The following is a 56007-nucleotide window of genomic DNA, read 5'->3' as shown; positions in this document are numbered from 1 at the left end:
TATTTGTGCACCCCGCAAGTAGAGCTATTAACCGTCTAGGTTCGGGCTGACCCCAGGCTTGATGCCAGCGCAAAACCATGTAAGTTAGGCCCGTGCCCAAAAGTTTAGTTCAGGACCAGCCCGTATCCATGATGACAAGACCTTAACCCAAAAAATTGGGGCCAAGCAATTCCAGGCCATACATATACGGAAAAAGTATGTTTTAAAGAGCACCTATATTATGATCCCGTGGGAGTATATTATGTATCTATTATGTCCTCCAAAACACTTATTTACTAAGATTTTTTTAGTCTATAAATTTGGGAAACATATAAAAATTACTAGATGATTATTTTCAGAAAAAAAAGTTTGAATTTTATGATAGACAGTCTCACTTCTAACTTAAGGCACTAATTATTTCTAGTACATAGAGAGTTTATTTGGGAATTTTTTCAAATTGAGATTAGTTTATGGGTTCACATCTCCAAAATTTGAGATACAAAAAGTATACTCACATATGTTTTGTCTATAGAGTAAATGGATAGTATGCTTCGTGGGACTAGGAAATCTTTTTGAGTTTTTAATACTTATAATTTGTATTTTAAAAACCAAGATTTCGGATATGGGTCGTTGATCTAGGTGAGGAATTGCTTGGGACTGAACTGGTTCTGGAATGGTATGGATCTCGGCCTGTTTTTATATAAAATCCCTTTGCTTTTCTTTTCTTTTTTAAGTTTATCTAATTTAAGTTTATCTAATGGTTTTTGTGTTCCTTGTTAAATTCCCACCCCATAAACTTCTATTTCAATTTTTTTTTTTTTCTCTTTTGATGACCGATCCGGACACTTCGAGAATGATCTAGATCTCCAATCCAAACCCCGAATGAAGGTGGCCAGTCCGGTCACCTAGGGGTAGCAACAGGTTGAGTCTAGCTGGTTCCGGACCTGGACCCAGACCTAGACTTGAATGATATTCGCATCCAGGTTTTAGACTCATACCCGACCGATCGGGTCTAAAAGTTGGACCCATATCTGTATCCGTCGTGTCCCAGGTCTATAATGTCATTGCCACCCTCACTATGAGTTTTTTTTTTTTTTTTTTCTCTTTTATCATCATATACTCATATCATTAGCAATAAAGTCATAATTACCTATCATTAGATTTCAAACCATCAGATTTGTCGTTTAATAGCTAAAAATTACTACGAATTCTTATTATATATAATAATTAATGCACCCAAACGAATGGGGCTTGAAGTTGTTTATCTCAAACAGTTTACGGGTACGAATTGGAAGTCCAACCAGATCTGAACTCGAATAGTATTTGGGTCCAAGTTTTGAACCCATACCCGATCTAATCCAAATGTTATACACATATTGAGTATATCTGATGGGTCTCGTGGATCCGTGTCTATTAACACCCCTAGTTCTTGACTTTGTTTGGGTCAAGTAACCCGCTCAGTCTCTAACGTTGTGGGCCTTTATGCACAATTTTGTTTTTTTCTTGATTAGTACGCAGGTTTTAGCGCAATTGCGCATCATTATCTCTCTCTCTCACATATTCGGCCCTCATGCGCGATTACTTACTGTATCTCTCTATCAAATCTCCCTCTCTCTCTCTCTCTAACTTTGTTTCGCCAATAGAAGTTAACAACTCGGGGAATAACGTTAAGCCAAAAAAACCAAATAAAATATATAAGGATACTATTTACTTTTTGTACAAAATAGTCATAATTAATTTTGATAATTGAATGTAAAATTGTGCGGCTATATTTATTTTATTGATCAAACTTGAAGTTTAAAAAAAAAATTCTTGGAACTTTATGCACAATCAAATTATTAGATTTTACATCATATGGCTATAAATAATTATGATATGTTTGTACCAAGGGTAAATAGTCTCATTATATACAGTCTCATAATATTATATATGGGCTAATTAAAATATTTTTTATAAAATTATTTTGCTTTAAAAATTCTCAAAAGATAGGGTCAAAAATAAATATCACTAAAAATTGAGTACAGTTTGTGTAGAGTCTAGGCTCCAAACAATCAAATTAGAGCCTACCTTCAAATAGTGTCGAGAAATGTGGTTTCAATAGTAGAAATTTTTGTGATAGCCTTAAAATATATTTTTATTTATAAATTTTAAAGCTTAAAAAATAGTATAAATCGACAGACCCATGAAAACTTGAAAATCTTGAAAATTGACGGTCTTAAAATGCATTGCAAAATATAATATTTTCAAAATTTGAAATTGAAATTTTTCTCATGTCCATGCATCTTGATGTCAAGATGATCAATTTGATGATATTTCGACATCAAAGCAACCTCCTATAGTGAAAATTTTGAGGTAGGTTCTAATTTGGTTATTTAGAGCATCGGCTCTATGTAAACTTTTTCCCTAAAAATTGGGTAATTTACGGTGAAAAAATAAATCAATACATAAAAATAATAAAATATAAAATTATGAGTTGCAATTATTACATAGATACATTAAAACGTTATATCATAATTTTTATGTCCTTACCATCGTTATAGTCATACTTGTACAAATTTTTGTCTGAACTTTTAATAAACACGACAACAGTGGTTATTGTTTTATGACCTTTTTAGGACCGTTAATAGCGAAATGGTATACGATGTATCCATACGATATATAGAGACCGTTCACCGTCCTCTTTGAACGGTGAATGTTCTCTAGTGGGTCCGTTCATAGGACCCACCAAAGGCCATGTCTCTCAGAAAAGTTAAGGTCACGTCCAGTATCAATGTCCTGTTTCTCTTTCTTGGTCCCACGCGCTCTCTCTCCTGCCATGGACTTTGAGATCTATGGACCATGTGTGCCGCATTTGCTGACCCATTCTGAGCCGCCATGGTACTCAATCTCGTAAGAGAGAGACAGAGCTAATTGCATAATATTCAAAAGTCTAAACTTTTTTATAACCAACACATTCCTCCAAAATATGTATATTCTTATCTCAACTATCCCTCTGCACAGCTGTATTTCAAATTTTTTATTCACAAATTTTCAGTTTTATAAGCATAATTTCAACCCCATATAACCAAAATCAGATTGCAATCCATTTAAAGTTCAAAAACTTGTCGACTCTGGTAGATATTTTCTTTCCAGATAGACTAAAAAATAGGCATGTTTTGCTTCCTAAGCCTAACCCATCTCTGCAACTGATTCAAACTTGACAACTCTTGAGTTTGTAAAAAATGGGCAAGTTTTGCTTTCTAAGCCTGACCCATCTCTGCACCTGATTCCATTAGGCCAGAGCCTCTGTTTTCTTAGCATACCATCTATCCTATCAGGGTGTTCTAATGGAGTTCTTGCGTTCATCTTCATCGCTATTAATTCTTTCTCTTTGCTCTTTTCTCCTCTCATTTCTGGTTTTTAGATCCCAAGCTCAAGCAACACTCGACCCAAATGAAGGTAAGCATCTAACCTACATGTGCATGAATGATAATGAAATAATCAGTGAGAAAATCATAAACTAGTGCGTCTATTTTTAACTTTTAAGTGTACCAGACACCCATATTGATTAGTTCTGATAACTTTATTTATTTGCTAGAGAGAGAATTGTGTTTTTGTATGGATTTTTTGCTAGAACTTAGTCAACAAGAAAGATTAGAATAGTGGTTATCTGACCTGTTTCTTTTGAATAAGCAGCCGTGGCTCTGAGATCATTGTCAGAAAAATGGGGTATTTCTTCTTCAGCTAGCTGGAATATCAGTGGTGAACCTTGCAGTGGAACCGCCATTGATACTTCAAAGATTGAAGACAACAACCCTGCAATTAAGTGCTCTTGCACTAGCACTACTTGCCATATTACACACATGTATTACTCTAATCCTTTTTCATGTTTTCTTATGAATTATTTGGGTATAGTTTAGTTTAATCAGCTAAGGCACTGATCTAGAAACAAAAATAAAACAAAGGGTTCTGAACTTCTCACTGTAAAATCTAGTTTTATTGATTTAAGGATTTAAACTTCTCACTCTAGAATTTTGTTTCGCGCTATGAGGTTCGAGATTCTCACATATGTTTCGGCTGATGCAGGAGAGTCTATGCCATGAGCCTTAACGGAAGCTTTCCGGAAGAGATTGGGAATCTGACTTCCCTCACAAATTTGTATGTCATCATTTCTTAATTGGATTTGGGGAATTGTAGTATGATATTTGTGTTTTTTCAAAAGAAGATACCTTAGGCCCTTAGCTATCTGATATGTATGATTAGGAAACTACTATATGTTTTGGTTAATCTGATACTCTTTTACGATGTGTTTCGTTGTGATTCAAATCTGGTTATATGTCTTTTGAATTAATCAAGTATCAATCATGGTCATTTGTATTCTGCCTGCCTCTCTCTTTCTCTCTCTCTCTCTCACAGGAACCTCGCTCAAAACTATCTAACCGGCCCTTTACCAGCATTTATTGGAAATCTTGCCTCTATGCAGTACTTGTGAGTATTTTTTTTCTCTGAAAAGCTTTGGTTCAAAGGGTGAGATCCTTGGTCATTAAAGTGTTTTATTTGAAATATGCAATTCTAATTACCATACTTCCTCTTCTTTTGGACGACAATAGGACCTTGGGTATCAACATGCTATCTGGAACTGTTCCGATGGAGCTTGGCAGTTTTCGAGATATACGCATACTGTATGGCTTCTCCTTTCAATTTCTAGTTATTGTTTTCGTCATTGATTTCAATGGACATGGAAATTCTTCTTGCAGCATAGCACCCATAAGCACATAACTATCAGAAATATGTTTTAACTTCAAGAGGTTTAACCTTTAAGATATTGTTTATTTTAGATGATATTAACTCATTGAGTGACTAACATTTTTTTTTTGATTAAAACCATCCAAAAGTTGGCCCCAAAATTAAATATTATATACAAAACTAAAATTAGAAATTTCTTGAGAATGTAATATTCTTATTAACTGGGGTCAAAGCATCCGAATTCTAGCAATACTATGTCTGTGAGTGTAATACATAAGGGGTTTTTCATAATTTTCTCTTTGGATGACAATCCCCTTGTCCAGTATAGGAAATGGCGTATCAACATCATCATCGTGTGAGCCTTATCCCAACCATTTCGGTTTGGCTATACGAATCATGTTCCGCCATTTCGATGTATCAAGGGCCATATCCCTAGTCGGATCATAAGTTACCATATCTCTTTTTACTACTTCTATCCATGTTTATTTAAAAAATTGCAAATGCGACCTAATGTTTTAATTTGAAAGACCTACAATGATACGTCCCAACACTGATACTCTTAGTGGACCCATTTCGTTCTGGTTTTGAGAGGATACCTCTTTTGAGAAAGCCGATATTTCTAGCGATTTAAAAATTAAAATATGGGTTGTTTCTTAAATTTAATATCCATCTCTATTTTGAGATCGAAAATATAGTATTCTCCATCTCTCTCTCTCTCTCTCTCTCTCTCTAAGATTGAGAACAGCCAGCAATCTAGGAAAAAGTAAAGAAACAGATCGACGATTGAGGACCCACATTAAGGCCACAAGCCAACATGGGGGACATGGGGAAAACATGCCAAGCAAGAAGTTAAAAAGAAATCCATAAGTGTTTTGGATGGTGTTTGAAATTTTTTTATATTCTTGTTTTCTTCATTTTTTGCAATATGATGTATTATGAAATTCTCCTTGCAAACCAATGCTTCATTTTTTTTTTTTGTAAATTCTGTATTGGTTATGACATTTGAGAGGTTATCCATGTTGTCCATAGGAACCAATTTGGTGGAGAGGATTTTTATCTGATTTGAGAGGTCATCTATTTTGATAGGATATCACTTTACACACACATTTACATGACCTATATTTTGTTGTTCTATTTCCTATATGTTATTTGAATGGATTAGACATATTATTTGGATGTTTCTCGTTGGGAAAACATTGGTTGGACAACCATCTCACTGCATACTTATTTATGTAATAATATAATGTATGTGCACTATCTTTTGAATGAGTGTGTTGAGTGGTTCCAATTGGTAAAACTTTTAACACGTTTAAAGCTGCAAATATTGGACCCCTCGCTTCTTTCTCCTCCTTAATTTGTGATGTTCCTTGAAAAGCAGATTACTGATGTACTGTGTATCATATAGTGTTGTAAACCCTGCTAAGTCATTTATACTTGCAACCACGTCAAGTCATTTATACTTTGCATCAGATGTCTTATTTGAATTGCTAACTGGCTACTGAAACTACTCTCTCTCTCTCTCTCTCTCTCTCTCTCTCTCATTCACACACACACACATTGGAAGAGGTAAAATCTAAATCCAAGGGTTTCAAATTTCCAGGGTCTTTCTTGTTTCATTAAGCTGCAGTTTTTTGTATAATTAAATAGAAAATAGCAAGCACAGGGAATTGCTGAATCAATGTTCACTGTGCACTGAGACTCAGTTGCCCATCTAACCTTTTTTTCCCTCCTGATTGAGTTTTCAGGAGTTTTAGTTCAAATAACTTCTCGGGTGAGCTACCTTCTGCGCTTGGTGATTTAGTTACTCTAGAACAACTGTAAGTTTTCATATGCATCATGTATTTATGCAATAAAACAAATGTCCATTTGCTATTCCCAATCAAAAACATTAACTGTGTTTGTATGGCAGCTACATTGATAGCGCAGGTGTAAGTGGTGCGATTCCTTCAACATTTTCCAAATTGCAAAATGTACATACTGTGTAAGATTCTGATTTTTTCCTTCAACTTTTTATGATGAATAATATCCTTTGTTGCATAGTATACTCAACTGGAATATTGTTCTGGTTTTAGGTGGGCGTCAGACAATGGTTTCACTGGGAAGATACCTGACTTTATTGGAAATTGGACAAAACTCGAAACATTGTTTGTGATCTTAACCTTTATGTGTTTACGTTTTCATTGAGGGAATTATTTTAACACTTGCTCCATTTTTATAGTAACCAATTTGAGGTTGAGGTTTATAATTCGCATTTCATCCATTCTACTTTTCTCTCTCTCTCTCTCTCTCTCTCTCTCTCTCTCTCTCTCTCTCTCTCTCTCTTTTACACGTACTCTGGTTGAGCATTATATTGTGCTTATCTTAAACAGATAGTTCACTCAAGTGAAGATAGGAAAAAGATATAAAAGCTGAACACAGCTAACATAATTTGGAAATGGTGGCTGTACTCTCATTTTTACTTGCACTAACTAAAGATGGTTTTTCTGATTAGAGTTCTTTTATCCGTTATCATGACAATTACCATAGATATTACTCTTTTGACCTATTATGCGATAGTAACTATTGTTTTGATGGTTAGTTTTCTTGGAGGTTCATTAATTATATTGCTTTTCTTAAAAGTTTCTTGCACAGTACGATATTTGCACGCATTATGTCAGTATTGTAAATGGTTCAGTATACTACACTGGAAGTTGTTAGATTTTGCAATTAACCAAATCACCTAATGTTTTGCCTCTTAATATATATTGTTTATCAAAGAAACCCAATTTAAGGATCATCATCATCGAAGCCTTATCCCAGCAAAACCTAATTTAAGGATGATTATACTTTTTCTTTTGGATAAATAATGTTCCATTTACTCTGTTGTAAAAGTTTAAAAGCCATGGGTAGGAATCTCATAATTAATGTATATTGTTAAATTTAATTCAATAGAAAAAGTGCTTTCCAGACTTTCTAATCATTGACATGTGTTGGTGGTGTAGGAGGCTTCAAGGAAACTCTTTTCAAGGTCCAATACCTTCAAGTTTTGCCCGCCTAACCTCATTGAGGGATCTGTGTGTACTTTCACTTAATTTTCACTTAATTTTTGTTTCTGTTTTAGTTCCCTTGTGAATTTCAAAAGGTTATTGAGTTCTTTTATTGATTGTTCTTTGTATTTGTTCAGGAGAATAAGTGAATTGTCTAATGGGACATCATCCTTGGATTTCATAAAGAATATGAAGAATTTAACTATCCTGTAAGCTAGAGCAGTGTCCTTAACTATCGTATGCTATCAGCAGATTTTGGCGTTAGATTTTGTTTTACAATCTTTAAAATATGTATTCCAATGTATTTCTTGTCTACTGCAGGGTATTAAGGAATAATATGATCTCTGGTATTATTCCATCTGATATTGGGGGCCATGCTCAGTTAGCTCACTTGTAAGTTGGTCCCTGGTTTTAGCTCCACATGAGCATTTGAAAAATTTCTAAGTGTTCCTTTGCACAATTATTTGGAAAGTCATATTTTACCATAGATTGACTTTGCATTATCAACCTGTTATTACTTCTTGTGGGGGTATAATTTTTAATATTAATAACGTTATACAAGTTTTGAGTGGAGATAGTTATGGTGACGAAATAGTATTATAGTGTCCACTACAGGGTGAATTTTTTAACCTGTTAACAGTTTCACAAAATGTATACAGCATATGATGACGGAAGTCAAAAATGATGGATTCAAATCAAGGGTGATGTAAAATAATAGAGTGAAAGAAAAAGTAATGCTCTAATATAAAATACATGTCACTTTGTGGACCGCTTTCAGGAATTAATCCACTCCTTCCATGGCTATGCCTTGACCCTCTCCTAATGCTTGCAACTCTATAGATCCGCTCCTAGCAACATAGTAAAGATATGAACAAATTTGTTACTTTATTTGTCAGCTAATAGAAATTTTTATCTAGATGATAAAACTGATGTATAGGTTATAGAAAAAGTTCAGATCTCATTAGAAAATTATACTGCATTAGAATATTGAAACTTGGCCTAAGAAGAAAATCTTTCATCGTTCTTCTTTAACTTTGATATTGGGTATGTTTGGGCTTATATCTTGTTTGTTGTACATTTAAGCAAAGCAATATTTCTGTTGCACATTGCAGAATTCTTAATATGTGTCTATTTCATTGGCCTCCCCCACATGTTAAGCAATGAACTACTATTACTTGACTAGTCTTGCAAACTCAATCTGGTCGAAGTTTTCCTTTCTTTTATTTAAGTGTCTTCAGTTGATGTTTCTTTATGTGATGGGTATGAGTAACTGATGTTCAATGTACATCTTTTGTTAAAGGTAGGCACTATAATAGTGTGTGCTATTTGGAGTAGTGGTGTAAATTAAATATAATGTAACTGGAAATTCCAGACTTGTTCATGTACTAACTTTCCAGCATCCTTTCCCTTGAAACAAAGGAAACAATCAATAAAAAAAAGTGATTTCATCAGATAATAACTATAAAAGAAAGAATGATTTCAACAGATAATAACTAAAACATGGCTGTCATGTCCTCATAAATGTTTAATATAGAACTTGCTTTAGATGGACTAATGAGCACTTCTGCATCCAATTCACTCATTTGGACCCATAAGAATGACTTTGCCATGTAATGTTTTTTACTTTATAAATTATTGGGTTTTCTTTTGCTCAAGGCATCCTGAAGTTTAATCTAGCTGTTATTTTTCTAACAGTAAGTTTAATTTGTTATCAGGGATTTGAGCTTCAATAGCTTGACTGGTGAAATTCCAAGCTCTCTTTTTAATATGAGTTCTCTTTCCTTCTTGTAAGGCAACCAAACCATGATTGTCAATCTTTGTGATTTACGTGCTATATTTTTCCACTGACATCTATTTAATGGTTCCGATCTCTCTCATGTCTCATTTGGCAGATTTTTGGGAAACAATAACTTGTCTGGAAGTCTTCCTCAGCAAAAAAGCTCCTCTCTTTCTACTATGTATGATACCCTAAACCACTTTGGGCCCCTTTTCCTGTTCCCCTTAGTTATATAAGAATAATGGATGGTAGTAATATTAGAAGTTGCCAACTTTAAGTAACATTTCTCAATTAACCTTTGCTTGGATAGAATGAGCTGAAGCCAAGGGAACAGAGGATCTGTGTTGTAGTCAATGCATTTTGTTGCTTAGCATGCAGAGTGTTAAGACATGGGAGAGTATACAATATTTAATGGACTATGGGCAATCATAGTCCTCTGTGCATCATTTATTGAGTGATGGAGAGAGTTGGGACCCACCATTGGGTTCATGATTTCATGTCTTGCTGCAATCTGGTCCCACTCTTTTCCATGGAAGCTCATGATTCCAGTGGACATTGATGATTCAGTCCTCAATGGTTTTTCATTGTATATAAAATTAGGAATGTATACAACATGCAAACAGCATCTGGGATGTCACAATACTGCCTTCGGGATACCTCTTATATTCTTTCTTTGATAAGCTATTATCTAGATCTGATCTTTTGAGAAATACTATTTACTGCTACTTATTCTCCTTTGTTTGTTATCATTGCAGAGATTTATCTTACAATCAATTAACCGGAAGCTTTCCTTTATGGATGAATGCTCAAAATTTAACAATGTAGGTCAAGAAAGAGATCTCAACTGACTCCAGTTCATGCCCCATTTTTAGTTTGCTTTTAGCGTTGATTGACATAAATATCTCTCTAACGTATCTGCCTGCGGTGGATTTGCCTGAATTTGTAGTCGAATTTTATCACACATTTATACTATCTGTTTGTAGTATATTTTATACTAACACTTGAATGTCTCTGCAGGAATTTGGTCGGGAACTCCTTCGTAATTGGAAATTCCAACAACAGGTACTCAAACTTAGTGTGTTTCTCAATTGTTATCTATCACTAGAAAAGTTCTGGTAATCTCTGTTCTTTGACATATGATAATGACAATCACAGCAAACATTTTAAAGAAGTATTAATCAAGGTATACACTTCGGCTTGCTACAATTTAATATAAAAAAGAAGGCCATTTCCTCATATGGTCATTTCCTCTACACAGAATGAAAAAATAAACTAATGAAACCAGGTGCATGTGTTTTCCTTGTTACTGATTGGTTGTTCATCACATATGTTTTGTTTGGTTCAGCGTTACTCCTGTAGGTTTGCATTGTCTCCAACGGACCTTCCCATGCAATCGAAATGCTCCACGTTGTGAGTTGTTTTCCTTTATCCTTTTTGGATGTTACTGTATCTTGTGTAAATCTACAGTGAGAAAGTTTTTGTTCGAGTCTTCTATGACAGGGTTGGTGTTAGTCTTTTTCTGGCATGCGTAGAGAATTCAGCATGGCAGCCCAAAATTGCTAACACAGTGAAGAGTCTGTTCACTAAAGCTGATGCAAGAATTAAGATAATATATATCATCATCAAAGCCTTTTCTCAACTATCTATATAATTTAATTACTAATCCCTACTAACAAATAACATTTAAAGAATCATGATTCAAGTTTTCAAATGTTATTTTATATGCTTCATGTATTTGGCTCCTACATGTGTGCTCCTATATACCATGATTTCCAGAAAATTCCATGAGGTGCCATCATGTCCATAGCATCAGTACAAATTTTCTATGCCTTATAATAAATATGATCATGCCCAGCACCTAAAATAGTCTTAAAACTCTAAGCTGCTCTGTAAAGCAATCATATTTAATCTCCCTTAATTTTTCCATAGGAATCACAACCTTATGAGAGAGAGAGAGAGAGAGAGAGAGAGAGAGAGTATTGGGGTCATGACCTGTCTGGTAGATCTCGCTCTCTCTCCAACATTGTCCATCATTTTAATCACATATCCGTGATGCCAGTTGGTCATGATTTTTGTAGTCCATTGAATATAGTATACTTGCCCCTTTCTTTTACCTTTACTATTTTCTATTGGGTCATCATCTAATGGGGTGCTAATCATTTCATCATATGGACCTCTAGATTCCTCATTTGCCATAAATAGTGGTGGCAAACAGATAACATCAGCTGATGGAACAGTTTATGAGCAAGATAATGTCACCCTTGGAATGGCTTCCTATTATGTAACTGACACACAAAGGTGGGCCATAAGCAGCACTGGGAGGTTTCTTGATAGTCCCAGTCCCCGGTATATTGAAACCAGTCAATCCCAGTTCACAGCCACTTTAGACACAGAGCTTTTCCAGACAGCAAGGTTATCTCCAGGATCCTTAAGATACTATGGCCTGGGCCTTCAAAATGGGGTGTACACTATCAGACTGGAATTTGCTGAACTAGAATTTCCTACTCCACCTGACTGGCGGAGTACTGGGAGGCGTGTTTTCGATATTTATATTCAAGTATGTGCCAGAAAAGAAACTTTTACTTTTAATTGGGGAAAGAGCAAAAACAAAAATAGGGAAAGTATGTCATAGTTCAATGGACTATGGTGCATGGTATCCCAAGCAACCGCCACTGTCCATTTCAATTGACAGATGGTTGGGGATTGACCATACCCTCATGAATGTCCTTGTGGTTGCCCATTCCAATGAACCTTTGAGTACCATGGTAGATGGTGCATTGAACTGTAGTATGCTCTCCCAAGAAAAGAAATGCTTCCATGATTATACTACCCTTTAATGAGGTAACTGAAATAATTCTTCCTTAAAATTTGGAAATCTTTTCAGGAATTATAATTACATTCTCTCCGTACTTGTTAAAGAATTAAACTAGGTTTTTTTCTTTATGTTGAATTCGTATTGCTTTCCAAGAAAATCGCAAGAGGTTGAGTTTCTGAATCTTGGATCTTAACATTGACAAAATTGCATCCACTGCAATGTAGGGGAAATTGGAATTGAAGGACTTTGATATCAGAAAGGCAGCAGGTGACTCTTCATTTAGAGCTGTTCCCAATACATACAAAGCAAACGTGACAGAAAATTTCCTTGAAATTCATCTCTTTTGGGCTGGTAAGGGTACTTGCTGCATACCCAATCAAGGATACTACGGACCTCTGATTTCAGCTGTTAAAGCTACTCCAGGTGATGACAACTGAGATGAATTTAGATACATTGTGACAACTGAAACAATTTGCAATGTTCCCAAGTTCTATATTTGACTTGTATGCTTGTTCAGATTTTGTGCCCAATGTTAGCAACTTACCACCAAGCACATCCTCAAAACAGAACAGAACCGGCTTAATTGTTGGGATTGTGGTTGGTTTTGGAGTCCTGTTTCTCATTCTCGTATCAGCAATTTTCATAGTCCGAAAAAGAAAGAAAAGAGGGCTATCAGATGAAGGTAATAATGGAAGTTTCTAAAACATCACATGTCATCATGTGTTCGTAGAGAGAGAGAGAGAGAGAGAGGCTTAAAAAATAAAGTTCTATGCTTGCTATTACCCGTGAGTCAAACTGAATTATATGATTGCAACTTTCTTTGCTTAAGACTTGGCTCAATTGGAATATGTGATGGAAATTTGTTCCTCTTTCTACTCATTGGTCTTGTAGAGTTTCTTGGAATGGGTGCCAGGCCAAACACTTTTAGTTATTGTGAACTGAGGACTGCGACTGAGGACTTCAATGCTAAGAATAAGCTGGGAGAGGGAGGATTTGGTGCTGTATACAAGGTAAACTTTCGATATGCTGATGTTTGTATGATTTAATAGATATTGGTGTCCAATACTCCATATATGTATATTTGGTAACACCCATGGATATTTTTATCACTTCCGTTACTTATATTCGGCAGCTTTCTCTAAATGGGCATATTTATTTTTATGCTTTTTAATGACTGGCATCATGTAATTGATGCATTATGGGATTGAATCTTTTTTTTTTTTTTTTTTTAAGGGTACACTATCGGATGGAAGAACTGTAGCAGTGAAACAACTGTCGGAAACTTCTCACCAAGGAAAGAATCAATTCATCACCGAGATTGCGACAATATCTGCAGTGCAGCACCGTAACCTCGTGAGGTTGTTTGGGTGCTGCATAGAGGGAGATCAGCGACTCTTGGTCTATGAATATCTGGAAAACAAGAGCGTCGATCAGGCACTATTTGGTAACTGATTCGCCTCACTCCCCTAGATACCCCAAATTATTCTCTCTCCACACACACTCCCTCTTCCGTGCAACACAGACACAAAACACTTCATCATTTATTGTTCCCTTCTTTTCTAAAATTTTCCAGAGGTACCATTCTTTCCCAAATTTACTGATATGGTACCACATATTTTATGCACGTCATAAATTGATGGCTTTTGACATTTATCTTTGTTTTTGTTTTTTGCTATGTTTTTGGCATCTATTTTTTTGAACATATCAAAATATTTTTTTGTCATTTATCTTGTGTTCTTTCTAAATAATAGAGCTATACTGGCATTTTTAATTTGTAGAAATTCTATCCTGGTGTTCAAATTTTTGTTATTATTTTATTTTTTTCATGCTTTTGTGGTATTCTTGGACGTTAGGATCCGTGAATAACCTTGCAATAAGACCAGTGCAGTTACTCGTATTAATAAATAAATAAATAAAAGAAGTCCATATGATGATATTAGGAGAATAGTCCAGAGACTATGAAAACATTTTTGACCAAAGCAAAGGTAACTATGATGCTAAAGAAATGACCAAATGCATCTACAATGTCCTAAGGATGACCAATAATTTGTGATTGTTTCTTGAAATGGCCAGAGTGGATATTTTATGGAACTTAATGAAAGCCCCATTTTTATATAAAATGGTGAAGTTTGTTTTCTTTTCAAATAGCTAACATAACCCTGATACTTTTGGATACCAATCTACCACTGACTTTTTCCTAAGGGAAAGATCTAAATTCCCCTTTCAATTGAGAAATGGCCTGAACATCCTAGCATATCGAAATGCTTCTGATCTTTCACGTGAATAAATTATTTAAAGTTTTCGTTGTACCTTCTGCTCTTTAAAACTTCAACTACAGTCCATCCAGATTCTTTCCGTTTCTACTTCTCAAACATTTCCCTACTAATAGTCATTCACAACATACACGAAATGGAGTCACTGCTGACTCGATATGCACTATAATCAGCTTGTCAACAAGAGACAGAACTGACTACCCATTAAAATTAGGAAGGATAGTTTCTTTTTGACAAATTGAGAAAATACTGAAGGCTAGAAGCTGCCATTTTCTATCCTGCAGAGAAGAGTGAACTACATCTTGATTGGTCTACCCGCTACGAGATTTGCATGGGAACTGCTAGAGGGCTGGCATATCTTCACGAGGAGTCGAGGCCTAGAATTGTTCACAGAGATGTAAAAGCTAGCAATATACTCCTTGATGCTGATCTCATTCCCAAAATCTCAGATTTTGGTTTGGCCAAGCTTTATGATGATACGAAGACCCACATTAGCACCAGAGTTGCAGGAACAATGTGAGCTTCCTTAACTTTGCTTTTTTAAATATCACAGACTATTAGAAACTTGTATTGAAGTAGTTGTTTGAAATCTTTCTGCATTGTAGTGGCTATTTGGCCCCAGAATATGCCATGCGCGGGCATTTGACAGAAAAAGCTGATGTATTTGGATTCGGAGTGGTGGCTCTCGAGATTCTTAGTGGAAGACTCAATTCAGATACAAGCCTAGATGAGGAGCAGATTTACCTCCTGGAATGGGTAAGTTACTGAGCATATATGCCAGACTGAGTAAACTAATGCACAGAGCCGTAGTTAATAAATCTATTATGTGTGTGCATCGTGTGCTTGTGTATTGCATGCATATATGTGTGTGTATATCTATATATGTGTAATGTCAAATGTATGTATGTATGCATGTCTAAATATCTACATTCATGTGTTACGCGCACGCTTATGTTTGTGTGTTGAAAGACAGATGTGGCCATGGCGTGCTGAAAATATACCCTGGCTCGCATCTACCTTCACTAACATCCACTTCCTAGTTCTTACCTCCTTTTTTATGTAAAAGAAGTTCGCATCCCTCTCTCTCTCTCTCTCTCAAAATATGGGTTTTGAACGTTTAAATCTACTCTACAATCTAAAATGAGGCTACAATTTGCCGCTTTGCAGGCATGGCATCTGCATGAGAACAATAGAGAGATAGAACTGGTGGATCAGAGGTTGACAGATTTTAACGAAGAACAAGCAACCCGAACTATCGGTGTGGCCCTCCTTTGTACGCAGGCTTCTCCTATTTTACGCCCATCCATGTCTCGCGTAGTGGCCATGTTAGCAGGAGATATAGAGGTGGCCACAGTTTCATCAAGGCCCAGTTATTTGACTGATTGGCATTTCAATGACATTAATAGCTTAGTTAGCCAGGATTATACTCCTTCCACAAGAGTCAATAATACACAGAGTGAGATGGACAGCACAACCTTTAATACAGACTCTTCACCCATGAATGCCAATCGCCCAATACCGCATGGGGGTATCGATGAAGGGAGGTGATGTATGATGTAAATGGAGCCTAAAAGATGATGTTTGTTTCATTGTTGGTTTTTATGGACTCTCTCTCTCTCTCTTTTAGAGGTTACTCACCAGCGCAGGAGATGCTCTCAATGATTACTTGCTAGCAAAGAAGATGGTTTAGTGACTCACTGAGATGTATATTCTATCTGAAGGTGAGCTTTGAGTTTTGTGCTGTGTTTTAATTGTTTGAATATTTCCTGTTGTACATTTTTGTATTATCAACTACGACTGAGCCTTCTCTATGTTTCTGGTTATTGGGGATAATTGCTTCATGTAATGTGTAGACGCAATCTAAATGGTGAAAGGCTCTGGGTTTTCGTTGTATTTATTGTATTGCTGTTTGTTTGTGGCTTTTGTATATCATCAAATTTTATTCATTATGCGGGGTTCAAACCTACACTTTGGTTTAAAGCAGCGTGTATGTGTGTATTTTGGAGAGAGAGAGAGGCTGCCCATGATTTATGGAACCTCCTTGCACCTTGTGCAATATAATGTATACATCAGGCCAGGGTTTTTTTTCTTATTTTTAAATAAAAAATAAAATAAAAGAATGAAAAAACAAGCTGATTCCATTATAGAGTTGGGAGTGGCTGTGATTCGATTCGGGCAGCTTTTGTTAAAGAACTAGGTGATTTTGTCAAGGAATCATTGATCCATTGGACTCTCTTTTTTTGTCAAATTTTCAACTAATTTCACGAAAATTTGAAAGACCTGATTGTTTTTTATCCTCAGATCCATGTAAAATAATTTTGAGCCAAAACCTTGAACCGCAGAACGCCAGAAGCTAGAAGTTCCATTTTTGGCACCTTTTTTTTATTTTCCAGATCCCCCTTTTATCTTTGATTTCTCATTGTTTCCGACTCATTTTCAGCAAAATGGGTCAAATTATTTATTTTTCATTGCTCGACAACCGATCAAAACAGTTATTGGATAAGATTTAGAGATCGAAAATTGGAATTTTTTAAAATTTGGTGTTTTTAAAAAGGAAAAAGATAAGGTTACATCTTGAATTAAAATGCATCTCAAAAATCCTTTGGAAAATGTTGTTTTGATGTTAGAAAACCCTTTAATTAATCATCTCGATATTGATATGCATAAACATGTAAAAAAATAAAAATTTTGAGTTCCAAAAGTAGTGCATCTCGCAAGACATTATCTAGACAGTACATTTAGATCTACTTAATTTTGACATTTTTGAAGTTTAAAAATTTATAATGAATTTTTTACACCAAACTTACATCTTGTGAAAAATTTTTGGAGGTACACCTTATTTGGATTGTTAAAGTTAAAGTTGGCAACCTTATACAAACCAAACCACACCCGAAAAGGAAAAAGTTTAAACCCTTTAAAAGTTTAAATACATTTTTAACTGAAAAATAGAAAATCACATTTATTTACTTATTTATTTCAATTTAAATGAGATTTTATTTAATTTTTTGAATTTTTATTTACTTGAGATTGTCCGATTGGGTGAACAGTCCAGCCAGTGGCCATTTTAATGGGCGGAGCTGACTTGTGGCCGCCACTCCATGCAAAGAGCCACTCAGAGAAAACAAATAAATACATAAACAACGAAATCAATTAATCCAAGACGTGTTGAATAGAATATTCAAATAAAATAATTCAATTCAATATTTCAATTCTATATTAGATTCTTTTACTATTTTTATTTTTAGATTTTTTATTTGAATTCAAAATATCAAAATATTAATAAATTAATATTTCTTAATATGTTGAATATCAATAGCTAGAGACATTTTAATCATTTCTTAACTGCAAAAGAACCATGATTAACACAGACGTGTAACCAGCAATCTTCACGCTTCCTTTCCTACGACAATGAAATGAGCAAATTAATTGAAAGATAAAACAAATATTCATGCCAAAACCCGATTTGCAGTCTCAAAAAACCACCAATTTCGTAGAGAAAAGATTCACCCCATACTTAAGAAAGTTGGGCCCGCGATTCATCCACATTATACAGCCCAACTGAATTTATAATTACTAATTGCTCCATAATTAGAAAGGCAACACTCAAGATGCACATTTGTGCCAGAATTTTAACAATCGATGTTCTTCAAAATAAATATAAAGACGAAAATAGTACATTCAAGCTCCAAAAACATAATGGATCATATCATGTTGCCTCCATCATCCAGAATGGATTGTCTTCTTGATGTTAAAACACAAAATCTTCTTCATCGCTTTCATTGCCTTCAACTGAGACATATTCATTTGTTTTATGGGTCAAGTAATAACAAGGGGAAAGAGGGATTTACAACATCGGGTTCTAACGCTGGAAGTTGATGGAGTACGATCCAGTGTTTGGATCTTTAACAGCTTTGAAATTGTCCACGCTCATGCCGAAACGGCCCAATATCGAATTTCCAAGGTCTTTCAATTTACCTGCAGTTACTTCAGCAAAAATCAAGCACTGAAATTCACAGAAGGCATAAAAGAATTTGTAAACTTTTCTTTTAAGAGAAGTAACTTTCATGGAATGTTTGGTGAGAGTGTGCTCCTAAAACATAACAAAGGCCCTTTTGGCCATTTTTCAATAATTAAATCATTCAACGCAAAATGAAAATGGGAATGCCTCCACTGCTGCAATAACCATTTTGTCAATGCAACATTGAACAAACGATTACGCTTCCTTGTCCAAAAACTATGTGAAAATTTTTAATCTTCCCTCAGTGTCAAAAAACTCGTATGGTCAATGTTGCATGCCTAGGTAAGATTTAGATTTTACAGATAACTTGCTCCCCGGTCTGACCTCTCCATGTTACCTGTGTCCCCGGCGCTCTCTTCTCCTCCCCCATCCCCGGACCCTGCTGCCACCCCTGGTACCCCGCTGTCACCCTCGGCTCACCCAACCCCCTCCCTTCCCCTGTTGGTGTCTCTGCCCGCTCCCACCCTATCCCCTTCTGTTCTTTCCTCTAACCCCGTGCTTCCAACCTTCCCTTGACCTCCTCAACCCCTGAACCTTACCCTGATTTACCCTTGGACCTGCACTCCTCGTACCCACCTAATCCATCACTCTCCCCTTATGCTGATAACTCTTGTTGGGCCTCTGCGGCTCCCTCTCCGGCTGGCAGGTCCCAGACTCCAACACCCCGCCCTCTTCTATTGACTCGGCTTTCGTCGAAGGTATTGATCGTGGACATGGAGACTTCTTGGAACTTCTCAGGGTAATGGGCTTTCCTCCTAAAGCCCCGACGACCCTTTCCACCGTTTCATCAAGGCCGATGCTCAAAGTCGCCTCAAGGTAAGAATCAAGGGATGGAGGGAGGTTCTTAACCTTTACTCCAGTATTAACTATGACAATAGGGCCCCCTCTGGACCACCCACTCAAGTCATTGTGCTAGTTCCCACCATCGGCCCCCTTTGTAGGAGGTCTCCAAGACTGGCAGTCTGTCCCAACCCCCCTGTCTCCTCATGAAGCTCATCTCATAAAATGTCAAGGGTTTGGGCCAACTGCCTAAAGGAAACGCTGCCAGGGATCTGTGTACCAAACACGGCCCGTCTATCCTTACGCTCACTGAAACCAAAATGCCGGACCCCTCCTTGCAACTTATCCGTCAGGTCTGGGGACGAAGACCTTGTCAGTGGCTATCCCAGGCTGCTTTAGGAGCTTTAGGGGGCATCTGGTTGATCTGGAATCCATCAGAGCATTCCCTTCAGTCCTCCCTTATTGGAAACTTTTCTGTCACCGCCATCCTAGTTAGACTTACGGACGGCCTCCCCTGGAAATTCACAGCAGTCTATGGTACGAACTCGACTGCTCTCAGAACTGCTTTTTGGGAAGAACTTGACCGTGTAGCTTCTCTCCCACACCCCATTTGGTGTTTGGGAGGGGACGTCAACATTACCAGATGGTCGTTTGAAAAGAATTCTAACCCCAATTTCTCTGCAGGCATGGCAGACTTCGAAGATTTCATCTCCAGAAATGATCTCCTGGATATTCCCCTCGAAGGGAATCTCTTCACCTGGTCGGACCATTCTGCTCAGCCAACCCTTTCCAAACTAGACAGGTTCTTGCCGTCCCGGCCCTGGGATGAATCCTTCCCAAGTTCGAACTCGTTGGCCCTACCAAAACCTACATCGGACCACTGCCCAATCCTTCTGGATACCCAACCGGTCCTGAGAGGGCCTAAACCTTTCAGGGTCAAAATGTTTTAGTTGGAAGACCCTTCTCTTGCATCCCTCATTCCCCTCTGGTGGCATTCGTATGCCCCTTTTGTCTTGGGAAGGATTCAACACCTTAAAAAATCTCTTAAAGATTGACGCAGGACCATTCCTGGGAACTTTTCCCTCTTGAAAGCTTCACTGAGCATGATAGCTTAGAGGAAACCAGATCCCTATCCCCCGCTGAAATCAACCTCAGATCTCAACACAAGCTGGAATATTTTTCCACCCTTAAGAAAGAAGAAATCTTCTAGTTCCAGAGGTCCAGGGTGAAATGGCTTCGCCTGGGAAACCACAACACTGGCTTCTTTCATCGGATTGCTGATTGCCGGCGTGTCAGGATAACTCTATATCCTCCTCAAAGTTGGAAACTCCATCCTGGTTCAGCCAGACCAAGTGGAAGCAACGATTCTATCTTTTTACTGAGACCTCTACTCGGCACCCTTAAACCCTAGACCGAGAAAGGGGGACCTACAATTCCACTCACTTCCTCTCGAATGGACTACTTGGTTGGAACGCCCTTTCTTTGAACCAGAAATCTTGAAAGCTATCTCCGACCTTGGCAAGGATAAAGCGCTAGGGCCAGATGGCTTTCCCCTAGCCCCATTCAAGGCCTTTTGAGAGACTTTCACGACGGACTTCCTTAACTTTTTTGAAGAATTTCACCATATGGGCATCCTGCACAAAGCAATGAATGAGACATTCATTGCTCTGGTCCCGAAGATTGAAAGAAGTGCTACAATTGGTCATCTCCCTCTCCCAAAGTGCCTTTATTAAGGATTGACAGATTCGTGTAATGGTAGCACATGAGTGCCTTCATTCCCGTCACTTACAAAAAAAACTTGGCCTCATCTTCAAGATTGGTTGGGAGAAGGTCTACGACCATGTAGATTGGTCACTTTTGGATGAAACAATGGGTAGAATGGGGTTTGGGGACCATTGGAGGAGGTGGATGAGGGGTTGCTATTCAAACCCCCACTTTTCCATTTTGATCAACGGCTCGCCTAAAGGTTTCTTCCCCTCTTCTAGGGGTCTTCGCCAAGGAGACCCTTTGTCCCCTTTTCTATTCTCCATTGTAGCCGAAGTTTTCAGCCAATCAATCTCCCGTTTATACCAGGCGGACTTATTGCATGGGTTCAATAGCAGTTCAAGGGGACCCTCGGTCTCCCACTTGCAATACGCTGATGACACTCTGGTGTTCATTGATTCCACCTTTGAGGATGTCGAATGCCTCTGTTTAATCCTCAGGTGTTTTGAGTTCGCTACTAGATTCAAAGTGAATATGGAAAAGTCCACAATGATATGGGTCTCTCTCACCCCCGACGAAACAAGAGCTTTGATTCCAGATTGGCAATGTAAAGTGGATCCCAACCAGCTATTTGGGGATGCCTCTGGGCATATGTAAACCAAAGAAGAGACAGTGGTCAAATGTTATTGACAAAGTTTGACCGTCGGCTAGCTGGTTGGAAGGGGAGGTTCCTGTCCTTTGCAGGAAGAACCACCCTCATAAAGGCAACGCTATCCAACAGCCTCGTCTATCTCATGTCCCTCTTTCATATGCCTGCAGTAGTTGCCAATCGGACTTTCCTCTGGTCAAGGGAGCCCGAGTAAAAAAAGTTCCATCTTGTTGCCTGGGACAGAGTTTGCCTACCTAAAACATCAGGGAGGGCTAGGGATTCGCTCTATAAGAAAACATAATCCGGCTTTGTTGGGAAAATGGTGGTGGCATTTGGCGAATAATTCAAATCTGCGCTGGTAAGAAGTGTTTCGCCGCAAGTATAGAATCCTAGCGTAAGCATGGCTACCAGAGGGGAGGTCCTCAAGTAGATCTTCGGGAGCCTGGAAAGCTACCCTCTCGGTCCTCTCTAAATTTAAACAATTCATCTGGCTCCACCCAAGGCCGGCAGCAAGGTTCGATTCTGGTCTGACCCTGGTTAGGCAACACACCCCTTAGGGATTGTTACCCCTCTTTGTTCTTGTTCTTCCTCTTGGGTATCGGAAGAACTACCAGCTGCCGGTAATCGTAGGGTTTGGAACCCCTCTTTTAGACGCCCTTTCTCTGATGCTGAACTCCTGGACTTTATTTCCCTCTCAGCCTTGCTTCATGATACCTTCCTCGCATTCTCCAGATCAAATAGGATCATTTGGACCCCAGATGCATCGGGTTCCTTCTCAGTCTCATCGTTCTACAAAAGGCTACTCCAACCCCCTTCTCGCTGGTGTCCAACGTTTGGTCCTCGATAGCACCCCCCGAAAGTGCAAGCTTTCAATTGGATAGCTTGCTCTGAAAGTGCGCTAACAGTGGACCAGCTTAAGCGTAGGGCACTATCCCGAATCGTTGTGTTCTATGCCTCAGTGAAGAATAGAACCATCCTCACCTCGTCATTCACTATGACTTAGCTTACAACCTGTGGAGTAGGCTTTTGAGCCTTTTTCGCTTGTCTTGGGTTATGCCCACTTCCATCACTGGCCCTTTCAACTTAGCCGACGACTTCCCCTGGCCCAAAGTTGGTAGTATCCTTTGGAAGGCCTCCATAGAGGCCACGATATGGGTCCTGTGGACGGAAAGGAACGCAAGAATCTTTTGTGGACTCTATAGTGAAACCACTGCTTTGTTTTCACAAGATCCACACTTTAGTGACCTTCTGGGCCACTAATCACAATGTCTTTAAGGATCTCTCCTCCTCTTTGTTCTTCTCGAACTGGCAGCAAGTCCTCCGGCTCCTACACCGTCGCCCCACTTGACATGGGGGTTGGTCCCCTCCTCCGCCTAGTGCTATTAAGTTCAATTTCGATGGATGTTCCCTTGGGAATCCTGGCCCATCCGGGGTAGGGGGGTGTTCAGAGATCACCAAGGGAATACTCTGGCATCTTTCTCCAAACACATCGGTCAAGCTGATTCACAGCTCGCTGAATCTCTGGCTTTGCTCACATATCTCAAGCTTTCGATCTTGAGTGGGGCCAACCCCTGCTGGTAGAAGGGGACGCACGCAAAATAGTTTCTTGGGCTGCTGGTCTACTTACCCCTCCCTGGTACCTCGCTCCTATTTTTTATGAGATCTCTCACCTTTGTAGGTCTACAGTCTTCTCATGAACGCATATTTGGAGGGATTCAAATGGCTTCGTGGACCACCTAGCTAAGGAGGAGCGATCGCACTTGTCGCGGCCACTTTTTAGTTCTCGGCCTCCTTATTTCCTAGACATGACTTCTTTTTGCCTTTTGAGATTGTATTTGCAACACCAGTTACTGCCTGCTTTTGTACATCGGTGTTGAGGCCTCTGTTTGTGTGTTAAGGCTCTATTACTAGACCCCATTTTTTGTACAGGACCTCTTCTCAGAGGTTACCCCATTTTTGGTTAAGAGGCCCGGCTTGTGGGCTCTCTCCTTGAAACCCTGTCTCCCTTCTCCCTTCTCCCTCTTAATTCAATGTTAACTTAAACAAAAAAAACAAAAATCTTTATTGATAAATAAAGTTATGTGTGCGATTATAAAGACTTATTCATGCATAAAACAATTCTAATATATGGAAGAGAATTATCAAGATCAGCACAAAAATATTCCCTACACAACTTAAGAAATATCAAAAAATCCTCTTATTCATGCGGTACCTTCTCCATTCACTGGCAGCACCCAATGAAAATAGTTAAATTTGTTAAGTATGATAAGTTGGTGGGAACTTTACAAGGCTGGTTTGGTAGGACATGAGCCACCCACATGGGATCATGGGAATGTGTAACACAGTGCCTAAAGATTGCTTCATGCACGATGGACAGCTCTTTCAAAGAAACTCAGAACTGATAAGCAATGTGAGATAATGGAGGTAAACCACTTGATCAGGGAAGCCGTTATGTTGACTGATAGATCAGCTAATTTGGATATGGGTAGGAATGGATTAGCTCCATTCCATTCAGAGTAAACCTCTACTGAGCCAAAATCGTTTCTTTGAGAGTTGAGAGTTGAGCAATTTAGGAGTTGAATCATACAACTAAGGAGCTGAGAGATGCCCCAACGGCTTCAATTGTATGGATGATGTTGTAACCTAAGATCAGCAACTCACTAATCTTCAATTTCAAGATCCTAAACACATTTGGAGAACACTTCAAATTCAAATAAGAATAAGTACTACAACTTCAGCAAACAAAAGGTAATCATCCAAAAATCTAGATAAGCATTCTGTAAATTAATCATCCAACCAAATCTAAAACTACGTTAGGACCTAGAGAGAGGAAGGGGGTGTATAATAACTTAAAATTAATTCCAGAAGGTTTACACAACTAGTTCTTAGGTGTAGAAGTTAATGGCGGGTAGAAAGTAGGGTTCTAACTTGGAAACAGCAGGATCACTGTCTACAAGTGTCTCAATTGACTAGTACGTAGAACAAAATGCCAGTACCGCTAGACACAATTTATTTTTTTATAAGTAAATATTGTATTTATATAGTATAGTATTCCATTTTATAACATTACTTAAGTGGTTGGTGAGATGGTAGACCATATGGTGGTGTTTTTTGATGCAAGGTGGTGAGAATTCAAATCTCACTGTAAGCATAATTTTTACAACTAATAAAATATTATGTTAAGTATATATTATTTAAGTTGCCCCTTCATTTAAATTCAACAACATATGGAGACATGGTAGCATGTGACGGTGTGGAACAGTTAGAGACGCATTCCATTCACCGTGAGTATAATACACCTTTTTATTGCTAAAGAATAAAGAACAGAGAGAGAGAAAGAGAGCATTGCAAGCTATGAGATTCGAACCATGGACCTGCCAAAGGCAAAATACAAGCTCTCCCAGGTGGAAACCTAGAATTATATGTCAAAAGTTGCACCACACTTTCAATTAAAGTATCTATACTGTACCAGAAAAATAACGACATCAGCGGACACCTACATGTCGGGGCCGTGTCTTTAAGTGTCGACACCTAACGCCATCCTCTGGCATATCAAGGTAACACTGGTTTTGGTTAATTATGAGGACCTATGGATTATTTCTTTAAGGTTTTGATAGATTCTTCAAATGGGATGTGTAGAACCAGAAAATAACAAGGAAAAGGGAGATAGAAAATGGGGAAAAAGAAATAGAGGAAGAGGACAAAAAAAAAAGGGAAACAAAATGGAAAAAGTAAAAAGAAAACAATTGGTTAAAAGGGGAAAAAAATGAACGAAAGAAGGAATAAGAATGGAAAGAAAAAGGAATTTAGGAAAAGAAAATGGAAGAAAGGAGACAAAGAAATGGAGGAGAAAGAAGAGAAGAAGAAATTAAAGAACAACTTGGAAGGGACGGACCTGGAGAGGTGCTAGCCAACCTTCTATATGGCCTTCAATCAAAGAAGGCAGGAAGCCCTTTCTAGTTTCTTTTTTCTTGTTGGCTCTTAAAGTTCTAAAAAATAAACAAGGGCTTGACATTCCTGCATGGCCTTTTTGTACAAATTGTCTTAAACATAAATACATAATGACTTAAAATACCCCTAGTCAAAATAAAATAATAAAAGGAATAAACTACCCTTGAATTCTCTAAAACTTTTTTCTCTCTATAATTAATTCTCTACGACTTCAAAAGGCATAAATACCCTTAGTTTCACTCTCCCACAAAATTATCAATATAAAACCCTAATTCCTCTCATGTTTTCCCTCAAAAATGTAAATAAGAAAACAATTTTTCCCAATGGAAGACCAGGATGTCCTCATTACATGTGGAAATGAGATTTACTGTGATCCTTAAGGGATTTGCAGAAAGTTAAAGAAGGATTATAGGGGTGATTTGAGATAGAAGTGACAGATCTAATAATCGAGTACTTGCACCCATGTCAAATATTCAAGGTAAGGCTCCTGAGTTCTGGATGATTAGATTACCCCAGCTAAAGAATATCAGGTCTTGAATAGTGAGCCCACATGCAACATCTCTTATTCAGCATCTTAAAGCTAATAAGAATCCCCAACCTTCTTATTTCTTTTGAATACATCCATAAGGAGAGTAGAACTATCAATATAAGGAAACAAATACATGACTCGAATATCTAACTCTTTGCAGATATCAAGCTCTAATGAGCAATTGTGTCAGGTGCAGGACCCCTGATATTTTGAAACACAGTCCCATCCAGGCCAAGAATTTCTTTGTTTCTTCAGAGAAACAAGAGAGCTTCTCGGTTGTTAGTTATTTGAAAAACCCAATTTGCACACAACTCACTGAAAGGTCATATGTCAAATATTTAATAGAAAGGTGGAGCACATAATCAAAGAAAATTCTTAATTGGTCATACCAATCATCTCTTCCTTCATCTTTTCTCTCTTTTCTGCAGCCAGTGGCTCTAAGCGTCCTATGGCTCTTCTAGATTGCTCATTGGCAGGATCAAGCTCCAAGATCCTCTTCCTATCTGAGGAAAATCAGAAATTTTACAACTGAAACAATAAGCAAAAGAAAAAAGGTCTTAAATGAAATGTACATGATTTCATGTCAATATACTTTGTGAGAACTTGCCCATAATTCTCAATACCTGCAATAGCCTCTTCAAAGTTCTCAAGTTTTTCATTGGCCTCTGCTCTCCTGAGCAAAGCTTTCACATAAGTAGGATTCAGCTTCAATGCTTCCGTGCATTCTTTTACTGTCTCTGTATCTCTTCCCTGAAAGTATTTATAGCAGTTCAAAATTATAATTGCTAAAACATTGAAATAATTAAAGGACACAACTGATCAGAAACTTAATGTCCACTAATGATAGTAAAATACCACAGAGAGAGAGAGATTGCTTGAGAAGAATTGGTCTAGCAAAGATTCTTGTGGAAGTGTGATAATGCACAAAGGATACATATACTGAATCAAGATGACCTCAACAGATGTGCCATTTCCAAGTTAATCTAAACAACCTTATACTGGACCATGACCTTAATTGAGGGTTGGGCAATAACAGGTTATGAGCTTCTAGTGAATCTACAATATCACAGTGACCTTTCGAACTTCCAGTAAGATTGTATCAAAGTCTTAATCCTCCCCACTCCATATTTCCTCCATCCACTTGATTACCTGATACAATAACTCCCCTAGTCAGGGATTGCCACTTGCTTTGAATGCAACCAATTGGATAGCCTTGTTCAGAAGAAGCATTATATATATTCAATGCCAGCACCAGTTCAGCCTTCTACATGCTGATTCTATACTGTATTGATGGCATTCAACAAGAAGCATGAACATTTCTAAATTCACATACTTCCATGATGCTCAACCTCATAGTCCTAGTAATTACAACTGGATCACCTCAAACATAATTGGTGAATTCGCAAAATATAAGGTATCAGTTAACAATTTTGTTGTGAACACAGTTGGCAAGCTAGGATGCGGTTAGGGTGGCAAATTGGACTTTAGTGGCTCATCAGAAAATTGACAAGGCATGGTGCAATTTCTAGTGGAAAGGCAAAGAGATGTAGAGATTCCCCCAATGGTGCTGAACTCAATGAAAGAAGTCGTGTTCTAGCAAACTGCTATATTATTCGGAGGTATTGCCTTTTAAGGCTGTTCGAGTATAATATTGATATTGATAAACAAAAAAAATTTGGACAATTGGATGAGAGATTGAGGAAAATGGAGAGATTGATGACGATGTTGCACATAGAATTAGCGCTTCGAAAATGTGAAACCGGAATTCTATGTACTTGTTGCATACCTATGAAGTTGAAAGGCAAGTTCTATAGGACAGCTGTGAGAACAACTTTGCTCTATGGAGCAGAATGTTTAGGCGGTCAAAAAACAATATACCCATAGAATGAGTGTATCAGAGATGAAGATGTTGAGATGGATGAATGGCAAGACAAGAAAGGATATAATTTGAAATGAATACATTCGGGAAAATTTAGGTGTGACACCAATAGGTGATAAGATGTATGACCATAGACTTAGGTGGGTTGGCCATGTGTGGCGCAGACCCAATACAACTCCTGTAAGAAAGGGCGAATTAGTTCAACTGGAACGCTCAAAAAAGGAAAAAGGTAGGCCCAAAAGGATATGGTTGGAAGTAGTGAGAAAAGATATAAGGACCTATGACCTCACTGAGGGTATGACTCTTAATAGAATAGAATGACGGACCAGGATTCGTGTAGCCGGCCCTATTAGTTGGGAAAAGGCTTTGACGATGATGATCGATGCGAGGATGATGATTGAAGATGCATCAAGGCGAGCAACATCTCAATTTTTTCCCCTTTTTGATTGATACTGAAATCATAAAACAAAACGTTTTTTTAAAATGACAATTCAAACAGATTGTTATGGGAAAGAGAGCAAAAATTAAGGTAGCATAAAACCATCAGGTTTGCCTCTCTAAGATATTTGTATCAAGCTTTCCTCTCAATTCAGAAAAAGTATCAAGCTTGCTTCCCCAAGAATGTGCCTAAAGCCAACAAAATAAAATAACAACAACAAAATTCAAATGGGTTATCTATTTCAGGGTACAATCACGGAATTGCATCATTTCAAAAAGGAAATTCTCATGGAATTAGGGACTCCCCTTTGAGCCATCCAACAAGTTAGAATAACATCAGTCTAAAAGGCAGTAAGGGCAGAGGACTTATTGCAAGATTGGATAAGCCGAGGAGCGGCACACCCAAAGGTGTTAATGCTAAATTTAATTGGGGGAGGAGAACAGATTTTAGAGCATATAGGCCATAGAAGAATAGCAAATTGAAAGTTCAAGAAACAAGTTCAGTTTACATATCAAACTACAACACCAAAGTTTAACACAATGAAAAGTTGGAGGAAATTATAGCATTACAAATGAGATTGAGCTCCTGGTAACATAACATTCTTCTGACTCCAAATTCACTTACTGATTTTCAAGTAAACAGATAACACAAGCATCCCCAAATGAAGCAGCACCCTTAAGAAATTTTTTGGGGGCTTTAACTACACAAGATTCTCAACACATTCCCCACCAACTCTTTCACAATGATATGTACAAAAATATGTTCTCACCTAAAAAACTTAAGGCCATGTTTGTTTGTGGAAGAGGGGGGGTGCCAAAGCCCCCTCATGCTTGACATGGAAGGGATGACTTCCACAAATCAACGTCAAAAGACGTTGAGCATGGAATATCATTCTTCCTAAAATCAGCTTCCATGAGGCACAAACAAATATGGAAGCCGATTAAAGTGGCACTTGGGTAGTGGAAGACCAAAAGTTTCACCAAATCAAACACGCCCTAAAAGAACTTGAGTACCAATAGAAAAAGAATAGCGACAGTCACAATAACAAAAACAAAGAAGCAGAAAATAGACAAAATCTACATATATAGCAGGCTCCACTCAACCTACCCAGCAATTATTCATTGAGGGATGCATTCTAATGTTCATAACAAAGACAAAAGAAGAAAGAAATTGCTTTTTGAGGAAGAGCCTTTGACAGCTTAACCAAGAAAAGTGTTCAAATTCAACAAGCAGGTAAGCCAAGAAATTAAATATAAATAGGGTATACCAATTTTGAAAAGCAGACAGCTCGGTTAGCATGACACATGGAACGAATCTCGGATGATAAAGGCGAATCTGGGCAAAGTTCCAAAGCAAGCGCATATTGTGTCAATGCCTCGTCATAATTTCCACCGCCAAACAGTTTATTGCCCTCACTTTTTGAATCGTTAGCTTGAGCTATCGCTCTCTGCTTCAAGAAAATAATAACCAAAAACATATTAGAAATCCGCCACCAAAGATCACATCACATGACACTTCTCGCTTGCAAACCAATCTGACTTCAAACCATTTCCTGTTTTTTTGGATGGGTGAGGTCGTAAATCAAAACAATCAAACCTTCAGTGATAAGATTAAAAAAAAGCAAATAAAAAATAAAGCTAAGATCCAAGGTTTGAATCCCAAAGTCGAACCAAAATAAAGAGACAATTCTTTGCTATGTTGTAATTTTGCCAATATTTCACATTCTTAATTTTATTTTCCATCTTTTTTCTTCCCTCTATAAAACGCTGCGTATGTATCTCTTCGTAGCTGCTCGTGTATGATCATTCACCTCATTCAGTAATCATCAAATTTGCTTTTTTTTTTTCTTATAGGTGATCGAATGTGAAAAATTACAGATCAAAATTTGAAAGATCCAACTGAAATAAAGGAAAACAAATTTACAGAGATACTGAAACCACCTATTGGCGTTTCACAATCAACTTCTGAATCAGTTCTTATCAGCTAGCGATAGGGAAATATTCAGTGCGGAAAGAATTTCTCAATCGAATCAAGTCATTAACCAGAAAGAAGAAAAATAACTATTGATTCTAGAGAGCAGAAATGAGAATAAGAGAGAGAGAGAGTACAACTACTATCTCTAGAGAGATGAAATGGGTATTATAGAGAGAGGGAAAGGCACCTGTATTTGCTGTTCATCTGTCAATGCATCCTCATAGGAATGAGCGTTTTCATCGCCTTCTTCTCCTTCGCTTGCAGTCTCGAACCCTTCACCTTCTCTGGTTTGATGATTCTCCTCTGAGAGAGATGATGAAGGGGCCTCTTCGACCCTGCTACCATTCTCCTGAAAGTTTTTCTTTTGCTTCTCGTCTCCATGGCCGCTAGCTGGTTCGATGGTCACCATCTCGCGCTGATTCAATTCCTCTCTCTCTAGAACGGAAACAATGAGAAATTCTCTCACTTAATATTCCCCACCTCTCTCTCTCTGGACGAACAAATAAAGTGAGCCTCTCTTTCTCTCTAAAATCAAACTATAAACTGCTTCTGTGGGGAAAAGAGAGAGAGAGAGAGAGAGGGATATGCTTCTAGTTAGGGGCATAAATATCCTCTCAAGAAAGGAATAAAAGTCGGTCAATAAGTTCGAGATTTACATCCGTGGTGTATGGTATTAAACAAGGGAATTTATAGTTAGGACCCCTAAAAGTTTTTTACTTATTTATCAAAAGGTTAAAATAAGGCGATTTTTTATGAAAAAATAAAGCCTCACCTCAAAATTAAATAAAAAATATAGTTCTAGTATTAAAATATCTTAAAACAATTATTTAGATCTTGATTATTATGGTCGTAAAAAAATTTAAGATTTCGAGCTCTAAAAATAATATATATTGTAAGACATTATTTAGATGGTTAATTCTCCAGTGTTCATGAATCTACAAGATTTATTTTCTTTTTGCGAATAAGGTCCATAGTTATCTTTTTCACTCTTCATAAAAGAGCAATAGCCGAGCATGAACTACCTCTTTCTTCTTTTTCTTTTCTTTCTAAACAATAAAGTCCATAATTATCTTTTTCGCTCTTCTTATGATAGTAATGGCCTAGCATGAACTACCTCTTCTTTTCTAAAAGAGGTAAAAACATCACACAAAATAGGGTAATAGGAACCCACAGGTATTTTTCTTTCATTATTAACTTGTTTTTTTTCTTGGAGTTTTTCTATCATTAACTTTTTTCTTTTCTTTTTTTGGGGTAATTATGTTAACAACTTGTTTGTATTGATAAGCTTGGTAATCCTAGTTTCTTAATTTTGATCTCAAATCCATATGAGAGATGGACTATTTTCCAAGGAGAGTACAAAATATGCTCCCACCTGAGCATAGTGTATATCTACTCCCTTGTTTAGAAGACCTTCAAGGGGGGGAAAAAAATGAATTTTGAGTTTTCTATTACTTCGGTCTTATGTTTTAAAAATTGGGCAGTCCTTATTCAATTTTGAGATCTTATTTTTTCAAGTATGTAGAGTGTGCAATTAGGATTTTTTTTTATTGAAATTAATCTATGGGTTAAGGAGGTGAGATCCCAAAAATTTGGGGTCCTAAAATCAATTTTTTTATAGGAGTAAATAGACAGTATACTCACGTAGGAGCATCATATCTTTTGGAGACTATATTCAAGTTTAAAAATGTTATTTCTTCTTTTTCTTTCTCTTTCTTTTCTTCTTCTTTCTTTTTCTTCTATTTATTTATTATTATTTTTATTTTTTTATTTTTATTTTTGAAATTGGTCGTTAAGTTGAAGAGGATACATCTCCAAAATAAGGTCACAAAAATGCTCCTATATGGATTTTTATATCAAGGAGTAAATGAGTTGTGTGCTCTCATCAAAGCACTAATTATTTGGGGGCTAAATCATTTGATAAGCATTACAATTTGGGGTAAAATTATTGCATCTTGCTCGTGGCACAAGAACAGAAGCGAAGGGCACTCCTTCACAGATAACATATCCACTCTTCCAAAGAGCTCATATTGGAGCCCAGTGCCAACAATAAAATAACTAATTTTAATTAATTTCTATATCTAAAACGAAAAAAAAAAAGGAAAAAATAAAACAAACAATATAAAATAGATCTTATGTTTAACTTAACGATCAGAAGGCTAAAGAATTACATATCTTATCCAACACCCAACATCCATAAAATAAAATAATAATAAATAAATAAATGAAAATTGAACATTCAAGACACTAGTTGGATTACGTGCATTACAAGTACAACAAAATTAAGATATTGGGTAAATACTTTTGTTAATATGCAATGAAGAGTGTATAGAAATATAATGACTAATCCCTTAATTAATCACATAAATATTACACATTTTCTATTATTACATAATAGCATTACTAATTTTGGACATATGATGATAATTAATTAGGTAATGTATGAAAACAAATAACATATACTAAATACATAAATAACAATTTCATAAGCACACATGATGCGTGATAGATATAAGGGGAATCTACATAAAGGATTTCTAATACCAATCTTCATGAATTTAACATGAAAACCATAACATCTTACACCAAAAAAACCTCATTGTTGTCCCGTGACCTTTTGGTTATGAGCCATAACGCCCGGTTGTATTGTTCATTACTCTTACTTCAAAGAGAATATCCTCAAAATAAGATATGAGACCAGGTTGTATTGTTTATTACTTACTTTTACTTCAAAAAGAACATCCTCAAAATAATATTTTGAGCTAATTAATTCAAAGCAGGTGTTTATGAAGTTTAAATAGAATAATTATATACCTTAGGAAAGGCTAGGTTTCTCTAGTGTGATACTGCTCTAATCCTTATTTTAACCTTGTTCTACAATATACATGATTTATAAAATTTAAAAATAAATAATAGATAAATACAACAACTTACTTTTAAAGATTAATGTGTTCGTCGATATTCGGGAAGAATAATACCTGAAAAATTATGGAGTTATTTTTTTTCCAATCAAGAATAAAAGTTTGTACCAATAATTACAAAATAAATCTAAACTGTGAAATTGAAACTAAATAAAAAACCATAAAACTAAACTGAAACCACTGAAGGTTAACCAAGAGAGAAATGTAACTAAAAACATAGGGATGAGAGAAGGTAAACCAAGGGAGAATGTACCTGAAAATTGGGGGAAGAGAGATTGTGGGAACTAAGAATTTGGTCAACAAATTCTTATAGGTATTGGGAAAGAGAGAGGAGATAATCTTGTATTCTCAGTTTCACAGAACGGGGTTAGAGAGAGACAGACGTTCTCTTGAGAGAGCTCTTCCATTTAGGTAATGCTTTATTTTGAAATTTTATTCTATAATTTTTTTAGTTTTTTTTTTTTGTAATGATATCATTCTTTTCTTGTTACTTCATCTTCTTGTTTATTCTTAGAGATGGATTTCCTATCATTCACTGCGTCGTCTTTTAAATTCTTGGATTTTTGACATTACAAAAAAAACTTAGCTGCTTAATAGTTCGTCATCTTTTAACACAATCAATAAAAAAATACTACCTTTATTATTATTATTATTATTATTATTATTATTATTATTATTATTATTATTATTATTATTATTATTATTATTATTATTATTATTATTACTACTACTACTGTTTAATCAATTTTGAATGTTCTACTTTAGCGTTGTATGTTTTTTTTATTCAATTTATTTTTGTTTTAAAGTGTCTTTCTTGTCTCTCTCAAGTCATGTATTTACAAGTTCAGATTTCTTTATTTCTTTGATTTATTTTGTTTGATTATTCAATCTTCTTCTTTCTACACATCAGTTATATTTTTCATTCTTGAGAGCAATTCCTTCTTTAGTTAATTCTTCAGTTATGGTGGTTTGCTAATTCTTAGCTTTTGTGTTTGTCTAAATTCTATTTTTATTTTATTTTGTTATTTAATTTCCATGTGAGCGATTTCTTTGACTGCACTCTCTATTCTCTTAGAGCTCCACTCAAATCACCATCCATCATCAAACATGGATGGTGGATATGAACTGCAGTTTCAATTGAATGTCATTTGACCATTAATGCAATGGTTTATCTACAACATTTGTGATCGAGATCGACGGTGGAGGGCCCCCACAAATATGTAGTAATCCAATTAGGATTATTCCCCATCTTTAATAATCTTGATTTAAGGAGGATTATGCCCACTAAATTACATATTTATGAGGTTATACTTTTATATATATATATATATATATCATGTCTCTATGCTTTATTCCTACATTTACTTATTAATTTTTGGTAAGAGTATTCTCTTCTCAAGATTGAAAACTCGTTTGAAACGACCTTTCGATTATTTATTTTCAGGTTGTTTCATCTCCCTCTCCATCACTGCAAGTTTCATCTCCCCTTCTCTGTGTAACTGCAACTTCTTCAAATCTTGCAATTAGTTTCCACAGAAATACTGTTTTTAATTTTTCATTGGCTGGGGATCCGTTCGTCTTTCACTTCAAAAACCCAGGCCATCAGCGTGAAAATGTGACCCTCATTCTAAGCATCAGAATGACGATGCGAGATCCGCTTATCAGGCCATTACCCAACAGCTCTACGTTTCGCATGGCAGCCTCCTCCACCGAAGAACTACGAACCCTCGGAAATGCATTCCTCGTCATTCATGGGCAGTTGCGAAGGCTCATGGACATGGTACCCTTAGGTATCATTGACAATCTCATTGCAATTCAAGCAATGGACCTGGCCAGCTCCCTCCGTCCGTTGGGCTCAAGTCTAGTGGCGAACTTCCGCGTGGATATTGTTGAAGAAAGCATCAATGGTGAAGGACTTTGTCAGGAAGATATCAATGGAGAGCCTGAAGTTGTTGAAGGTAAATACAGAGATGAGACTCAGCTTCTTAGACGCATCGAGGCCATCACACTGGAGGATGATCCTTCAAGGCCACCTGCGAGGTCTGCAGTAGAAGCTAATCGAGGCCGGCTGCGAGGTCTGCAGTAGAGAGGGTGAATCTTAGGGTGCAAGAAGAGGTTGTTCGCAATGTGTGCACATCAGATATCGATGGTGATGCACACAATTGAACCACTATTGTCTAGTGTGTCGTTATCAATTGCTTCCGTACTAAACAACCTTAAACCCTAAACTCTAAACCCTGTGATCAGAAATCAATGGTGATGTACAAAATTGGGCCACTATTGTCTAGTGTATCAGTAGCAATTGCATACAGAACAAACCTAAACCCTAAACTCTAAACCCTACATCAAGAATCGATGGTGATGCACAGAATTGAGCCACTATTGTCTAGTGTATCTGTACCAATTGGGTAAAAAAAAACCCTAAATCCTAAACCTCAACGCCACAATAGAACCTAACCCTAAGCTCTAAACCCTACATTAGAAATCAATGGTGATCCACAGAATTGAGCCGCTATTGTCTAGTGTGTCTGTACCACTTGGGTACGGAAAAACCCTAAACCCTAAACCTCAATGTCACAGTAGATATGTTTGTGCAGTCCGTCTTTTGCTATTTAAAAATTAAATAGTACCATTCATTAAAGGGCTTAATTGTTGATTACAATCTTTTGCTATGTCTTGTGTTTTTTTTTTATAAATTAAATAGTACCATTCTTTAAAGGGCTTAATTGTTGATTACACTTTTTTATTGCTATCCATCTTCTTGAATTTGGTTCTTCATTTGTTTATTTATTTTTCTTTATTTGCTATTTGGCTACTACTTTCGTTATCAACGAAACAAGTTTAGTTGGGAATGTTTCGAATTTTCTTAAGGGTCTGGTGTCTCTAAGGCCGAGGCTCTAAACCATCAAAGTAGGGTGCACATTTAAATAGTATCGAAAGACGATCAATCGTTGATTGAATGAAAGGAACCCAAATGAAATGAGAACGGTTAATGGTTACATATATATGAAAGTAGAAATAAGTTCTTTTTTTTTTTTTGTCGCATGTCGCAAACAGAAAACAATTGTTATTCAAATTATGACATGAATGGGACAAATGGGGATCTTAAAAAAAAGACTTTTTAGGATTTTTCCTTTTTGTTTGCTTTTAGAATTCTGTAATATTGTACATTTCTTTTGTTTTAATACTAGAAATCTTTGTGATGGCCCGATAATTTATTTTCATGTCTAATTATAAAATTTAAAGTTTAAAAAATAGCTCGAGATCTATAAACACTTAAAAATTTGACGGTCCAAAAATACATTACAAGATTCACTATTTCTAAGACTTGAAATCCATTTTTTTTGTAATGTCCGTGCATCTTGAGGTTGAGATGATCAAGTTGAGGAATTTTGGGCATTGGAACAACCTCTGAATTTTTAAGGTGCGCCTTAATTGGATTGTTTAGAGCGTCGCAGTTATATAAGTAAGAATTTTGGGCATTGAAACAACCTCTTCTAAAGAATTTTTAAGATGCGCCCTAATTGGATTGTTTAGAGCCTCACACCTATATAAATAGGAATTTTGAGCATTGAAACAACCTCTTCTAATGATTTTTTGAGGTGCGCCCTAATTGGATTGTTTAGAGCCTCGCAATTACATAAGCTTTTTCCTTTTTTAATAGGACAATGGTGCAAGATATGTTAACTAGTTGGGTCTTCGTATATTGAAATCGTTCCTTGGTCCCGCAGGAGGACCAGTATGGGATATAACCTTTAGAATCCGGTGTCCAACATTAAAAAGAAAAAAAGACAATTCTAACAATTATGGCTATTTATTTTTTTTAATGAAATTTCCAAAAATTATAGCTTTTATTTTTTGAAAATTTGAAAAGGAAAAGTTATATTTGAAAATTTGAAAAGGAAAAGTTATATGAGTCAGGGGAGGCATGCGGTCTCTTGACCATCCAACATCCATCTTAAGATGAACATTGAGAAAAAGACACGCAAAATAAAAGGTACTAGATATTCAAAAAATTTATTTTTCAAATATATATATATATTACTTTTTTTAGATATTCAACACCACCGCTCCATGATGAACCCTTCAAAAAATTAAGTTCAAAATCCATCTCTAAGATGGATTTTTAAAAAATATTCATAGTTATTCACTTTTATGTGCATAGTCATTTGAAAACAATTTATATAAGTTTGCAACCTTAACCTATAGAATTAAGTTGGCCTAAAAAATATATCAGAAAAGGCTCTTTTGATCTTCGAAAACCCTCTAATTGGTCATCTGGACATTGAGATGAATGTATATGGAAAAAAATAAAAACAAAAAAGATTTTAATTCCCCAAAATAGTGCATCTTGCTACACATTATTTGGAACATCTATTTTCAAGATTTTCATTTGTATATAGATCTACTTGATTTCAATCATTTTTGAAGTTTAAAATTTTATAATTAGATATGAAAACAGATTTGAAATAATCCTAATAATTTTTTACACCTAAATTATATGCTATGATAGAATTTGGAGGTGCGCCTTGATTGGATTGTTTAAGTTTGCAACCTTATGGAAACCACACCCTCAATTGATCGAAATGCTCAATGACATGATCTCCCCTTCCAATTAATAAGCATAAGAATTCAAAATCTATTTTTTAAAGAATTTTGTTTTGTATCAAAGAAAATGGTATTTAGTTAAAAATTTTAATCTATAGTAAAAATCTTAATAAATAAATATATTATTTAAAAGTGACCATAAAAATTAATTTCTTTCAAAAACAAAATTTATTTTTGATAACTTTAAAATTGTTTAAAAGATTGGCCATGCATGAAATTAATAAGCACAAAAATTCATAATCTATTTTTTAATAAACTTTTTGTTTTAGTGGTGAGTCTTATAACGAAGGAAATGTCATTTATTTAAAATTGTAATCTATAGTAAAAATATTAAAATATATATATAATAAAATAATAACCCATTATATAAATAACCAATTTTTATGGTAATAATCCTACAATCGTACTTATAATTATTTATTAAAGTGTCAAATATAACAAAAAAAAAGAGACAAACAATAACATAAAGCATATGCACAAAGTTAGATCATATCTTTTAATAATTTATAACCATCATTATGATGTGAAAAAAAATAAAAAAGGGATAAGGGGTGGTTCGTTGTTGGAGATATCTGACCAGCCCAAAAGTTCTATTTTTAAATATTGTTCAATGTTGGAGACATCAGACTAGGAAAAAAAAACAAAAATTTAAGTATTGAGCAATTTGATGCTTCTAATATTAGCCCGCCTTGGCCATTGAAACAAAATATAAAATAAAAAATAAGTGGTTCCCGCAAAAGTAGAATTAAAAAAACTATATAAATATAGGGCCAGGTGTAAAATTTCGAAAAATTCAAGACCGTGTGATATGCGTATTATTCCTATTGCGTACCTTTTAAAACTCTTAATGCTTGACCCCTTTTTATTTTATTGCGAAAATCTCATCAGATGTATAAACATGAGTTAAAATAGTTATATTTTAGATATGTTTGCGTAACCGAGTGAAATGTTAATTGCTATTTTAAGCGTATCGCGATTCTCGATAATTTTTTCCACATTTAAATTAGGAGTACAAACCCAATGTGAAATGGAAAATATTTATATAAGGTTGTAAATTTATACTGTATAAGTAAGGTGCACCTAAAATATCTAGTAAAAGAGAGCTTTGAAGATACTACAAAATGCCTAGAGGTGAAAATGAACAGTGATTTCACCTACCGTCATCACTGTCCAAAGTTCATCGCACGGTCACGATTGTCCAGTAGTATTTTATTTTTTATTTTTTTTTCTATAAATTTGAATAACCTGAAATTTGAAGCGTGTGTTCATCAAAATAGGTGAATCTACCAAAAAATATCAAAAAAATATTTTACATGAAAGTTTTGACCAAAATACCCCAAAAAAACTTTTGGGGGTATTTTGGTCTACTTTTTTTAGTGAATTATTTTTTTATATATTTTTACTAGGTACGTCGTACTAAGATATACATACGCTCTAAATTTCAGATCATTCTGATTTGTAGAAAAAAAATGAAAAATGAAACACTACCAAACAATCGTGATTGTACGATGAACTTTGGACGGCGATGTATATATATATTTATATACACACGGCTATTCCTAAAAATAATGTATCTTTTTACAAGTTATCTGGACTGTGAATGTTCAAGTGTTTATAGATTTACTCAATTTGTACTTTTTTTTTAAAATTTTAAATTTCATAGTTAGGGTTGAACATCAATTTTAAAGCAGTTGTAAGGTTTCAGATACCGGAACTACATCTTACGGCAAATTTTAAAAGTACACTTTACTTGTATAGTATAAATTGGGCACCATATACAAACCTCACCCATGTGAAATTTGTTGAGGGGTTTTTTCCCCTTACCATATATAGCGTTTATATTGTTTTATTTCTTAAATTTCTAACTTTTTTTCACAATTATCTTAGATTATAATGACTATCCTAATTATTGTCCTCCATACGAATTCAATTACGATTTGTCCCTATCCTTTAATTATAGGATTGCAGTTAACTAAAATACAAAAACCTAAAAATATAAAATACTGGTTCATCAAAAATGCTTTGTTGTACAACAATGAAATAACAAAAAAATTAGAACATATGAAATTAATCAAACTTCTGTAAAGAGAAAGAAAGCAACAAAATGCATAAATAAATGTAAATATTCGAATCTCATTGAATTCCTGAACTTTTGTTGCCATTGAGCTATGCTACTCTTTATATCGATGCTCTAGTTTTAGAGAAAAAGAAGATTTTTCACTCGGTTATTCTATTTGAAACTCTTTATTTTTCATTGGCATGGGAGGTAGATCTATTGGGTTATTCTATTTCAAGTTTAGAATATTATTTTTTCCTTTTTGTCTTTTTTTTAAAAAAATTGGTTACTAGGTTGAAGAGGATACATCTCTAAAATTTAGTGTCACAAAAATACTCCTATATGGAGTTTACCTCAAGGAGTAAATGAATAGCGTGCTCTCATCAGAGAAATAATTATTTGGGGGTAAAATCATTTGATAAGCATCACAAATTGGGGTAAAAATTTTATTGCATTCTTCGAGTGCGAACCTCCATGATGGGAAATAGTTCAATACTTTATCAAACACCCATTATCTAGTAAAGAGTTTTAACGAATTTATATATCTAAAAAGAAAAAAGAAAGGAAATAAAATAAAATAAACAATATAAAATAGATTTTATGATTAACTTAACAATAAGGCTAAAGAATTACCTATTTTATCAAGGGTGCGGTTTGTATCTAGTCAAGGCTCTAAATAGTCAAGTAAGAGCCCACCTTTAGATAGTGTTGAGAAATATAGTTTCAATACGGAACATTTGGTGATAACCTTAAATTATATTTTCATCTTTAGTTATAAAATTTAAAGATTGAAAAATAGTGTAGATTTATGAAAACTTGAAAATCTAGAAAATTGATAGTAAAAAAATGCGTTATAAGATGCACTATTTCCAAAACTTGAAATCCATTTTTTTCTATGTCCATACATATTAATGTTGAGATAATCAATGTGATGATATTTAGGCATCAAAACAACCTATTATTGTGAAAAATTTGAGGAATGCTCTAATTATTGTTTAGAGCCTAGGCTCTATATAAACTTTTCCCTTTTATCAAACACCCAACATCCTTTTTTTTTTTTTTAATATCAAATATTCAAGCGACTATTCATTACCACCTTTGTAACCTGCCATGAAAATACATGAAATTAATTTACATAAAGAATGAAGCTAGCAAACCTATTGGGAATTTAAAAGATTAGCAAAACAAAGCTGCATTGAGTAGCCAATGACAAAATATAGATAGATATATAGTTAATAATATAGAAATATTCTTTCTAAATATAGATAGATATATAGCTAATAATATGGAAATGTTTTTTCTTTTTAGTTTTTTTTTTGTTTATTTCGTTAGTAGCGCAGTTCCCCAAACTTTACGGCACTACCCTACTAATGAAAACTAAATAAAAAATAAAAAAATATCAAATTTCAGGTTAGCTTAGGGACAATTTAAAAAAAAAAAAAAAAAAGATGATTGACCGACTTTATTTTGTAATTTCTGCATATAATCGGAGCATTTCGTAATTTTTAGATCCGTGCGTATATCAGTCAAGATAACAATCGTAAGAGACAAGTTCAATGGGCCTCATGATATATATCCCCAACTTATTTACCAATTTTTTTTGGAGATCCAAGATTTTCCAAATCTCTCTCTCTCTCTACGCATTAACGTAAGAGAGTTTTTATCTCTGCCCCTGCTCTCTCTATTCTCATAGAGCTTCACTAAAATCACCATCCATCATCAAACATGGATGGTGGAGGTGAACTATAATTTCAATTGAATGTCGTTTGACCATTAATGCAATGGTTCATCTACACCATTCATCATCAAAGATCAACGGTGGAGAGCCTCCACCCGTACAAGTAATATCATATATATATCCCATCGCATGTGTATTCCAAGGTCAAACTAATATTGTCAAATTCACGTCACTTTAGCAGAAGCTTTTGGACTTTTGGCCTAGACCGATGCGAAGCAAAGCTCCAGTGCATCTGCTTCAGGCCGAAATACAAAATTTGCCGCTCTTTGGTCAAGCATAGAATTATCTTTTTTTATTAATTTTTTTATTTTGCTTTTTATTTTATATTTTTTTATATAAATATTTATTTTATGAATATTAATTAAAAAAAATCTAAAGCCATCAAATTGCTTCATTTATCCACCAAAACCGACAAAGACTTCGAAACGAAACTGACAACATGCAATCAAATCACCACTTTATCTAAAGGGTACAGTTGGCATACGGATGCATATGTAGGTGTAGAGGTAAGGTGTACCTTCAAATTTTATCATGATATATAATTTTGATATAAAATATTTTTAGAATTATCTCAAAATCTATTTTTATATCTAATTATAAAATTTTAAATTTAAAAAATGGTTAAAATCAAGTAGATCTATAAACATATGAAAATCTTGCAAATGAACGGTGTAAATAATATGTTGTAAAATATATTATTTCTGAGATTTAAATTTTTTTTATTTTTTATAGTCATGCATGTCGATGGTTTTTTAACATTAAAGCTAACTTTTTCGATAGATTTTTTAAAAAATTAGAACTAGACTAGACAAGTGAAATTCCACAAAATACCACTGTCTTTTCATGTATTACCAAATAGAATGAACGCATTCGAATCTTTGACCGATTGAGAAGTGATAGGTTCAAAATCTACGGTTGAAAAGCTCCTTCAATTCGTTTTAAAATTTAGAAACTTCCTTAAATTTGTAAGAGATAGAGCATTCCTAGTTTACAGGTTCCTTAAAAGTCGTAACGATAGAATAGGATTATCATATTAAAGAGTTCTTGAATATTTCTAGTTTATAGGTTCCTTAAAATTCGTTATGATGGATTAGGATTATCATATTAAAAGATGTCTTATTTAATCTTGATTTAAGGAAGATTATGCCCTCTAAATTACATATTTATGAGATTTTACTTGTCTATATATATCATGTCTCTACGCTTCATTACTATATTTTCTTATTCGTATTTGGTAAGAGAATTCTGTTCTCAACATTGAAACCTCCTTTCAATTATCTATTTTCAGGTTGTTTCATCTCCCTCTCCATCACTGCAAGTTTCATCTCCCCTGCTCTCTGTAACTGCAAATTCTTCAAATCTCTCTTTCATCTCCGCTGCTCTCTGTAACTGCAAATTCTTCAGATCTTTTTTTCATCTCCGCTGCTCTCTGTAACTGCAAATTCTTCAAATCTTGCAATGGGTTTCTGCAGAAATATTAGTTTTTCATTATCAGGGGATCCAATTGTCTCTCATTCCACAAACCAAGGCCATCAGCATGAACATGTGACCCTAATCGTTTACATCAGAGAGAATATATCAGTTTTTAATGGAACAACGGCGCAAGATTCCCTTATCAGTCCATCATTCAACTTCCATACGTGTATCATGGAAGCCTCCTTCACCGAAGAACTAAAAAAGGTCGGAAGCGCAAACCACTTCATTCATGGGCAATTGCGACGACAAGTGAAAATTCCCTTAGATATCATCGACGAACTCAGTTGGGAAATCGCAATTCAAGCAAGGAGCTTGGCCAGCTCAAGTCTGGAGGCATACTTCGTTGTGGATATTGTTGGAGAAAGGGTCGATGATGAAGATGGAAACGCAGAAAAGGAGTTTATCGAGTTTCCTGGACTCAGTGAAACCTCATCAGAGGAGCATTTCTGTGAGTTTACTGGACTCAGGGAGACCTCATCAGAGGAGGATGTCAATGGAGAGGCTAAAGTTGTTGAAGGCGAATACGGAGATGAGACTGAGCTTCTTAGACGTGTCGAGGCCACACTGGAGGATTATCTTTCGAGGCCGGCTGTAAGCTCTGCAGTAGATGCTATCCTTCAAGAATGGGAGCGAGGGGTGAATCTTAGGGGGCAAGAAGAGGTTGTTTCCCACGTCTGCACATCCAAAATTGATGGTGATATGAGGTGAGGGTACTACCATGATCGCACAACATCTTCAAGTTGCTCGAATCGAGCTACTATTGAACGGCCGAACAACCCTAAACTTTAAACCCTAAACCTCACACCGCACCAGATATATGTCTGTTTTTTGGTTGATTGCGGTAGATATCTCTATTTTTTTTTGGGTGATTACAGTAGATATGTTTGTGCTGACCACCTTTTGCTATATCTTGCATTCTTTGTTTAAATTTAAATAATACTATTCTTTAAAGGCCATAATGGTTGATTACCCTTTTTATTGCCATCCATCTTCTTGAATTAGGTTCTTCAGTTGTTTATTTATTTTTCTTTATTTTCTATATGGCTACTTTTTCCATTATCTCGAAGCAAGTTTATTGAGGAATGTTCCTAAATTATGTAATAGGACAATGGTGTAGTAGTCGATCTTCGAATATTGAAATCGTTCCTTCGTCCCGCATGACGACGCTGTCCGCTTGCTCGCTTCGGCAATACCCAAGGAGTATGTTTAGGACCCACGTTTGGAATATAACCTTTAGAATCCAGTGACCAAACCTGAGAAAGAAAAATTAAAATTTTAAAAAATATAGCTTTTATCTTTTGAAATTTTGAATAGGAAAAATGCACTCAAAATAGATGGCTCATAAATATTTAAAAAATAATACTTTTCAAATATATATATATATATATTAAAAAAAATAGATATTCAAGACAATCATGAATCCTTCGAAAAAATTAAATTCAAAATCTATCTCTAACTCTAAGATAGACTTTAATGGGGATGCACATATGAGGCGGGGCACCCATAATCTATATAAAAAATTCTCATAGTTCTTCAATTTTACATGCATAACCATTTGAAAGGAGTTTATATGAGCTTGCAACCTTAAACTATAGAATTAAGTTGACCTATTTGAAAATAATTTTTTGATTCTCGAAAACCCGTCTAATTGGTCATCTCGACATTGAGATGAATGCATATGGAATAAAAATCAAACTTTCACTTCTCAAAATAGTGCATCTTGCAACACATTATCTAGATTATCTATTTTTAAGATTTTTATGTTTTTATATATCTACTTGATTCAAATCATTTTTGTAGTTTAATATTTTATAATTAAAGATGCAAATAGATTCTTAGTCTATCATAAGAATATTTGATGCCAAAATTATATCTTATGATAAAATTTATTGGTGCACCTTATTTTGATTATTTAAAATAAGGATTGCAACAACCTCTCACTCTACACATGAAGCATATATATAATTACCAACCCTTTTATCTTTAATGGAACATATATATAATTATCAATCTTTTTACTTTTAAGACCTTTAAGGCTTTGGGTACCTGAAAATTTATTACAGGCAAACATATTGAAAATTTATTAGGAGTAAACGTATTACAAGGAAATATGCGATTTATCATATTTGGGAAACATATTGAAAATCTATTACAAGAAAACATATTACAAATCCTTTTGCCTTTAATGAAGCAGATATATAATTATCAATCCTTTCCTTTTAAAAGTAGATATATAATTATCACTCCTTTTATCTTTAATGAAGCAGATATATAATTATTAATCCTTTTACCTTTAATGGAGCATATATATAATTATCAATCTTTTTACCTTTAAAGACCTTTAAAGTTTGTTTCAGTACCTGAAAATCTATTATTGGGAAACATATTGAAAATTTATTAAAAAGAGACATATTACAAGTAAATTTAAGATTTACCATGTTTGAAAAGCATAGGTAAAATCTATTACAAGGAAACATATTACAAGAAAATATGAAATTTACCATGTTTGGGTACACTTTATAGTTAAAAATATGGAAATAAATTATACAAAATTTTCCATAATATTCACCTGACAAAATAAAAATAAATTATATAAGATTTCTCAAAATATTCCCCTGAAATCTATTACAAGATGAAATATTCACGTGAAATCACGTAATTATACAAGATTTCCCAAAATATTCCCCTCAATTATATTACAGACACGATAAAATATTCACCTGAAATCTATCAGGTGATGAAATATTCACTTGAAATCTATCAGGCGATGAAATATTCACCTGAAATATATCAGGCGATGAAATATTCACTTGAAATCTATTACACGATGAAATATTCACGTGAAATCTATTATGCGCATGATGGCACTCAACGGGTAATTAACTACAGCTTCATCTAACTATTAACTACAGCTTTATCTAACTACCGTGTCTCTTGCCAAAAAAATCATTTTTCTCTCGCAATTCTCCCTCTAACTACCGTGTCTCTTGCCAAAAAAATCATTTTTCTCTCGCAATTCTCCCTCTATCTGTCTAGATTCATTCTCCTGCCATTCTCAAAAATCATCTTACCAAAAAATCATCTTTCTCCTGCAATTCTCCCTCTATTTATCTACATTCATTTTCCTACCATTCTAAAAAATCATCTATCTCCCGCAATTCTCCCTCTATCAAAATCATCTAGCTGCCGCAATTCTCCTTCTATCTTGTCTACATTTATTCTGTTATCATTCTCAAAAATCATCTATCTCCTCCAATTATCCGTCTATTCTATCTACATCCATCCTCCAGCCATTCTCCCTAAAAAAATCATCTATCTCCTGTAATTCTTCTTCTACATGTTTCCCTATCTCATCTATCTCCTGCAATTCTCCCTCTATCAAAATCATCTATCTCCGTAATTCTCCCTCTATCTTGTCTACATTTATTCTTCTATCATTCTCAAAAATCATCTATCTCCTCCAATTCTCCCTCTATCCTGTCTACATCCTCCAGCCATTCTCCCTAAAAAAATCATCTATCTCCCACAATTCTTCTATATGTTTCCCTATCTCATCTAACTACCGTGTCTCTTACCAAAACAAAATATCCCGCAATTCTCCCTCTATCTGTCTAGATTCATTTTTCTACCATTCTCAAAAGTCATCTATCTCCTGCAATTCTCCCTCCATGCTGTCTACATCCATCCTCCTACTATTCTTCCTATTTTTTCTTACCCAAAAAAAATCATCTATCTCCCACAATTTTTCTTCTATATGTTCTCTTTAAACTCCGCTTATCCTCGCCATTCTCTCTATCTCCCGTAATTCTCCCTCTATACTGTGTACATGTTCTCTTTAAACTCCACTTATCCGCCGCCATTCTTCATCTCCTGCATATCTCCCTCTATCCTGTGTACATGTTCTCTTTAAACTCCACTTATCCGCCGCTATTGCCGCCATTCTCTCTATCTCCCGCAATTCTCTCTATATCCTGTGTACATCCATTCTCTTGCCATTCTTCCTATCATTTACCCTTATTTATTTCTACTTTCTCTCTAAACTATACTAATCCGCTGCCATTCTCTATCCATTTCTACTTTCTCTTTGAAGTTCACTACTTTCTCTCTAAACTCCATTCAACTTCATTACTTTCTCTTTAAACTCTATTCAACTTCATTACTTTCTCTCTAAACTCCACTCATAAGTGTTGCACCTGTGCACATGCATTTTTATACTCTTTTGCGCTAATCCATTTCTATATCCCTCTATCCCCAATGCTCTCATATGTTATTATGTCATCACTCTTCAAGCGTATCCTCAATTTGGGTTAGAGCACTCATCTAAAGCCATTTTTTATATTATTATGTCAGCCTTTGGATAGCAAAAAAAAAAAAATGATAAATTATATTTTATTTAAATTATAATGATTACTCTTAAAAAATATATTTTTTGGAATTAGAGTTTAGATACAGATAAAAAAGTGATAAATTACTTACAATATATTACATGTATTTTTTTTTTCACATTGGCCTCATCCAATATCTCAATCTAATTTTTAAAATACTTTACCATTTCACAATAAATTTTTTTAAAAAAATACATCACCATTTACCATTTAAGCTACAAATTAATGATATTTAAATGTTGTGACTAAAATAGTTCACTCAATATTTATCACCAATATTAATTCACACTATTAAGTTATTATTCTTTGAGGCATGACAAGCATGGTATAACCATGCTATATATCCATATGCATTTCAATATTAAATAGGAATGCCTACAAATATACTATTTATCTTTTGTGAATGGAGGACAAAATTATTCTCAAATATTAGATGTCAAATTGGATGGCTTGAGGCGGATCACAAAGTGGTTTTGTTTTTTGAAATTTTTTATTTATTCAATCATACTAGTACAACCGCCCATTTTGAAATTTCAAGGACAAGAATGATTGTGCGTACAAAAATAAATGGTCTCTTTGTTGACAAATCTATATTAAATTGCTATGTCCAAAAAGAGCAAATTTTCGATATTTCTTTCCGACATAGCAAACTAGTAGCAATGTATTTCTTAGGTTGCATCTAAATACTACAAACATTAACCATCTATTTACACCAGTAATATATTTAACAGACAATATATTTTCAAGTATCCAAACGACCCCTAAATGCATGAGGTTGAAAGCAAGAAAATATCGTGCATGTTACCCCTCTTTCAAAGTTCCGTGAAGCCCCAAGCACATGCTTAGGTGATGCACCATAACTCTTTTGGCATAAAATTAAAAGAGATAAAACTAAAGGATAAAAGTAAACTACAATTTATGCTCTTAAAAATTGGGTTTTGATTGTAAAATATGAAATATATAAAATTATTTTAAAATATTAAAAATCAGATGGGATTTATCTGTGAATGAAATTTACTTACAGACAAGAAAAACGATGTGGTATTACCACATATTTTTGGATATATTACGTTGATGTCCTACATTTTTGAATTTATTATTCCCATTCTACCCTCAATTCGATAGTTAGATTTTTTAACATCCAAAACACAAAAAAATGATGTATGTGGGCAAATTGAAAATATAATTTTTTATTGTTTGAAATTTGTGTTTGACAGTTTGAAAGTCTAACTTTTAAACTACCCAAAACACGGACATATGGAGAATTTAAAAGTTAAGACTCTCATATCAGGGGTAAAATGGAAATAAAACCTCAAAAAACTGGACTTCAATATAATTTGTCCCGAAATATGAAGCATGCGGTAACACCACATATTTTCCCGGTTTGTACATAAATTTCTTTCTTTTTTCTACGATGGATGTTTTGCTGGCTCATTATATTCTAGGAGCACATAATTTAGACTTCGAAAAGTAGTCTATGAGTCTGGGGACGCTTTTCTGCCTTTGCAGCCTCAAAGCTATCAAATGTCCATCTATAAAATGGATATAAATGCGTGCTCCCTCCTAAAAGAATAGAATCTAACAGTTCAAAAGTTTCTCTAAAAGTTTACCATTTTTAGTTTTAAATTTTTATCTTTTTACATATTAATGGCCTCCATGTTAAATATAGTATATATCTAAAAAATTAGATCCAAAATTCATCTTAAGAATTAATCAAAAAGAGGGGCCGCAAATCTACAGGTGTCCTATGACTCATAGAAACCTTGTCCTTTAGATTTTGGGTCAAATAAAGAGGTATGATCCAATGTGACACCAAATCTCAAGATTCAAAGCTGACTGTGGATCCGTAAATTTGCTTGATGGATAGTGGTCTGGGTTATCCATCTACATATGTATATCCTTACCACAAATAATTCAAGAAGAATATAAGGAAGAAAAGTAGCTGAATTGATTGGAATAAAATGAAGATAACAAGCCTGGTTTTAATGGCACTGAAAGAATATCAAGACTCCGAATTAACCCAGTTCACAACCCCTATTTTCATAGTGTATTGAAAATCCTGATCTTACTTCTAGTTTAACTAGAATTCCTAATTAAAAATAATTATATGCTTGACACTTTTGCCCCAAAAGAAAGACAATAAGACAAAGCTAGTGCTAAAAATTATTGAATTGCTATCCGACTTCGAAAAGATGAACTCTTTGCTCCAGCTAAAAGACTCTACTGTCACCCCATTCCTTTTGTGGGTTGTTTGGTACTGGTATTTATAAAAGGAAAAAAATTATACAAGGTCGCAACTTTCAATGTAAAGTTAAAGATCCACATAAAAAATCCATCAGAAAAAGTTAGTTTTAGTGTTGAAAAACCCTCTAATTGATTATCTCGACATCGAAATATGAATATGAAAAAAAAAAAAAAAAAGATTTTGAGTCCAAGAAATAGTGAATCTTGCAACACATTATCTAAATTGTTCTTTTTCGAGATTTTCACATGTTTATAGATCTACTTGTTTTAACCATTTTTTGGAATTTAAAATTTTATAATTAGATATGAAAATAGATTTTTTAGATAATCCTTAGAATTTTTTACACCAAAATTATATGTTATGATAAAATTTGGAGGTGCATCTTTATTGAATTATTTAAGGTCCCAACCTTATAGAAACCACACGCTTTATAAAAACTTGTTAATTCTAGTATTTGTAAAGTTTCTTTAAGGTTCTAGTATTTATAAAGAAAAAAGTTTATATAAGGTGTCAACGTTTTGTTGTAGAAATAAGATGCACCTCAAAACCTAGTAAACCATATTATTCTGACGTTACAAAACCCTTCAATGTATCATCACAACCTTGAGATGTATGGATATAACAAGAAATTGATTTTATGTTTTGAAAATAGTGTATCTTGCAGCACAATATCTGGACCATCCATTTTCAAGATTTTCAAGTGATCTACACCATTTTTAAACCTATATATTTCATGATTATATATGAAAATAATTTTTTAGGTCATCACAAAAAATTTTGGTACCAAAACTACGTCTTTTATCGAAATTTAGTAGTGTGCCTTACTTGAATTGTTTGAGGTTGATGCTCTATATAAACCTCGCCCATTTATATAAGGGCTATGTTGGGGTGTTTACACTATGGAGCCATTTATCATTGTACTCAACAATTTTGGATACCTTTATACCATTGTTTTTGTTGGGTTTATGTGGCCTTTAAAGGCCTTATGAGTGTGTATTGAAATACTTTTATTATAGTGAAACATAAATTCAATGGGAGTGTCATCCCTCGAAGACCATACTAGGCAAATGATGTTTGTTTATACCGGACTGTGTTTATCGATCTAGTCAAGTCGGTTAGAAAACCCAAGGTACCTGGGAATAAAGAATTAACCGAGGACGGTTTTTGGGTAAGCCCTTGATAAGGTCGGCGCTTACCGGATGAGTAAGCCGAGAGACTGTGTGACCCTTGTGTGTGATGGTAGGCTTACAAAGATGGGGGCCAAAACCTCATCCATGTTCCATCATACGGCATGCATATCGATATATCATTCAGAAAAGCCAGATATCCACCTTTAGGTGAAGCGTATGCATGTGCGAGAGATATCCCTATGCACTATAGAGTTGTGGTTGCATTAAGTCGTAGTGACCTTGACTCGTCTCTAGGGGAAGACCTGTAATTTACAAACTGGGATTGCGACCTCTTGACTCATCGGCCAGACTTTGGTGACCCGCTAGTGAGCCCCTGCTTAGACTGTGGGTCATGGGAAACACTAGGTCGGTTCGATAAATCAAGTGTAGACTGTAGTTCACAGTTGAAGGTGGAGTACCTCATAATTACAGATTGAATTCCTAAAATCATATGGATCATTTTTCCATCATATTAATTTAATTGTGTTCATTTTATTATTGAAATAATTTTAGTTTTATTATTTAAATTTTTATGAATCTCTCAATATTTTATTTATGATTTTTGGACTTATAAAAATAAATTTATTGATTTTACAAAGTTATAAAAATTCAAATATATATTAAATTGTTTATTTACTTTTAAAAAATATTTATAAATTTTCATGAGGCCCATAGTGCACATGGGCCCACCATGTGGCATGTGGGTGGGGGCCCACATGTGCCACATAGGGATGGCACGCCCTACCCCTTTGGATTCTTTTTGATAGCTTTGTGTTCAAGTTATTTAAATATGGAAAGTGTATCTTGTGACATATGGTCAACTTGTAATACGGTAAATATTGATCATATCTTGTCTAGTTAAGATAGTAAATATTATCTTGATATTTCTTGACATATTCTTATGGAATATATGAGATGGATAATGCAATTTTATGGAATGCATGATATCGTTAATGGATTTAATTTATTTAAATATATTGATGGAAAAATGGTTTAAGAAAAGGGGGAGAATGGTTCCTGCACCTTCTATAATGTTGATGGCCCATTATGAAATTGATGATTTAAATCTCTCACCCCATAAGTCACCTTGATTAACGGTCCATATTCAATTTCAAAAAAGATGCAAACTATGGAAAACCTTAGATCTTTCACTATAAATAGGGGTGCTCTCCCCTATCTCTATATATCTATCTATATATATCTCTCTCCCATAACCTCTCTCTTTCCCATAAACTCTCTCTCTCCTCCTTAGGGGCCACGTCTCTCTCTGCTCTCAGGCTTTCTCTCTAACCCTCTCTCTCTTAAGACCCACGTCTCTCTCTCTCCTCTCAAGCTTTCTCTCTAACCCTCTTTCTCTCCTAAGACCCATAGGGGTCTCTCGCTCTCCTCTCAAGCTTTCTCTCTAACCCTCTTTCTCTCCTAAGACCTATAGGGGGCACGCCCCAACCCTAGGTCTCCTTTTCTCTCTCTCTTAACCCTTTTTCTCTCTCTTGACTTAAAGATTTAAGGGTTGGGAAAATTAAGGTTTGAGTTTAATTATTTTGGAGTTAGGGTTTTGTAGATATTTAAGGGTGGTTGCCTAGTTTGGCCAAAATTAGCTTTCTCGGTAAGACCCATGTCTCTCTCTCCTCTCAGGCTTTCTCTCTAACCCTCTTTCTCTCCTAAGACCCATAGGGGGCACGCCCCAACCCTAGGTCTCATTTTCGCTCTCTCTTGACCTTTTCTCTCTCTCTTGACCTAAAGATTTAAGGGTTGGGAAAATTAAAGTTTGAACCTAATTATTTTGGAATTAGGGTTTTGTAGAGATTTAAGAGTGGTTACCTATTTTGACCAAAATTAGCTTTCTCGGTAAGACCCACGTCTCTCTCTCCTCTAAAGCTTTCTCTCTAACCCTCTCTCTATTAAGACCCATAGGGGGAACGCCCCAACCCTAGGTCTCATTTTCTCTCTCTCTCTCTTGACCTAAAGATTTAAGGGTTGGGAAAATTAAGGTTTCAGCCTAATTATTTTGGAGTTAGGGTTTTGTAGAGATTTAAGGGTGGGTACCTAGTTTGGCCGAAATTAGCTTTCTCCGTATGACCCACGTCTCTCTCTCCTCTCAGGCTTTCTCTCTAACCCTCTCTCTCTCCTAAGACCCATAGGGGGCACGCCTCAACCCTAGGTCTCATTTTCTCTCTCTCTCTCTTGACCTTTTCTCTCTCTCTTGACCTAAAGATTTAAGGGTTGAGAAAATTAAGGTTTGACCTAATTATTTTGGAGTTAGGGTTTTGTAGAGAGTTAAAGGTGGTTACCTAGTTTAGTCGAAATTAGCTTTCTCGGTAAGACCCACGTCTCTCTCTCCTCTCAGGCTTTCTCTCTAACCCTCTCTCTCTCCTAAGACCCATAGGGGGCACGCCCCAACCCTAGGTCTCATTTCCTCTTTCTCTTGACCTAAATATTTAAGGGTTGGAAAAATTAAGGTTTAAGCCTAATTATTTTGAAGTTAGGGTTTTATAGAGATTTAAGGGTGGTTACCTAGTTTGGCCGAAATTAGCTTTCTCGATGTGACCTACGTCTCTCTCTCTTCTCTCAGGCTTTCTCTCTAACCCTCTCTCTCCTAAGACCCATAGGGGGCACGCCCCAACCCTAGGTCTCATTTCTCTCATTTTCTCTCTCTCTTGACCTAAAGATTTAAAGGTTGAGAAAATTAAGGTTTGAGCCTAATTATTTTGGAGTTAGGGTTTTGTAGAGATTTAAGGGTGGTTGCCTAGTTTAGCCGAAATTAGCTTTCTCGATAAGACCCACGTCTCTCTCTCCTCTCAGGCTTTCTTTCTAACCATCTCTCTCTCCTAAGACCCATAGGGGGTACGCCCAACCCTAGGTCTCATTTTCTCTCTCTCTTGACCTGTTCTCTCTCTCTTGACCTAAAGATTTAAAGGTTGGGAAAATTAAGGCTTGAGCCTACTTATTTTGGAGTTAGGGTTTTGTAGAGATTTAAGGGTGGTTACCTAGTTTAGCCGAAATTAACTTTCTCGGTAAGACCCACGTCTCTCTCTCCTCTCAGGCTTTCTCTCTAACCCTCTCTCTCTCCTAAGACCCATAGGGGGCACGCCCCAACCTTAGGTCTTCTTTTCTCTCTCTCTTGACCTAAAGATTTAAGGGTTAGGGAAAATTAAAGTTTGAGCCTAATTATTTTGGAGTTAGGGTTTTGTAGAGATTAAAGGGTGGTTACCTAGTTTAACCGAAATTTGCTTTCTCGGTTTGAGATTGAAGCTAAACCATTGATCTCACGCCATTGGCTGTGGTGAGTCGGTGCGGGGTGTAAAAAGCCCTGTTGAGGTGATCTCCGACATCTTCTCTTTTACTTTCTTGTTTTTTTTATTTTATATTCTCATGCATTGTTCTTTTATTTTATATTCTCAAGCATAGTAGTAGGTTGAATAGATGGCATTAAGTGATTGAGTTTTATTTTATTATTGTGTTGTTTTATTTTGAAATATTTATTGATTGTAATAAGACCATCTGTAAGTGATCTTTTTGCCAAAATAAAAAGGGTGATTATTATCATTAAAAAAATTATTTTACTATTGTGTTATTTTATTTTGAAATATTTATTGATTGTTATAAGACCATCTGTAAGTGATCTTTTTGCTAAAATAAAAAGGGGTGATTATTATCATTAAAAAAAACTTTGTATTTCCTGGCAAAATATCACATAGGTCTTTCTTTCAGTTTTTAGCTTTATATATGGAAATTTTTTAATAAAGTTATTTTTTGTCATTAGGAGGGGGTGACATCATTCACATGAGGCGTGACATCACCTATATGGAACACACTAGTGGCATTTAATGGGTGATGTCATAACCCATGTGGAAGATGTCACACCCTCTTAATGTTTAAAACACATTTACTAAAAAGATTCTTCATATACAAAATGATGGTATAAAAGTGTCTAAAATTGTTGAGTATAGTAATAAATTATTGCATAGCGTGGGCACCCTAACATAACTCTTATATAAAGTATGCTTTTAGGAATAACATCGTTTGGGTAGCTTTTGGATAAGGGATTGTATGCAGTGAGACCATTTACTGTAATACAATTCTTTATAACATGATATTTGATAGCTTAGATGTGTCACAACACTAAAAAAAAAAAAATTTGAAGTTTGAGCCACTATATAATAAATTCCCATGTAAATGTAAAACTAGGTTTTGATGGTACGTTGTCTCACTAGTTTAGTCGTTCTCTGGAAAAACACTCGCACAATCTTAAGTCATCGAAACTTCGATATGCAAAAGAGTGATTTGCAAATCCTAGGGTCCAATATTCACTATTTGGATGGCTTTTGGAAATTAAATTTTTATTTTATTTTTAAAACAATACTATTAACAATTTTTAGAACCCATATTGGCAAGTTGGGAAGTTAGATTAGACGTTGACCAATTCGAATCGCTTCCTTGCTAGATTCGTGAAGTTTTTTAACCAAAGGTAAAATTACGTAAATATCTATTATATTTTCTTTTATTATCAAAATACATGACACTTTCCGTTGTTATACGGATGTCCTTTTTTTCAACCTGATAATTTTTTTAAAAAAAAGATAAAATTATCAATTTTTGGATTTTTGAAAAATCAAAATTAAAAAAACTTCAGTTTTTGAATAACCTTTTTTTTTATTTTTTTAGATTTTTTAATCTCTCTCTCTAACCTTCACGCCACGGTTTTTGAATACCGATATCTGTGGTGACATTCAAGGATGCCGATGCGGCCGTGAGGGCATGCCTGGATCCTTCACCGGTGATCTATGGCAATAGGCCCAACTGCAACCTTGCATCGATGGGCGTCACTCGATCCTAACTGTCCACTCCCCAACACGGTTTTTCACCATTTTTGCTCTCCCCTCCGGGTGAGATG

General features: G+C 35.3%; 2 protein-coding genes across 6 annotated transcripts; one reads left to right on the top strand and one right to left on the bottom strand.

The window, feature by feature from the left end:
* The first annotated feature begins 3154 nt into the window (after positions 1-3154).
* On the top strand, positions 3155-16488 carry LOC18443166 (putative LRR receptor-like serine/threonine-protein kinase At1g56140). Of its 2 annotated transcripts, XM_088857665.1 has the most exons (24): positions 3155-3417; positions 3655-3823; positions 4045-4116; positions 4375-4446; positions 4569-4640; positions 6450-6521; positions 6614-6685; positions 6777-6848; positions 7686-7757; positions 7868-7939; positions 8052-8123; positions 9446-9517; positions 9623-9688; positions 10263-10328; positions 10525-10569; positions 10853-10917; positions 11688-12064; positions 12547-12745; positions 12840-13004; positions 13214-13332; positions 13556-13766; positions 14880-15111; positions 15201-15351; positions 15763-16488. In XM_088857665.1, exons 1-24 carry the CDS (start codon positions 3306-3308, stop codon positions 16141-16143), a joined length of 3078 nt encoding a protein of 1025 aa, XP_088713791.1. In that variant the 5' UTR covers positions 3155-3305; the 3' UTR covers positions 16144-16488. The 2 variants fall into 2 exon arrangements, 1 of the variants encoding a protein (XP_088713791.1); XR_016048988.1 differs by lacking the exon at positions 11688-12064.
* Positions 16489-18057: 1569 nt separating this feature from the next.
* On the bottom strand, positions 18058-30986 carry TPR1 (Tetratricopeptide repeat (TPR)-like superfamily protein). Of its 4 annotated transcripts, none has more exons than XM_088857666.1 (5): positions 30706-30986; positions 29812-29994; positions 26850-26976; positions 26616-26729; positions 18058-18579 (listed from the first exon to the last, which is right to left on the bottom strand). In XM_088857666.1, exons 1-5 carry the CDS (start codon positions 30925-30927, stop codon positions 18455-18457), a joined length of 771 nt encoding a protein of 256 aa, XP_088713792.1. In that variant the 5' UTR covers positions 30928-30986; the 3' UTR covers positions 18058-18454. The 4 variants fall into 4 exon arrangements, with proteins under 4 accessions (XP_088713792.1, XP_020528474.1, XP_088713793.1 ...); XM_020672815.2 differs by having other exon boundaries at positions 18058-18570; XM_088857667.1 differs by having other exon boundaries at positions 29812-29991.
* Positions 30987-56007: the final 25021 nt, after the last annotated feature.

The sequence above is a fragment of the Amborella trichopoda genome, chromosome 2, assembly GCF_054954075.1.
Source record: "Amborella trichopoda isolate Santa Cruz 75 chromosome 2, AtrichopodaSantaCruz75HAP2 v2.0, whole genome shotgun sequence".
In the NCBI taxonomy this organism is placed as follows: Eukaryota; Viridiplantae; Streptophyta; class Magnoliopsida; order Amborellales; family Amborellaceae; genus Amborella; species Amborella trichopoda.
This window is presented reverse-complemented; position numbering and strand designations above follow the sequence as displayed.

Bases quoted from the DNA above. Each gene is read 5' to 3' on its own strand.
- LOC18443166 (XM_088857665.1), top strand. From the start codon at position 3,306: ATGGAGTTCTTGCGTTCATCTTCATCGCTATTAATTCTTTCTCTTTGC. The intron at 3,824-4,044 runs GTATTACTCTAA...CGGCTGATGCAG, and splicing joins ACTTGCCATATTACACACAT to GAGAGTCTATGCCATGAGCC. The intron at 13,005-13,213 runs GTAATAATGGAA...TTGGTCTTGTAG, and splicing joins AAGAGGGCTATCAGATGAAG to AGTTTCTTGGAATGGGTGCC.
- TPR1 (XM_088857666.1), bottom strand. From the start codon at position 30,927: ATGGTGACCATCGAACCAGCTAGCGGCCATGGAGACGAGAAGCAAAAG. The intron at 29,995-30,705 runs GTGCCTTTCCCT...ATTTTCTTGAAG, and splicing joins CAGATGAACAGCAAATACAG to CAGAGAGCGATAGCTCAAGC. The intron at 26,730-26,849 runs GTATTGAGAATT...GATTTTCCTCAG, and splicing joins CTTTGAAGAGGCTATTGCAG to ATAGGAAGAGGATCTTGGAG.